Source organism: Poecilia latipinna, unplaced genomic scaffold (genome assembly GCF_001443285.1).
Source record: "Poecilia latipinna isolate Pla-1442-1.1 unplaced genomic scaffold, P_latipinna-1.0 Scaffold1831, whole genome shotgun sequence".
Classification (NCBI taxonomy): Eukaryota; Metazoa; Chordata; class Actinopteri; order Cyprinodontiformes; family Poeciliidae; genus Poecilia; species Poecilia latipinna.
Genome location: NW_015114447.1, coordinates 1 through 58066, shown reverse-complemented (window position 1 = coordinate 58066; position 58066 = coordinate 1). Strand labels below are relative to the sequence as shown.

Here is a 58066-nt window from a genome sequence, read left to right as displayed (position 1 = left end):
GAATAATTTTTTCCCCCCTAAACTAAAAAAAAAAAAATTTTTTTTTTTTTTTTTTTTTTTTTTTTTTTCAAAGAAACAGTAAACAGACATGTTTAAAACGTCACGAGTTTCTGGGAATAACCCAAATGAAATTACTCTACATGGGATTGAAAACGGGAATTTTGATGGTAAAAAAAACGTATTGCACAAAAACCGTTTTACGATATTACGTAATCTGAACACGTGCGACAGGGCTGGACGGCAGTCTGAGAGAGGAGTCGATAAGACGAAGAGGAAAGTTTACAGCTGAGCCAAAGGTACAAAAAGTCCAATATCCTCGTTAGCTAAAGCAGTACTTTTAAAACACTCGGTAAATAATATACATTTAAGCCTCAAAAGCTGATAAACGCATATCACTGTTTTTTTTTTTTAAATCGCTTACAACAAACACCGCATTTTAATTTCACCGTCTCCATCGAAACCAGCCAAACCCGCCTAATGGCCTGACAGCTAGCATGTTAAACAAACGCAGATGAAATATCAAACAATAAGGCAGAGTTTCGACCTACAAGATTTTAATTATAAAATGCTACACTACAACGAGAACAAACATATTAAGCTAAAAAGTTCAGACTTTAACCGTTAAACCCATCCCTGTGTTACGGCCACTAATGGGCCCTACATAAACGGTTAGCCTCCGGTTTGCTCCAGAATAAACAAGTTTAAAGGATACACGTTGAGCCTTTGACCCATGTCCTGGATCAGATTCGCCGCTTGTTGTCGGTAGGAGAGCTCCCGGTCTGATTCTACTCCACATCGGCGGGACGGGGTGTTTTCCAGCTGCTCCCGGGTGAAATACCATTTCGACGAAGAACCCCGGCATGCCGCCATTACTCTGGAACGTTCGCTTCGGCATCGAGAAAACGGATGTGACGTCGTGTCTGCCCGAGAACTAGGCGTGATTTGGTACTTTGCTGCCTCCCACTGGCCAAAAGCTGATCAGTCGATGCGGTAAAGACAGTTACGCTAACAAAACAATCAATTAATGTAGCTCAAATCTGGGTTCCAGGCTCGACTCAATGCCGTTTATTAGGAGCTGTGGAGTATTGAAGTCAAAACTTAAGTTATGTAAAATATGTGGTATATGTATGTAAGTTTATAGCTTTCTGCCTCTCCACACCTAACTAAACACAACTCTGCTTCCCTGATGAAATTTATGTAGTCTTAAAAAATATTTTGAGAAAACAATACAATGCTCACATGAAGCATAGGTTACACAAATCATAAACTCTGTGTCAAAGCATCTTCAATCTGTGTAGAATAATTCTGTCCAGTTTTGACCACACACACGCGCACACACATACACACACATATATATTTTTATATATATGGAGAGAGAGAAAGAGAGAGAGAGAGATAGATAGATAGATAGATCTTTTACTGCTTTGAGTCCAATTAAGCAGTAAAAATATTTATTTTTGTTCCTTTGGTTCACTTTCACAAATACAATAAGAAATTGGTGCTTTTCATACATCATTTTAAAAAAATCTGTGCTCCCAACAGCTATAAATCAAGTTTTTAATAATTTTAAAGTACTCTCTGGTCCATTCTAACATCTGCTTCCAAACAATAAAAAACAGATATGAAATTGCAACCAGCTTCTTCAAACATATGCTTCCTGCTACAAAAGATACAAAATAAACTGCATTGAAAGAAAAACAGTAGAATCTGTGGAATCTTATCCAAAATAAGTTTCATTTTGCAGAACCACACTGTTTATGACAAAAAAGTTTAAGACTTTTTTTTTAAAGTTTAACTTTTACAAAACTTTTGAAAATTGCTAAAAATCCCACGTTATTATTTCTATATTTAAAAACATTAGTTGATTCAGCATTTTTAGTCAATCTTGTCAGTTGGCTCTGGAACCACAGGCTGCAAACTCTTGTACTACACAAACTGTTCTCGTTTTAGTCCCAAAAATTCCAGTGCATTTCCAGCGAGCAACTTGTCCTGCAAGAAAAAAAGAAAGAAATCAATCTACAGACTATATGAAAATGGTATTTTCATTTCTTTACCTAACACTCATTTAGATCTTCCTTCTTATATTTGAAATATTTAGGAACTTCCTTTGAGTATTCTTTGTAAGAAGCATTTTAATACCTTCAGTTTTCCATCAAACTCATCCATTGACTCAATGAGTGACCCGGGTTCCAGCTCGCCAAGTGGGAATGGATAATCTGTTCCCAGCATTACTTTATCCTGGAAAACCAGTACAATCAGGTTAGATAGGAAATAATTAATGGTTTTCATTGAGAATAGTTGGGGATTGACTTCTAAAGGGTCTGTGAGACATAAAAACTGTGATTTTTGGCATTAACCTGCATGTAGAAAATTCTAAAAAAGCTATTGATTGAAATTATGGATCCAGACAATGACTGTAATGTAGTGTAGTCATATGGTTGAACTAAATTATTTTAAATCCCGATCATCACCTGTTTGATCTCCTACCCTCTGGTAGATGTTTCAGATATAACGGATTAAAAACTTCACAGTTTCATCTTCACTGCAATAAGTTTCCTTAACAAACATTAACTTGTTCCTAACATATATGATATGAATGTGTGCCTGGTAGTTATTTTAGATTTAGTTTAGTACATAACAGTGTGTGTAATTTTGTATCTAGTAGTGTATGTGGTGTAGTTTTTACTGATTGCACCTCATGGGAAATATATTCTTAATTTCACTGTTTCTCTGTACTTTGTCAAAAAAAAGTAATTTATTCATGTGGTCTAACAAAAATATAAAGCTGTGTGTCATCAACATGGACATGGAGACGTAACACTGTCACTGAAGTCAGGAGAGCATGGTGATTTTTTCTTTTATTGAAAGGAGTCGGAGTAAGGAGCCCTGAGGGACCCCAGATCTGATGTTTGTCTGCTCACATTCATAAATGCTGAAACATAGTTGGCATGACAAGTATGATTTAAACCAAATTACTACATTTTTGATAGAATCTCACCCACTTTTTCAATCTAGCAATCAAAATGTTATGTTACATTGGAGATGCAATAACACAAAGAAAGAATATTTAGCTCTCCTCCCCTATTACTGGTCTTAAATATCTGGATAGCTCAGTGCCAGGTGGAAAAACCCAAACACATTGAATCAGGTTCAAAATTAAACTGACTTCACTTCAATAACTAATAAAGTGTTATTTTTACACTACACACTCAAAATCGATAATTTTACTTTCATGTTAATGGTAAAAAAAACGACAACACATCTATATGTTAATGAAATGAGAAGTTCAAACTTACTTTTCCAATAACATCAACGAGCAGCTTCAGGGAGATTGGATCATGAACCAATGAGTCAGTGTAGAAAGAGCCCAGGTATTTACGTGGACTGATTGTGTTGTCAACTGCACACAGGTCAGGACGAACTTTGTGGCCGTGTTCGATTCTGCCAACAGTGAACGGAAAAGAGCCCCCTGTGGGCAAATAAACAAACACATCAAGGTCAAACAAAAGCACAGAGAGGCTCCTTTGATGCCACACTAAGCACAGAGGAAACACTTAAAATATGATACTTCACCATCTTATTCAGAGGTGATATTAATCTTATAAATAAAAGAAAAATACAAGCTATCTGGTGTTGTACCTCCATGTGCAAAGCAGACTTTCAGCTTTGGAAACTTCTCAAAGATACCTCCAAATATCATTGAGCAAATAGCCATGGTTGTCTCGGTTGGCATGCCTTTCAGGCAGAGGAGAGCAATTAAAATAATAAAAAAAACATACTGAACATAACTTAAAAAGGGTTTTAAATTCAGTGGAACATTGATCAGGTTGTGTCAAACATACTGCTGAAACCCACTGTTTAGAAATGCAGTGATAATGATTTGCAATGTTTTATCATTTACTAAAGTTGTATTGGGTTGTTTCACATTGTTGACCAAACAAAGTTTCCTGTTTCTGCTCAATCTCCTCACCCACCAGCCAGGGCAGCCAATACTTAGCCATCCTCCCATCTGTCTGCATGTCCCATGGGTGGACAAAAATGGAGCAGCCCAGCTCCTCTGCAGCCTGCATGCAAGACACATACTGGGAAATCAGTAACGATGCTGCAAAAAAGACGCAGTGAACGTGGAAATAATATTATTTTCTGAGTGTGTTTTGGTTTTATGTCTCACAGCATAGAAGGGAATGAGGTTCGAAGAGTTCAGGTCCCAGTTGTTGATGTGGGATCCGATCTGCACTCCAGGGAAGCCGAGCTCCTTCACGCACCGCCTCATTTCCAGCACCGCCAGGTCAGGGGCTTGCATGGGCAGCGTACCCAGCCCCACAAACCTCTTAGGGTGACTGTGCACCGTCTGGGCCAAATCGTTGTTTAAAAGGACACAGAGGTCCAATGTGTCATGAGGTTTGGCCTACAGTTAAAAAAAAATCTCAGTAAAACTGGGAGAAAGTGAAATCAGACAAGTTTGCAGTGACTTGCAAAAATATTCACACCCCTCGAAAACATTGTAAAAGAAGTGTTGACTTTCGGCAAAAGAATTAAAATTATAACCCCCCCAAATTACACCATGTGTTATTTTTCTTCTACTTTATAATAATGCACTATTTTGTGTTGATTAATAACAAATAATTCAAGATTGTGATTGAATGAATACTTTTTCAGAAAGTGCTTAATGTGAAAGTGCTGTACAATCTGCTTCGGTTCTCTTACAAATATGGGAAGGAAATGTTCTACCTTTTAAAATAAATTCACACAAAAACAGTGAGAACTGACCCAATAACTGAACATCACAGGAACCGTCGACAGGGCCTGAACGGTAACACCTGCGGACCATAAACAGGAACATGATGGTCAGAAAAGATTGGGATGGAACAGAAACAAGTGCCGGGTCATTGATCCCCGTGAACACACCGTACTTGTCCATGTCTTTGATGCGAGCATTCGCATCCCAACAGTTTTCCTGAATCACTCGGAACAACTTTCCATCCTTCATCATGTTTGCTTCGCCCTGAAACGCAGCGTTAACATCAACTACAACTTGTGTGCATTTACGGTGGAGTATAACATGTAGTGCAGAGTTTTATGTTTCTGCATAGAGGTTTAGGATTTAACATCATTTTTAAGTATGACCACACGATAGCAGCAGTGAGTTCCTTCTTGAAACGCTCTCTCTCTGGGTGAATCTGCACCCAAAGATCTCTAGAGTCCTCTTACATCTTTAAACACAAAAACAAACGTGCATCACTGTTATTTTTGGTATTTTAAACGGTTAAAAATAAATATAGTGACTTTCTGGTTAATAAAGTTTAACTTCCAGTTCATACCGCAGCTTTCAGTGTTCTCAGTTGTGCTCAAAGTGAATCATTCAGTGATGCAGTGGCATCATGCTGTGTGCTGGCCAGCATGAGGGGTGGTTATGGTGGGGAGCTTCCAGTATGATCCTGCTGCGTTCTCAGCAAAGTAAGCATTTGAGACCTGTCCCTGTGCCCTTGTTTTATCTGTCTGCACATAAAAATGAGTGACTCACCTTGCAGTGATGGTGCAGCTGAACAAACCCATCATAGCCATATCTCTGCAAGACATAAACACATACGATTACTGATAGTCATACAGTTGGAAAACACTTTAATACACTCAGGCTTTTTCGTGACACAATGACTGTAACTGCTTGAAACAAAAATAAAAAAAAACAAATGAATTGGGCCTGAGTAAAATGTATTCTGAATCTTCTCTCATCCAAATTAGTTTAAAAAAATGGCATACGGGATTGTATATTGTATGGTTTCATACAAAGCATGTGATAGAAGTGCAATGTCCAAAAAAGAATTTGATAAAATATTATTTGGATTCTGTGTGCCTGTTTGTATAACCTTATCCCTGTGTGGATTGTGCTTCCAATTGTTGCTTTTAAAGTGGACTGAAACAGAAAATACTTCTCAAATACATTTTTAAAACACCCAAGTCATCGTGGCATTCATGCCCACTCTACTGTATGCTGTGCAATTGACAATCTAAGTTATCTTGACAAAAGATCAGTGTGTGAACAGGTTTAGTATGACTTGCACAGCTCCTCTGAAAGCCCTTATCGTTTGTCCCATCTGTGGAGGTTCAGCAGTAGTCCTGCATCTGCTCCACCTTCTCAAAATAACTGCAAGTGAATGCCATCTGAGGCTGTTGATGCTTCTTACATACAAATGAAAGTGCAAGTGATCCATGTGAGCAGTGCAGCCAAGCTTCATTAACACAAGTGCAGATCAGCTGTGTACTTTTCTGAAGCCTCATCGGGAATGCAGCTCCTCACAATCCAACATGTGAATATTCCCTTCTGTGTATAATGAATCTCTCCCTGTGCAGTTTAAAATAACACTAAGTACAGCCTTATACTTATGTAAAGTAACATTTAAATGCATATTTATCATTTTACAAATTTAGTTTTTTATTTATTTATTTAAAACCTATTACATTTACTACATAGCTGATTTTTATACAAATTTTACAATTATTCTGTGCTTTTCTTAAGGCTCTCTGTATAATTTTAAAGTAATTTATGCTACTGTTGGCATTGGTAGGTGGAGTTCATTTAACACTAAGCATTTAAAAGAATAGTAAGAAAGAAGGCTGAAAGAAAGAACAATAGAGATTACTGTAGACGTTTTAGACAAAGCTGCAGACCACGCTCTGTGGCCTGCACTTGTTGTACCAAATCATTAGCAGAGGCCGGCAGACAGCGTAACAAAGACGTGAGAGCAGGAACAGATAAACCAAGGCCAGCGCTTATTGATTAAAGTTTAACCATCCACAGAGAGCACAGATTTATGGTGTGAGTTGTTAATCTCCTTGTAAGATGTCAGTGGGAAAACAAGATCAATTTTGTGTTCCTGCCACTTAATTTGACCTAACAGAAGTGATACAGATACAGAAGCATATACACTAAATGGGATTTGAAATGCCCAGCATGAGATTTCTATAGCATATTTTGTGGATTTACTCACGTTGAGGCTTCAAGCTGTAAAACACTCCCTTGTGAGGTTATATTTCAGAGCACCTACCTGCTTTAAGTCGGGCCATTCCTTTGGTAAAATGTGATTATGAATATCAACCTTCATCCTTAAGTCTACTTCCAACACAAGCTACCTTTCAAAAACTGTGCTAATGCTCACTTCCTGCTCTCAGCTGGAAATCGATGACTGGCAGGTGAATGACTGCTGGAGCAGGCTGGTCATTTATTACCCAGTCCCAATCTACTTAAAGTCAAAGCATTTGTATGACTGAACTGTAGTTTGGGATGTACGATCATAAATTTATATCTTTACTACTACTAATAAACCTAAAAACATTGTTTGCATTGCAGCAACAAATTAATTTCAGTGTTGTAAAGGGAGCATTTATTTTTCTGTGGGGATTAATTTGTGTATTGGAATACACAGTCTTAATGTTTACATCCTGAAATATTTACTTGCTTTAGATAAAATAAACAAATAGAAAGAAACAAATAGAAGGGAAAAAAGACTAAGCAAATTTCTAAATTTAATTGACAGGTTTGTAAACACAATAAAATATTTAAAATGAAAAAAAAAAACAGAAAATGTGAAATATTTACATGCACACTCTTTTCTATTTTGTTCAATTTTTATTTAGAAAACAACGAGTTACATATATCGGAACATGAAAGAACAACATTTATTGGGACATAAAGTCTTTGAAATGTGTGTGGTTCTTCTGATGCGATGCTGTTTTTATAGTAGTGGTGAGAAAGTCACAGTATTCTGTTACACCATGACCAGGTAGATTACTTTTACATGATGGTCAAATGTTTTATTTACTTCCTTTGCCATTTATGCCACTGACCAACTATTATTAAAAACTATGACTGATACTTTTAGTGAGGTTCTGTTGTGAACATTCAATACAATTATTCTATTAAAAAAAAAACAAGAAAAGTGCTAATAATTTGTTGCTATATATATATATATATATATATATATATATATATATATATATATAGTTAGCTCTCTAACTAACTAATGATTAGTTAGTTAATAACTTAACTAATCATTAAGGTCTAAAGAGCCATTTTCAGATCTATCCTATTTCATTTAAGTCTGTTCTTGTTACACAAGTCTATGTATTTTCATGCTTATTCATGGAAAATTGTCCCCATTTAACAAGATTAATAACCAGTAGTATTGTTAAAAGACGACTAAACAAAGCCTTGTCACTGATAAATGTGTTATTTAACACTTCAGACGGCTGTTTACTGACACAGGAGTAGTTGATTGCAACTCACATGCTGTTCAGCCACTTAGTGGTGTTTTCATGTGCCTGATGCCACCATCTCATTAGTGACGGCTATAAACTTCAAGAAACCAGAGGCAATGGATGCAAAACAATCCTCACTTTATTTTGGGGGGAACGGTTTTCTGTCCTGTCACAGAGGAGCTCATTAGAAGTTTTAAAATAAACTTTCCAAGGATAGAGAACGGAATTAGACAGGGACACGGTGTATCTGCTGTTCTGCGTCATCATTCAACGGCTTCTTGTGGGATCACGGTTCACATTTGGTCCATACTTTGTGAAATGTGGTCTTTCGCTGATTTGTAGATAAACAACATGCAGGAATGGCTACATGGATTCTCTTTGAAAGCCTGTCTACTTATCTAAGGTGTATGGATATTTGAAAAGGAATGGAAGTATATAAAAATATAAAAGAAAGACGCCAAATAAGAACAGCTCATATAAAACAACTTAAAAGTGCTAAAATTATACTCTAATCTATATGAAACCAAATAGAGGCGTGGTCAGGGGTTTAAAGATGTCTCAGAATAATTTTAAATCAGTTAATTGTGCTGTACAATAATTCTTCAAATGTTTTAAGTTGGATATCCTTCTTGAGACAACCCCTGTTGTTGCCCTAAGAAAGGAATGTGATTCATATAAAAAAATGTGGGAGGTCCTAAGAAATGTCTTCTGGTGTAAACGGAGAAATTTCTTTTCTTTCCATTGTTTCCACATGTTTGCAATCAGCTTTGCTTTCTTCCCAGAACTTTATATAATCAACTGGCTTAGATTGCACTGTATTAGGATTAAACTGTACTCTATGTGACTGAATCACAATTATCACTATAAATGGAACTGATTCAAACATGAATTTTGATTGAGATTGAATGTGGTTAGCAAATTCTGTTAAAAGCCAAAGTTTTAATTGACATGAATCAGAATCTCACGTAGCATAAATTTAAAATTTTCTCTCTTGTTTTTAACTGGATTTTGATGGGTTTTCTTTGCCAGTTCTTTTTGTTATTATTGTTGTGAAATCACTAAAATGTTACCTAGTTGAAACTGCTGCTGGTATTAGCTCTTTTAGAGAACTTGATTAATTTGCAAATGAAAATGAAATTGCCAAAAACTAAAACCATCCAATCCTTCATCATGTGCAAATGTTCAAACTTGTTTTGTCCTTTTGTGAATCTCATTTTGTGGTATAAATAGGTTTTCTGCTTAGCAACAAAAACATTTCAGCACTTATTTTATGAAACGTTCAAGAAAATCATGACTATCCTGAATTAAATGAAATTTATTTTCCTAATCTGAAAAATTAAAACCAATTTTAGAGAAACCAAAGTTTGGTAGTCGTAAACACCTTTGGCATGATCAGGCTTAACACTTGGACAGTATTCTTATCAGAAATAATGTATTACACTTGTTTTTTTTTTCCTACGGAAGCACCTGGCTGTGTGTTGGAATACATCCAGTCTCGGAGATTCAACCCTCTTGTTTTGACTTGAGGTGATGTTGTGCCACCATTTTTCTTATCAGCTGGAACAGTATATTCTTAGAAGCATTACAATTTAAACCTGAAAAGATAATGGTTCAATATGTTGTTAGAAACCCCAAAATTAAATACATGTATGCCTCTGATAAAAGAAAACAAATTCCTGACAGAGACTGTTTGTTGGTTTTTGTCAAAGCAAAGTTCCTTCAGAGGCTGAGGCACATTTACATTAACAACACCTTAGGAAATAATATCGCAGTTATACAATATCACTTCCTGAAAACAGTCCATGAATTTGCCACATTAATGTTGTGAAAAATTATAAGTGCCAACTTTACTTCAGTAGATTACAAGTTTGGTAAAGATAATATTTATTTCTAGTTTAATCTCAGTTTGATTTGGACAATTCTATTTTTTGTGTAAAGATTTTGTAATATTATTTAACAATATCAGTTGACAAAATTCTGAGAAGAAGTTACGTTTATTTAAACCATATCATGTTATTACTCAGTAGTCAAACTGGATTCATATCTCTTTGCAAGCTGTAAACTAAAAAGTGAGAGCAACAGAAGATGTTCATATGATTCTGAATGCAAAAACTAACTTTGCTTCAAAAAGATTTTACAGACAATAGAAATCACAGTTTAATTCCATTAAAATAATTGGAACTCAAGATTTTAATGTCAATGATGGTTTCTAATGTAGTTGTTACATAGGTGTATTGGGTAATTGTAAAAAAAAAAAATTAAATAGGCTTTGCTTTACAAACAATAGCTGCAGGTAGCCATGTTGTGCATGCTTGTGAATCTTTGGTACCACAGTTTTTCCTTCCACTAAATTGGTCATAAGGACAGCAGCTTTTTTTCTCTTTAGCAATGATGTGATTGTGTTAGTGTGTTACATTTCAGTATCAAAAAAACATCCAAATTATTATGTAATGAATCTAAATAGTAAGACTTTAGTTCGTGAACTAAAAAAAAAATAAGTTTTTGATTAAATTTTGCACATTTTTTTTGCATTCTACCCAGATAAGGAGTTGTTTATGAGGCACAAACACCTCTTGGTTGGCTGTGCTCCATGCTGACTCTGCGTTTCCTGCTCATAGTTTGGTTAGGGCTCATGTTTGTGCTGGCACATAAAACTCTCCCATCTGACTTACAGTTTGCAGGTGGCTCGTATATTGAAAGCTACAGACTTGCAGCCAGAAATATTAAACCAAACATCGTTTTAATTGTCTGGTCTTCCAATGCGAAATGACCCAAAGTAGATGATTACTTATCAGGGTTGAGTTCTGCCTCAGAACGGGGATCAGATGCTCAGTTATGAGAGGAGGAGAGAAGGAGGAAGAGGAGGAGGGGAACCAACTTACTGGCACCGCCTGCCAGATTCACAGCAGATCTGAGCTTATCGCATCATCGCATCTAACCATAAATTACTGCTTCAGCCAGACAAGGAGGTCTTCACCGAGCCTGCACGGCTGACATCTCAACGAGGGAGTTACTTCTCATGCTTTAGAGATAAACCCTTATTTTACCTCTTAGCTTCTTTGATCACCATCTCTTCTCTCAATCTCTCTTCGGAACCGGTGGCATATTGGGCGCGCTGGATGGCCGCTGCACCTAACGGACCGGTGTGAACAGTTTTCTTTCTTTATCCCCCCCACCCCCCTCCATCCAGCCTCATCTTCGTTTTTCCTCTGACTCCAAGAGGCTGAGCACAAAACAGGAGCAGAAACAATGGAAGACCAGGTGACCCAGGAGTCCTGCCCCGTCCCGGAGCCGACGGTTGTGGATCCCTGGCCGGCCACAGTGCGGAACGGCCAGTGCGCCGCGGATGGCTTCACCAACCACCAGCAGCAGCAAGCCAAGACCCCCACAGAGCCGGAGTCTTTCACAGTCAACCAGGAGATGAAGATTACCGACAATGTGGACGGAGAAGGTAACTTTTTATGTTTGGATGTTTAACTGGTTTTAAAAGTTGTTGGGTTTCTGTTTGGGTGGGATGTCTGTGTATGAATGTACGTGAGTGAGTGAGAGGTAGAGAGAGAGAGAGACAGAGAGAGAGAGAGAGGGAGCGAGAGGCAGAGAGAGAGAGATACAGAGAGAGAGAGAGAGAGAGAGAGAGAGGGAGAAGGGGGAACGGGGGGATATGACGGAGACAGGATGGTTATTTTTATCCATGTCAGATATTTTCGGTGTGCTCTTTGAATAATGTATGATAGTCAGACATCAGCAAGATTCACACTGGAGCAGTTCTACACATGGAGTTTAAGGCTTTTAAAAAAATGTAATCTAGCATTTCATTCATTCATTCATTCATTCATTACAGCTGTTTTTGTCAGATTTAGCCTCGGATGTGTGTGTAGAGCGTCAGGTATCAGTGGGAATCATGCAGGGACCCAGCCCCAGCCCCAGCCATCCCTTAAGGCACACACAGACCAAACCCTCACACCTGCATTTGCATTTTCTTAACCCCTTTAGTGCATCTGCATTCATTCCTTATCGAAGTGCAAACTACAATGTGTTAAGGAGGGATTTAATGTGAGACAACAACACAAAGCGGTGCATAATTATGAAGTGGAAGAAAAATGATGCATTGCTTTTGATTTTGTTTTCCACAAAAGAAAATCTGAGAATTGTGGCATGCATTTATATTTGGTCTCCTTTTACTCCTGTACCCTTAAATAAAATCCAGTACAACTAGTTTTGCGGCTTGGAATTTCAGCTCCCCAAGCTGCAAAGAATATTTACTAATAGGAGAATTTTTCACAAATAATTTCAACTGAAGTGAATTGTTGCTGAACCACCATTAGGTGAGGTTCCACTGAGGCTCATGTAATCTGCTGACATTAGTCATGTTTTTCTGTATTGGGACGATGGATGGAGGTAAATACAGGAAGTCCCTAGAAAAAACCCATCAGGCTGTTAAAGACTTTCAGTTTACAGTGGAGGTTCATCGTCCAGCAGGACAATGACCGTCACCATAGAGCCAGTGCACCAACAAAGTGATTTAAATTAAAATATTCATGTGTTAGAATGGCTGAATCAAATTGTGGACTTAAGTCCAACTGAGAATATTCTGCAATCTTTGAAAACTGATTACTTAAAGTTGACAAAGCTGCTGAAACATTGCTCAACGTCCTCAAACCATTCTCCGTTTTATTTTTGGTATTAGAAAGATGTGAATCTTAGTCTATCTGACACTGAACAGGAGACAGGGTACACCTCTGACAGGCCACCGATCCATCAGAGGACTAAAAAGAAAAGCAAACCCTCAGATTTTCTTTATTTAGACTTTTGGCTTAGAAAAATATACTGCCTACTAAATCTAAGACATCTGACGAGACTGACTTTGCCCCATCATCTGCAGGGTTTTCTCAGGCCTGACTATAAACCTCCAACTAGCCTAGACGTCACGCAGTATTTTATTACTAAATATTAGAGACTTTGATTATAGTTACTTTTAATTTATACACACCACCTGCTTATTCCCAGCTGAGAAACTCTACAAAATATTCTGTTCAAAAAACAATATATGGGATATAAAAATATGAGAATTAAATAACAGATTCTCGTTTAATAACATCCTAACCCATCCATCTGACTGTACTGGGATTTTAAAAACTACACCAAGCTACACAGATTCTGTCGTGACCCATGCACCATTTGAAAGTGACACAAACGTTGGGATTACTTTGCATTATCCTGTGAAGAGATCAAATCCAAATTAATTTATTGCAAAGAGATTTATTAGGAGAAGGTATTGACTCTCTGAGAAAACTCATTTCCTCTGGAGTGTTGCTCTGGCCAAAAATGATGAGTTAACCTAATATATATAAAGTCATATCATAAACACGAGTGAAGCTGTGCAAGACTCCAGATTAAATTGCTATTATCGATCTTATTAGCAGAACAATTTATGTAAAGGAGTGACAAAGAAGTAGCTCCGTCCAAAGAACAATGTGAAGCCATTATCAGCTTGTAGCTAAAGGTTGCCACTAAAAATATTGCAGCTTCCAGACCAGTTTTCCTAATCGAAGGCCAGGAGCCTCTTTTATTGAAGAGGGAGCGACAGAATGTTGATCTTTGTAGGTGAACTAGAGTCCACATCAGAGTTTGATTATCCATTCACACCTCTGCAAACAAACCAGACTTTCTAGATAAATGAACTTTAGTTCACTTAAAATGGTTTAAACAGAGCAGATGAGAATGGACCCAGATCCCTGTGTCAAAGGCAACAGTGACCAAACAATGTCATTTTGGAGCTGTGGCCAGGAAACACCTTAGATCGCAACCTCGATGAGAACCTGTGGTCAGTTCTCCAAAACCAAGTGCAGACGTCAACAAATCACATCAACTCAATACTTAGTAGAGGTTTACACCAAACCTTCTTTTTATTCTTAAATCTTTTACAGTTTCTAATAAGTTTTCTTCCAGGATCGCTCTGTATTTATCTTCATCCACTCTGAACATGTCTGCTGTGTCGTCTATATGACCTGCTGTAACTTAAAAATAGGGCTAATTCCTTCAGTAGCTTTCTTTCAACAGTTGATTGTTTCTTGCTGCTCCTATATTTTGTCAATATTTTTTTATTTTTTTAAAGATGCAAAACAATATCTAATTTTCTTCATTTTCATGATAATGGACTACTTTAGTTGGCCTATCCCATAGAGTCCCAATAAAATGGCAGTTTGTGAAAAATGTGACTATAATCACAATTGTTTTTGCAAGTCATTGCAAATAAAGACAGTTTAGCATAAAAATGTTGAGAAATTCCTCTGACATAAATATGGCAAATTCAGTTCATAAAATCTGATTGATTGTTCCACCTATTCATGGTAAATTAATTTAAATCAAGGTTTTGATTAGTTTTCTTAGTTTTACGGAAGTGTAAATAATGCTACATACTTCTCTTGAGTTGTTTTAATTACTCATGTCTCAGTGAAATTAATTCACCACGTTGACCTGATGTTCTTTTTTTTTGGGTAAAGGTGTGACAAAGACAAAATGCCAACACACACACATGCACACACACACACACACACACACACGCACACACACACACACACACACTTGCGCTCAGAAGAGTGTGCAGAAACCTGTGCATGAGTCACAGAGAGATGTGGGTTGTGAATAGATGTCGAACACATGCCTTCTGTCTGTTCTTCCAGCCAGGAATCATGTGAGCAGAGTGATTTACCACGCTGTCTCACTTCCCCTCTCTAACACATACACACCCACGCACACACACGCTGAGGCTGGACAGTTTAAATTTTACCAAGTTTATATCTTCTCAATGAATTTTCAGCCTCCTTGTGGAGTCCATCACCAAAATAGTCTTTAATATTTCAAGAATAACTTTTATTAAATCCTGTCTATACAAGTTAAAGAAGAGAAGTTTGGTGTTACAAATGGTCTAGATCAAATGGTTGATTATAAAGTCAGTATTTAAGGTATTCAGCATCTTTATTGGAAGTATAACTTAGATGTATTTGATAAAAAAAAGTGCTATTTTCTTTGTCTGGAAAAATATGTTCAAATACTGTAACATGACTCTACAGTTTTATATAAAATGCCTCCATTCTTACATCTAACAAACCAAAACTTAGCTTTAGGCAATGACAGATCATTTGAGTGCCATCATACTGATGAGAGTCTCTTGTAATTTTTCTTTTTTCCCAAAATACATAATCCAAGCAAACAGGTTGGTTTTTCAACACTAAACCTGCAGGCCTTAAATGGCTTTTTCAGATATTAGTGGTGTTTTTGCAATAACTACTTTTTTGTCCTGCAGACTAAGCAGTTATAAAACCTGTATTTTATAAACTGAAATATTTATTTCCTCTAATCTAAGTCTCATCTCTGATATTTCTCTGTGTAAACAATCCTTTACTACTTAATCTGCCAGAGGCCACCAGATCAGAGCAGATCTAAGATCCCATTTGGAGGCATGTGATTCTTTTTTTTTCCTTTGGATTTTTAAAATCTTCATAGGAATTAGATGCAGTAGAGCTTCAGTAAATGGTCGAGGTCAACGAGAGGACAGTAAAAATCAGAGGGCCCATTTTCATAGCTTTGATTTTATATTTTATATAAAAATCCAGTCATTTTGGCTATACATCTTTCTGTCCATCCATTCATCCATCTTCTTTTTCACTTTTTCTTAAAAATACACTAAAAATTCCGACAAGAAAAAAATTCAAGACCCCTGAGAGCCAAACAAAAAGTGGCTGTTTTGATGATTTACTGGTCAAGTTGTTGTCTCAGATCAAATTGTTGGTGAGACAAAGTTGAGACAAAGTTGTTGTCTCACCAACATATTAAAATCCCTGACTTGTCGTTCTACACTCCCTATAATTTGACTAACAATATACAGTTGTAGTCAGACCACATTTCTTATGGTTTTTGTCTATGCATTTCACTCAATTGAAGGCATTTTTTCCACATATACTAAAAAAGGGTTATACAAAAAAACAACACATATAATAAAATGAATCAGAAGTTATAGGTTTCATTATATTTAATTGCTATTTTTTCCTATGTGCTGCAGCAGTTTTTATGATGCAGCTTGTTTTCTTTTGCTCAGAAAGCAACATTTTCTTTCTAAATGATAAACAATGATGCACAGCAGTGATTTAGCTTTATCCAAGTATGCATTGTCTTTATTAAAAAAATAAAAAATTCAAGTTTAATAAAACATACAGGGTAAGAAATTATTTGCTTTTGACACCATGAGCTACTCCACAGGGACGATTCAGTTTTCAGTGAAAATTAGGATAAAATGCAATAATGTGTGGATAGTAACAGACAGTTTTCATTAAAAAAATGCATGAGCAACTATTGAGCAGGCAGCTGGCAGCTCAAGTTAGGTTTTATGTATGTGGTTGTGCTTTGAGATGTTGCATCAGAGCCGTCACACAGAAAAACAGTAATCAAAGTTGTCAGGACATGGGCTGGTTCAATTGCTGGTTGCCATGGAGATTCTGGATGCATGTTATCCTGCTGCTGTGGGTTAAGGTTCTTCCCGTGCTTTTTGATTGACTTCATCTCGAGGAAGATGCTTATTCATCAATATTTTTATAACAAGAGAAACTCTATTTTCTATATTTCAATATTATTTAGATGTTGCATTACTTGCAAGCCGTCCTGTGTTCTGTAACTTTCTAACTCAAGGAAGGCACATATTAAAATGTTTTGTTTTAAATTCGTAGCTCCACACTCGTCTGACTGGTTTTGTCCTGGTTCGTGGTTCCACTAACAATGTGCGATACAAATTTCAGGATACGATTATAGCCAACAGCATTAAAATCTCCTGGATGTAAAAGTTCAAGCTCTTGAATAATTCATGACTCTGCAGAGCCATCCTCACATTTCATGACACGGAGCTGCCGGCTGTTAGAAATCTGGGCTATTTAGTCTGTGACTTCAGGCAAGGACCTTTCTCAAACACAATAGGTGGACAAAGCGATTAGAAAATTCATCCAATTCATTTTTGAAAATTATTCTGCCTTAGTGAAATCTCAGTTTACTCTGGTAGGCTGTTCAGCTAAGGTTTTTCTGATAAAAGATAATGAATTTTGATACTAAGTGCATCTGGGAACAAAATGGGCGTCATGTATGGGATCCCCTTGGGTTGACTAAGTACTACCGATATTGGGAAAACCATTTGAGCACCATATGTGCAGTCGTGAATATTTTATGGGGACACCCCACAATGTATCAAGTTCTTCCAAAGGAAATGTTCAAAAGTTGATGTCCAATTTTTATTTTCACCAATTCATTGCTGGGAAAGAAAACAAATAATATCAACATAAATGTATGTTCAACTGAGACGCTTCTTGTGGCCATCTACCAGTCTGAGGAAATGTTGACCGGTGAATTTTTCATGCTGGATTTACTGGTGTGTTTTTGGTCACTGTTATTTTGCAGGATCAATCTTACTTCAGCTACTTGAGCTGGCCAAACGAAACTCTGATTTTCTGATTTACAGTAGCACACCAATCAAACTGAGTCAATCAAATGAACATTTTTTAAGATAACCCTCCCATAAACAAACATTCTTCTTTGTACAAAGGAGATGGATAGATTGAATCATTTCTTACATTTCCTGAGGGTGCCTGATATGATCACAAAGTAACACAGAAAATCATAATGACTCAAGAAGAAAGACAGAAGCGTCCTTGTGACATTTTTTGTGTACGTTTCCTCTTTGCAGGTCTTCTTGAGAGCAGCTTGCGCCTGAAGCCCCACGAGGCTCAGAACTACAGGAAGAAAGCTCTCTGGGTCTCCTGGGTCTCCATTGTGGTCACACTTATCCTGGCTGTGGCAGCTTTCAGTAAGCATTTAAAACAAACGTTATTTAAACCTCTAGTAAGAGCACATATGGAGGCATAAAGTGACTCTGCTGGATATTTATGTTCAGCAGTAATTACTTTTTAGGAGCAGATGATTTCCCAATTGCCATTTGATAAGAAGATTGTTTTATCCAAATGTGTGTTTTTTGACTGCAAAACAGCTTTGTATATCATTTTAAAGTAGGATATGCTTTGGTATGTTGTAATTAGAGCATTTAGGTTAAATTTGGATGAAAAAGTATTTGACCCTTTAATTCTTTTGCTATATTTTTGGGTCAACCCAGTTTTAATAGCAGAGATAGAGAGCCTGAATAACAGTAGTTTTCAAATGTTTATTTGATGCATAAAGACAAAAAAAGCTATCCAAACCAACCTGATGGCCTAGTCAAAGGACAGAATTAAACTGAAAAGCTGTTATGAATTCAGACAGTCTGTTTATTCTTAAAAATACTTCAGTGCGGCTGAATTATGCAATTCGGCAAAGAATAATAGGCCAAAACCTGTCCACGTCAATATGGATGAGAGGAGGAAACACTTTTTTTCCCCATAATACCAGATTGGTTTGGATAATGTTTTTCTTTTAAAAACAAGAAAATAATCATTTGAAAAACTCTGTTCTGGAAAACATGAGTTAAAGTGTCACACTTTTGTTGCAAAACAGTAGAAAGAAAAACATTAGCTCAGTTCTGTCTCAGGCAGTTCTGCTGGAGGAAACTGAAACTTTAAGCAAAATGTTAAACTACAGCCTGAAAACAAATCAAGATTTTCCTGCCATAAAAAAAGATTACAGAGTTCTTTCTTTTTCCCCTTTCAGTTCTACTTTTAATTGTAATTTGATCTGATCAAAGAAATGTTTGATACTTGAAAAATATCTCACTAACCCTATCTAGCCTTTAATCTAATGTACATATAGATTTTTTGTGTCACTTCCTCATATTCTTCCACATAGTGTTGAGTTTTGCTTTAGGAGATTTTTTGCTCTGCATATATTGCACAGTAACTCAGTGATCATATGGATGCTGTGACAGGATGCAGCAGTAATTTCAACATATTCGGTTGCCTTGTGATGTCCGGAGCACAAGGAAAGAAATGCAACTTTGTAGTCATGGGTAGGAATCATGACAAGACATAAGGGGAATTAGAGGATCTGAATCTAAGAGAAGGGTGAGACTGAGAGGGTACCCGATTTTAAATAGTGTTTTCTATATGAGAATTAATCTGGGTACATTTAACAAAACAGCATTAAAATTCTTCTTAGATTCACTATTGGCTGATTCAGCCTAACACTGCATTTATTTGAATATTTTAAGTGAAAGAGAAAGTCTGATTCTGGGATCGTTTTAAATAAGAGAATGTTCTATGAATAAGGATGCATAAGACATAAATACACACTTGCAAAACTACTCAGAAGTGTTGTTGATAGGCAGATCAATGAGAAATTATACAACCTTTTTTTTTACAGAAATAAGTATAGAGTTTATAAGCTGCTGAAACACATGCAGTTATCTGAGTTCCTGCTTTGAACAGTATTTGTTTTTTAGATCTAGGTTGTTTTCTTGTGCAAATTTATGTGGCTCTCAGTAGACCTATGCTGTGTTTGCACGTGTAAACTAAAGACTGTGGTCTGCAGGTTAACTCACATTACTTTTAAAGAAGTTTAAACTGCATCAGGTTGAATTAATGTTTATGAATCGATCAGTTTCCAAATTTCAACAAACAAACTTAAGATTTCTTTATATTCCTTAGAATTAAGAATTTCTTGTCAGAACAATACAAACTCTAACCTACATATTACTACTTAAAAAAAGGAACTAAATGATTACAAAGGAACAAACACTTAACCAACACTAATTAAACCTGAGGATTACCATGAGTTTCTCAGAAAAAACACTCCAGTCTTTCATATACATCACAAATGACAAGATCATTTTCCAATTTCAATGGGTTTTCTGGTCATCAGGGAAATATGGTGAGGTCTTGTTCTGCGTCGTCTCATATGTATTCCTTATAGTAGGCAATGACTAGATCATCGAACACTCCTTTAATGTTTCAGATGTGAAGGCAGATAGGAAATGGTGATGGCTCAACTTTAAAGAACACCAACATTCTGTTTCCTCCTGCTTCTGCCCCAGTTTCCTTTTGCCTTTGAGTCTCTCCATCTTCCATCTTTCCATCCTTTTTAATTATTTCCCCATTTTCAACTTTCTTGCCCGTTTTCCCATGTGTTTTCTCCTTCTTCCCTCCTGCGTTTCAGTAAGCCTACATTCAAAAAACAAAAAATCGATTTCCATAAGCTGTCCTATGTGATATGTACATCTTATCCTCTTTGCCTCAAGTAGACAGGTTTTAATAAAAGCAGGTTAAGTGTCAAGGTCTCCTTATATTTCCAATTCTGGTTTTGCAAGCCATTTTTTTATGATTCTCTCTCTTCCTCTGTCTTTTCTGTCTGCCTCAGAGGAAACCTGCAGACTCTCAGCTGCTCTGCAACCTTTAGCAGGATTTTAAGAATTCAGAAGGGAGGCGTGTTCAAGCCGGTCCTCCTCTGCTCCACTTTCGGATGTGTTGACTGTCTCAGTCATGAATGGCTGCTCTGTGTTAGCTTGTGACATTTGTGAACGAGCTGTCCTTTGTGGTTCACCTGTAAAAGTGGTACAAGTTTGTTAAAGCTTATCGGACATCTCGGGCTCAGGCTGGGAGTCGAGAACTCACATACATCTTGTTAAGAGCTGTGGTGAGGTTTTTCACAGGAGTAGAGCTGGGAAATGTCTTATGGGGAATATATTTCACTTCAGAAATGTAATAGTTGTGTCAAGTTACAGCATGTAGACTTCACCATTTAAAGTCATTTTGACAAATTTGCAATAATCTGAATATGTCTTTGTTTTAGGTGAAACATTAACTGGCATGTTTATTTAATGCACATTCTGGGATAAACAGTCGTGTCTTGATCCAAGTCACTTAAATCTCTTTTTTTCCTCGTTCTGAGTCTGAGCTTGGAGATCTACAGATTGTCTTCACTAAGTCTAAATGCACTGAGTTGCTTCCATGTGGTTGGCCGATTTCCTTTTTGTGTTAACAAGTGACTTTATTAAGAAGGAGAATAGAGAAAGAGACGAGTGAATGTAAGTTCAGTTAAGCAAATCAGCATTAACACAAAAAACATTGATTTGGAAAAAGCATTGCCTTCTCAGAGCAGCAAGCAACCGTGGGAGGGAAAAGATCCTGCTAAACAAGAAGAGACCTTGAGCAGAACAACTCAGAATCAAACCTTATTGACTTGGCAGGGGACAAGACAGAAAAACTGAGAAATCACACCTACCAAGAGACGGATGTAAAGACAACGTTTTTTGAAATATCAATTCATTAGTACATCAATAATTATAAAAGAGTAGAGTAGGTAAATGCCTGTCATTTAGCTGGGCATGTCAGTATAATTAAACCTGTGGCTTATTGGGATCTGGATTAGCAACATTGTACTTGGAAGATCTGATTTTAGGAACTCAGAGAACGACACTGCAGTCTGAAATCAAAGTGTACTACTGGGAATATATGGAACAGTAAGCTTTAGTATTAAAAGCCATACATCTAAGGAAAAATATTTAAGTTACGTCAAAACTTCCACAATTAATTCTTGTAGAGCACTTGCTGGAGCATTTTGACAAGCTAAAAGCATTTTGTGGGACATCCAGATACGGTAGGTAAGAAGTGACAGGAAATAAGGAAAGAAATAACAATGCATGATAAAGTTATTCTGCATCCGTCTAGAACAGTGTGTTTACCATTTTGACTGTATAACAAGGAGAAAGTTGGGTATAGTCAGTGCTGTTTGTGCTTTTCTCTGAAAATCCTCATATTATTTGAAAGTATTGAAAGTTTATTTACGATGGGAACCGTTATTTTTTTAATATTAATTAAAAATAAACTACAGAAGTTTTAGAGTTTAACATTGTTGGATAAACTATACATTGTGACAATTTTACTTGATTTTTTTCTTATCAGATCAGAGCAAGACGTACGTTTCCTTCCAACCAATCAGAATAGAGAAATTTTGCTTTCTTTGATTCCCAAATTGCACAAAATAAATGTAGGATTTTATATATTTCAGCTACAACAACAAAAAAATAGATATTTGAAACACAGAAAACTATACTACATATTTTCTGATAATTTGTGTTATTGCTCAGGAGCATGGTCACTTTAGTTCTGCAATGACCTACATAAACAAGAAAAATCCTCACATCTTAGATCATCGGCTCAGTTTGGGGTGTTGTTTCAGAGTGATAATGCAAGGTGTGCTTGTATTTATGTTTACTTGCAAGGAAGCATCTGTAATGTGCTTGGTAAGCAGACACTGGGAACGCTGTTCCATATTCAGAGCTGTGGATGAACTGCACTCCACCAGCATAGATTTTCACATTGAGGACTTAAAAGAGGGGGCTATAGGTCTGCAGACTAACAGGCTGTCACTTGATCCATCGCCATCGTTGCCAACAACGATTTGTTGTTTGAGCAGTGAGAAGATCGTGTGTTAAGGGAAAGGAAGGAAGGAGTGGGGGATGTTGGTGAGAAGCAAAAAGCACACAGCAAGAAAAGGGGACAGAAAGGAGGATAAAGGGAAAGAGACAGCAAAACTGGAGGGAGTGGCAAAGAAGTGAACAGGAATATCTGCTGCAGTGAAGAAGTTTCCAGAACGTAAACAAGGATGAAAGTGATAAAAGAGAAGGAATGCAGATTTCAATCCTCTGATTCTTTTTTCTCTTTCTCGTCCTTCATTAAATGCCTCGTTCTCCCCGTCTGTGCAGCAAGGATGCAATTACAAGTTTAACCCAGATGCATAAAATAAAAGCCTCTAGATCGTTATAAATAAACCATGTTTTTTAAAAATATCTGTGTGGCACAACTTTATAGACTGGGTTACGAAAGGGCCTGTGACGAATAAGCTGCGTAATGCAACTGTCACATAATAACTGGCATGTTTGCATGTGCTAAAATGAAAACAGTCAAAGCTTTGTTTGGCTTAAATAGCAGAAAGAATGCTCTTTAAACGATAATCTGTGGTTATCAGTTTTACTTCATGCACTAAGAGTACATGACAAAAAGAATAAAATTATACTTTATTTCAGGCAAATTCCATTTTATATCTAAACTATTTCCACATTTTCAACCTAAAATTAGCCAACAACAGTTCCCATTTCATCTAAACTCTTTAGATTTTTCAGAAAATCTACTTTTTAATTTCCCCAGTGTGCACATTAGAGGTTACACACATTGCAATTTGGTGGATAACTAAAAAATTGTAAGTTCTTTCATAAATAAAAAATAAAACTGCACAAGTCTGATTTAAATCAAGCTGAACTTTGGATGTGAAGCAGAGAAATTAAAAGCCTGTCTGACTCGTTTCTGTAATTCATTTGCAGTTTCTTCATCTTTAATCTCATGTCTTATCAGTAAAACTTAGCTACTTATTTACATAAAAGAAAACTTGCTGCAAAGATCAGAAAGGTCATTGATAGCCGAATGAAATCTTTGCAGGGGGAAATTAATCGAAGCGTAAAAAGTGTTGCCTCTCAGGAACATTTAGTTGGATCATAAGACCAAAACCAGAAGTGAATCTGAAAGAGCTCCACTGTTGTCCAAAAGGAATCACACAAGTGAGATGCCCTTTAGATTTCAGTCTGCATTCACCACGCCGGTGCCACTACGTATTGAAAAACACTCATAATGTTCTGTTACACAGCATGTGTGACTACATGTTGCATAAACTCACAGGAAATACTTGATAACTGCCTCATGTTTTGTGGGTTTATTATGACTTATTAAAACAAAATGTGAGTCCTAGCACTTCTTGCTTTAGGTTGGTGCTTACTAAGAGAATGTGTAGCTCTGACTGCCAGGTTACAAAATTAGTATTCTTCCTGTTGTGGCTTTCACAGCTTAATAAAAATACCCCAGCATTATCTGCATATCAGAATTCAGCCAGAATCATTAAAGTTGTCTTGTTTCTCATTTGCTGCATTCATGAAGCTGCAGAGAAAACTTGTGACGAATCACAGCAGGGCAACGTGTACACAAACAAGATGTTTGCATTTCAGTTGTTGTATAGTATCCGTCTTCTGTCTGCAAGCCATTCATCATATCCGGGTAGTCACTGCAGAAACAGTCTCTCTCCTCCTTTTGCCTCCTGCTCCAGTTCTGCCTCTCTGCAGTTTACTCCCTCAGTCCCTCGTCCACACCTACTTCTCCACTTAGACCTAATCCGTCTTCAGATTCCTTGCACTGTGTTCCATTTCTATCCCCCCTCCAAACCAAAAAAAAGAGAGAGAAAAACACGTCTGCCTTTGTTTTTTCCTTGCAAGAAAACAGAAATAATTTATTTATTCCGTTGTTTTTCCTTCACCCAATATTTGCAGTCTGCTTTTTAAATACCAGGCTGCCAGCAGGGAGAAAAATCTGGTCTTGTATTCAATAGTTCCAGTCGTAGTTTATATATTTAGCCTTGTTTTGTTAGCCTGAAGTACTTTTCTTCCCATTTCAATCACTAAGGAACAAGCAGACATATTCTTAAGTTTATATGATGTGGCTACACATGCAGCGTCTTTTCTTTTTTTTTTTTTTTTTTTTAGCATTTACACAATTCCCTCTTGTTTTGGATGTAATCATCACCATTTCCTGACATCATTTCAGAAAAAAACACACCAAAGGTTTTCAGTGAGGTTAAGATTTCGGCAGACTCTAGACTAAGAATGTTCTCGTCTTTGACCCACAATGCCACCAAACACAGAGATCATCACAAAATTGTTCCTCGATTGTTGAAATGAGTTTCTCCTGGGGGACATTTTGATCTTCCAATTTATTTAACAATTTTCTTGGGAATAACTGATTTTTCTAAAACAACTGTGAGGAAGATTCATCAAAGAAATGAATGTTTGCAGTTTTCTGATGTCCGTCTTTTTTGCTGCCCTTATTGTCGCAAGACAGTTATGCGTGATGATGAATTCACACCAACCTCTTGCCAGAGCTGAACCATGTGTACATTTGATTATGTGAACTAACTTAACTTTTAGGGATGAAGACAGGACTTGCACTTATCTGAAGCCTTCTTTACTGTTACTAAACATTAAGCTGTGAAATTCTTGATAAAAAAAAAACATCTAAGGAATAACTAACGCTTATGCTAATTCTGGAGAAGCTGCAGAAATCTACAGTGCAGGTGGAAGACTGTCATCTAGACAGCAATCAATTTTCTAAGAAAGTCACAAGAAGTCCTGTAGAAAGTGATCTAGTCACACAATATATTTTTTTTAATTGACAGTTTTTTTTTTTTGTTTTTGTTTTTTTTTTTGCTTTGCAATTTTCTTTTGAGTTAAAACAGTCAGATTAGAAGTTATCGATTGAGCCAGGCAATCATTATGTGGCAAACTCCATTTTTGCCACCTAAGCGGCTACAGCATCCTATTTATGAAGCTGTTTTTCATGCAGTCTTCTTCAGCGTGCTTTTGCATACATCAGAAGGATACAAAGTGTGAAATTGCCAGGAAAAATTGAACTGATCAGGATAAACAGTAGCTGGTTCAACAAATGGAGTGTTAAGAAGCGTGCATATTCAACGGGATTGTAAATACACAAGTGAGATGTTTGCATAAATGTCTTTGTCCCTGATGATATATTTTACGGAGATTTATTGGGGAATAATTTTCCATCAGGCTAAAAATCTTTTGAAAATGTGTATGTTGACAAGACTGTAAATAAACCCTCCCTCTCTGTTCATATCTGTTGGTGGTGGAGAGGTGTGAATTAGCTCTATTTGCACTTCTGCACTATTTATATTTGATGTGAGATTTATATTATGCCTGGCTAGGTGGCCACAGCCAAGGCAGTTGCATGTCATTAGAGAAAAGCAGCCAAACCAGCAGTTTTCCTTTGATTATCACTGTTACGCTCATATGTAATTTGAGCTTCCTGTCCATTTCCAGCTGCAACTGCTGGAAGACAAGTCTATTATTACGATAACAGATGTCTCAATTGCTATTATCAAATGACCTTTGACTTTGCGCCATGTAATTTCCCAACTAATGTCTACTTTCTTGACATGAGTTGAACCCATACAAACCTTAAGCTGGTTAAATCATAGAAAGGCTAGCTGTTCTGCACACAGCTTTTCTTATTCTTCCCAGCTCCATTATGTTCCCAAGTAGAAGCCTTGTGATTCCTTGGATGGTCGACATTCTTCAGCCACCTTAACTTAAACAATGCTCAAGTGAGCAGCCTGGCTGTCTCGATAAATTTAATCGTGTTAAATGTAAGCTAGTCCATTCTTTGTGTCGTCTGTGTATTGTGTGGTGAGCCGGAGAATGATCTTTTTAACAAGCTCACGATTTGACAGTGTGTGCTGAGACTGTATTTACTATTTATCAGCAATTAAATGACAAATTGTAGGGAGTCTGTGTGAGTCTCACTGGCTTCCATGACATAGTGCTTCACTGTGTAGCATCTTAAGACTGACAGAATGGGGACAAGGGTACTTTGACTTCTCAGGAAAAGAGTGGGGCAACTGACATGTTAGCTGTGCTGCACATCCTTCAGTCTCAGTGAGGTAAAAAATAAATGATCTTAACTTTGTGTCTTATAAATTGAAATCAAAAACTGTTCTACGAGACAATCTGGTTTGTGAACTTTAAAACCAAATTTGTAGCATTTGAGGTGAGAGGAAAGTTGGATGTACAGAACAAAGCAGCACTACATAGTTTAGAGGTAGAAAAGCACTAAAAAATAAGTTATGATATCTCAACCATTTACCAATGGCCAGCTTAGGAGTTCTGATCAATCAATCAGTCATTTTTAAATAATCAGTATTGAAGAGTTAGAGGAAACTCAACTCCATATGCCTCTTGATGATGTACTTTCTGAGTGTTTAAGTCAGTCGCATTACAGTGAGGCATAGCAATGTTTATAGAAATTTCAAAAAGTGTCATGTGCACCTGTTGCAAATGGTTGCACACATTATTTTGCGAATAAATCTGGTCCCTCTATAACATCATAAGAGTTTTGCACACATTTCAATAATGCTGCTTGTAAGAACGTAGGAAACGGTCATAAAATTTTAAGAAGTTCAAAGCAAAATATTGAGTTTGTATAGCAGAAAAACACCTTTTATAAATTTTTACCGTACACAACTAACTGCATGAAAATACATCATAAACTGAAATATCAATGTTCTTCCCCAACAAAGATGTTAGCTTTGCACTTTAGCAAACTGTTGCAAATAATTTAGGTTCCTACTGGGTCAAAAATATTTCTTACTGTTAAAAAAAAGAAAAAAAAACTAAATAAAAGAGATTCCAGGATTACAAGCTGAATTCACTTTTTTTGTATAGTGCCTTGAAACAAAAAATTAAAATAAATTGAATTGAATGAGGAGACGGCATTATATTCATTATGAACCTTATGTCATGATCGTGTTTCTGTGTGTTTGTTTTGGGGTTTTTTCTGTTGTGATCCGGTCTCATGTGAGTCTCTGTGATGTTTCGTCCTCCCCGTTGATTGATCCCAGCTGTGTCTAGGTTTTCTGATTACCCTCCCTGTGTATTTAAACCCACCTGTTGTCTTTGTCTTTTGTCGGATCCTCGTCTAATGTTGTCGTCTAAAGTCTGTTTCCCTCTGCATCCGCTGTTGGACTTATTCATTAAAATAATCATTTTTATCCTCATCCTGGCCTGCCTGCGTCTTCCCTCACCTCACCTCACCAAAACCACAAACCATGACACCTTAAAGCTTCGCTGTATCTACTAACCAACATCAAGGTTGATTCATATTGAGTAGCCAATTCTTGAATGTCAGTGTTAAAGTCTTAAACACTGGGTGCCTTTAAATCTCAACTTAAAACCCACCTGTTTAGAGTTGCTTATGGCTAAATTAGGGTTAGAGTGCGGGTTTTGATGTCTTCGATGTTTTTAATGTTTTTATCTTTACTTTTTATCTATTTATGTAAAAGTGGCGAGTGACTGAGGGTCATTGGGCGCACAGAAAAGCCCTGTAAATTATAGACTCTAACAGGTAAAAATAGTGCACAAAGATCCATGTAGGACGGCGAAGTCCTAGCGCAAAAATTTGCGTGATAGGTGGACGGAGCCTGGTGCTGCAAGGTTGGAGACCTTGTCCTGTTAGGCGACAGGGCCTGGATAATACCCGTGTTAAACAGACGGCAGATTCTGGTGACAACAGGCGCTTAAATTCCTTAACAAAAGTATGTTTTTATCTTTTTTTAAAAATCTTTTTCCTTTTTTTTCTTTTTCCAAAATCTCTTTCTCTTTCTGTTTATTCAATGTTTTGAATAAACATTTTTATTTTGTTTTTTAATTATGTAAAGCACCTTGAAATGCCTTGCTGCTGAAATGTGCTATACAAATAAAATTTGATTGACTGATTAACATGTAAAATGGGTTTTATCATATTTCTCATGGGTTGTTTATGGTCAGGTCGAGAGCAATTTTCACTTGACATATTAGACTATATTGTGTTGGGAACATAAAATATGTGCAGAACTTTATTCATGATAGCCACTGAACTCTGCACCCAATATACTCTTAATTTTAAAAAAAAAAAATCCCTCCCTCCGCTTATTAAAAACCAAGTTAGCCATTTCTTAATGTCATGGGTATGTCAATATGGCTTAATTAGTTGACTTAACCAGTCAGATCAGTGAGCTGAGGGTCTTGAAGAAAACAGTTTAATTAAGTGGGTTTTCAACACATATATAAAGTTTTTCTTCCACTCAGATTTCAAGTTGTACTTTCTAGCTTCATGATTTCTATCCTAATACAATAATGCAGTTTCAGTAAGGCCAACATAAATGCTTCAAAATGCCAAAGAAAGTGTTACTGCATTTGCAGAACAGATGTTTTGCCAGGCTCCTGAACTCTCTTTAGAGAGTTGTAGAGAAATTAAATGGATTATTAAACTGGAGGGTCGTTTTTTCCTAAAGTTCAATTATTCAGCCAAGATCAATTGCTCAATCTGGAGTGCTAGAAAACATCCTGGTGCAAATAAGGTAATGTCATTATGATAGGTTATCAAGACAGCTGCAGGGAAAAGCCTTTAGTTAACTGCTTCTCAGGTCTTACTTTCCTGTATGTTTCAGGTGCTTCCCTGCTGCCATAACTCTGAGTGTAATGAATGGGTGACTAACAGGCTTCTGTAACACTTGATTGCATCCTGAATGGGTAATGCTAGTGTATCATTTAAATATTCTGTGATGGATAAAGGCCATAAGACCAGGATTGAGAATCACTGATTCTGCTGAGTTTTACAAGTTTAATAGGGTCAGAATCGCTTTCATACGGTAATCATGTTTTCCAAATTTGCCAAAATTCTCTCACATTTGCACAATTAAGGTTGTGGAGATCATAGGTCCTAATCTTGTGGAAAAGGGACATTAGAAATCAAAATTAACCAAAGTTACAACATTATTCAGTTTTTTTATTTGGATATTATACAGTTATTTATTGAAATAAGAGTCGGTATCTAACTTATTCTCAGTTATATGGTTGAGATAGTCTGTTAATTTAAACATATGTAATTTAGTAGACACATATCTATAATATTTTTAAAATAAATGTGATGCTATCTGTTGGAATATTTTGTCTAAGTGAAAAAAAAAACAACATTTTTTCTAATTTTACAAATTTCTAGTATGAAAATTAGAAGTACAGAAATTGCAGAGATCAAATCCAAGCATCATTGTAACTCTTTATTGACAGATCAGGAGTCTTGTTTAAATGTCTTGCACTTGTTAGATCCACTTTATGTTATCAGTGTCTGTCTTGCAGCACTGTAATATGCAGCATTTCTCTAGCTGAGCGCAGTGTCGCAATGAATGGCTTTGCGGTTATTCATGCTCTCTCTGATGCTCTGATGCAGTGAGGCTGTCCTCAGCATTCTTAGATTCTCACACCAGATGCTTCAGTCACATCTTTCCTCCCTTCTCCCCAACACCAAGAGGCGACGAACCAATTACGCACACAGAGGCAACGATGACTGATGAAAGATGAGGATATAAATACATACATCTGAAAGCAATACAGTAAACAGGAAATTAAAGACTAATACCAATTAGGGGTTTAGTGTCTTATAGAGGCTCTCATCATTAAATGCACTCTGTCTCGGTCCTTGCTGCTGAGATATTATTATTCCAGAGCTGTTCTGGTGTAAATGAGAGGTCTGTGGGGGATGTGCTTTGTTTCTGTGCAAAGATTCGTGTTTGAATCCATTCCTCTGTTGTGGAAGCCATTTATAAAATTATTCTGAGGTTAAAGTAAATGTCAGAGTTATTAATCATGGGTGTAATGATTCCCTCAAACTCAAACATGTATTTGCCTCATTATCATTACTATGTTTAGAGATTTAAATGGATCGCGGCTTTGCATCTTTGTTTTTGTTTATCTTTGTTAGACCTGCCCCTGTTTCATGTTTCATAAGGCACATTTTATTCCTGAGATGTAAAGATTAGGCGTGAGAAAACCTTTAATATCTGTGTTGTCTCTGTAATGTCTGCCTCAGGTAAGTTGATTTCAGGTGACTGAGAAAGAAGTAAACAATGTAGTTATTTGAAACAAAGAATCAAAGCTGAATATCACAATAACATCTAATATGTAATACGTTTCATCTTGACTTTTATAGATAGACCAATCCAAAACCATGCAAGATCAAATTTATTTTGCTGCAGCTTTTTAGTGCTTATTAGGAACTAATAAGGGGTAGCATGTATACAGTTAAATCTGAATCCATCTTTGCATCATATTTGTATATCATATCTCTATATTCTTGGAATTAAAAAGTGGTTCCATGCTTGCATAGATGTTTTGTCTTGAATCTATTTAAGGCCACTTTTTGAAAATGCGATGACTAATTTTGAATTGTATTTCATCTTTACTTTTAAAGGTGTATGTGTTCTCTTCCATTTTTATCCATATTGTATTTTAATTGAGCTTTGATATCTGTGGTTTTATGATTTGCAATTTTTAACCATCATTATGTTTTACCACAACTTTTCGGATGCATCTGTTTTACATGTGAAGCCTTTGAAGGAGTATTCATGTGAGTGAATGCACACCTGTGTCATCCTGTATATGCCACTGATGTTCAGGGGATCCCATGTGTTCACACATGGTGTATTACACACACTCTGTCAGTGGGACATCAGGGTGAAACAAAAGTAATGGAGCTGAAACAGGTTGACATAAAAACATGTGTCAGTTGTGTAATATTCTGGTTGTTTTCAGTCCTTTTAGATTAAAGTTGGCCCACTTAAAGTAGAGATTTGTCACATTATTTCAGAGTTCTGGTGTAAAATTTAATGACTCCATGTTTTCTCAAGTGAAAAAGGAACATATCTCTGGACAATGTCTGCATTTACGTGGGCGCTAGCCAACAATAATTTACCAAATAGACGTCATTCATCCCATGAATTCAGCATCTAAAACATATTTTGTTTATGGTTGGATTCAGTTTTAATCTCTGTTAAGGTATTTTGCCTGTCTCAGCATCACTGCTCAGCTCTGTGCTCAGGCCGGATGGATTTCTGTTGATGCTTCACGTCTCAGTAACCTTCTGATGTGACTTGTTTGTGGCAAGCTGTCAGGTTTACAACCCGGCTGTCTCATAGTTTAGACGTCGTTAATGAACCAGGCTCACTATGGAAGCCATTTCAGTAATTCAAGTCTTGTTTTATGGTCCACCTTTGATTTTCTGCAGTACTTAATGTCACTCCAGACTTAAGCCCAGTGATTTTATTGGCTTAAATTAAGTTGAAATAGACTTTACCATTCTACTCATCCTCAAAATCTGCTCAAATGTGCATACAGTAGGAACAGTAATTGTTCATACACTTATAATACGTTTGGTCATTTCATTTATCGGAGGAGTTATTTCCAGGAGGAGACAGTATAACAAAAATACTGCAGTTATTTTGACAGAAATTGAATGGATAAATTTGAATTTAAATTTGTAGATGGACAACAACACACATATATAATAGTTAATTGATTACTGAATTAGTTGATGATTATTTCAATAATCAATTTATTACCGTTAATTACCGTTATTCCCATTACCCATCACTGGACATAACCATCTCACTTGAAATGTGTTTCTTATCTTCAATTAGTGCTTAAATTGATAACTAGAGTTCCTAACTTAAAGTGAGGTCTAATTTTGCCTGTTGGTGGAGCAGTTTATGTTCTGCGAATTGCTTTGGGTGGCTTAGAATTGACCAAGCTATTTTTGTCAGAGTGATAAGTTGCCTGCTGCATCCTAATAGAAGAAACCTCTGAAAGTGTCATAAGTCATTGCAAAAACATTAAACTATCGATTGTCTCCGCAGGGGAAAATATCTTTAAAACCTCTGCGGGCTGATATAGGATTTTATGATGTTGCATTTTATTTTTAAGCAATATCCATCATAGGATCTATGTTCTGTGCATTTAAATTGTGCGATGCAAATCCCAAGCTTTAGTAGCTCATCAGTTCAGACTTTTAATACATGCAAAGAAGGAGTAATAAAGTCTTTTGGATGGAAGCATTACTCAGCAAGCTTCACTATTTGTGATTACATGGTGTATTTTGGAAGAACATTACCGACATCTCTCCTTGCTTGTTTTTTTTGTTTTGTTTTTGTTGGAAACCCTGCGCAGGCATTTTTTATCAGAAGTAATAGTGTGTTTTATCTGTGTATTTGCTTGGCTGTCAGGAACTCTCCATCTGCAGGGTAATTATAGTCTGGCCTCTCGAGGCAGCTTCGCACCATCTTTCGTCAGTCAGCAGCATCTCACTGTTTTTACTCCTCGCTGATGCGCCAAGGACGTGAGGTGCTGCAAATGTCTACTGCTAAATTACTCTGAAATTGTGTTGGGGTCTTTAATGCCAGTCACACTATGTGGTTTTATGTGTACACAGTTGGAATTATTCATTAAATTCAGGTGCTGATTAATTTATGACTGAAACCGAAGTTCTCTTTTTAAAGAAAACCCACAGGGAAAATCGTATCATTGTGTCTATTTAGTTTAAACTGTTGTAATGTGCTAAACTAAATACATAAGATAAATGTAGTTGATGTAATTGTGTAGGAGCCTTCTGTATTATCGTACATAAGCATAAATAATAAATTTTAAAACCAACTAAATCAAATACACACTGAATCAGACACATAAGCCATCCATTGTTTTGTTTTTTTTTTGGTCAATTTGTACGCAACAATATGGAAGAGGATTAAGGCCACTGGAAAAAAGTAAAAAACATCTGACTTTAATCTCAGAATTCTGAGGAAAAAGTCAGAATTCTGACCTTAATTGAATTCTGAGATTAAAATCAGAATTAAAAAATAACTTGTTTTCCAGTGGCCCTAATCCTCTTCCGTACAACAGTCTGTAATAACTTTAAAAACTTTATAAGGTAGACAATAGTTTGGCCCACTATTACCTAACTTCCCCAATATGTTTTAATAATTTCTAAATTTAACATTGATATTACTTTTTCAGATGGTTAAGTGATCAAAATATTGGGGAAAAATCTAAATGACGAGATGTTGACATTACAGCAAAGGTAACTCATGCAATCAGCAGCAGAACACTGCAAATCCCACACTATTAACACCAATACACTATACATTTTATGGAACACATCAAAGTTGAAACACATACTTAAATTTTGGCAAAATATTAGTCATTTTTTCCACTTTTAGACCCACAGAGCACATTTTAGGGTCCATTTTTGTCTGAATTAATTAGTGTCTGCTTCCTATATCAGAGCTTGGTGGCATGACAAACAAAAACAATCAACTGAAAAGTGAGAAATTCAGGTGCTGGATTTCACAGGATGAACAAAAAAAAAAAAAACATCACAGATAGTGGTAACTGGAAAGCCAGGGTTTGGTCATCAACCAATGGAAAAGCTGATGAAAAGCTGGTAACAACAGCAATCATTCCTCCTTCTAAAGTTTATGCCCACTTGTTGGCTATGGATGGATGGGGGTATCACTGTGGCTTTTCCATCCGAGAAAATTTCACATTTAAAGTCCAAGCCCTGGCTTATTGCTCTGCAGCCACATTTTTATGAAGTAGCATCACTTAAATTTATGAATGACTCAGAGATAAGGCCATTATATTACCCCTCTGGTGAACTACAGCAACCTTCCTGCCTTATGTATGATCACAAAACAGAGTAAAGCTCCTTATGCACCCCACAGCTATGTAGATCCATGGTGATCAATTGCAAGGCTATGCATCCAGTGGATCCATTAACAAGCTTGGGCTTCCTCGTGTTGCCATTTGTTACCTGCTAGAAGATTGCTGCATGTGCTGAACGGGATGGCCTCAGGGAAAAGGGACTCGGAGAGCCTAATTCTCCTCTTAATGCATGAATATTTTATTGAGCTCTATGATATTGAGCTGATGGAACCCCTAAATAGCGAGGGGTGGAACGAGAATGCAACAATGAATGGAAAAGTCGTCCATCTTCATTCTACAAGGTAATTTCTCTCACCCCCTCTGTCATTGTTTTGCAGTGCAGTAATGTACAATTGGAGAAACTGATGTCAGCATCTCACTCTTGAGCAGAATTATATGTTTTAAAAGTGAACAGAAGTAGTGGGGGAGGGAACGTTGTCTAGATGGTGAAAGCTGAAAGAAGTGTTGAGTTTGGTATGGAGCTTGCACCGAACTGGTTCCAATGCCGGCTCAAAAAAAGCCAAACTTAGAGCCATCATTCTTCTTTTTTATTTCAAAGCAACGGCTCTGAGCCTGGAAAGCTGCCTTTATAACAGCACCAACTCTTTACTGGCACAGAGCAAAGAAACACTTATTTCAGGGTATCGAGAGACACTCAAAACCCAAACTGCTGCCACAGGCAGGAGAGTATAATAAAAAATCTGCTTACAAGTTTAAGAAGTAAACTTGACCCGTCAAAGAACATGTTTCCTTTTTCCTACTAAAACAAATCATCTTAATACCTTGACTACATAGAGCAGCAGGGTAAAATATGCATGATTAAATAAAAACACCACCTATACAAGTAACACCTATAGGGTTAAAATGAAAAAGGATAGAGTTGTGTATTATGTATGCACTTTATTTTGGAACGCAATATAAAATTGTCCATTTGCTCAAAAATGAGCACATTATGAAAACTGCTAATTATAAAATATCCATCTGAAGTGCAGTTTAATTTACAAGTGATTTCATTCACATAAACACATAAGTTAGACTTGATATTTAGTATATTGGTTTGTAGAATCTCCTCAAGGATCTCTCAGAACTAAATGCAGGCATTGTAGATTAGTTAGATCAGTGGTCCCCAAACTTTTTCCTGTGAGGGCCACATAGCTTTTCCCTTCTCTGGTGGGGGGCCGGAGATTGTTGAGGGGGGGAGGCGAATTGTAAGGGGGTGCGGGGGGGCGTTTCTCGATTGAGTTTTACCCAGAAAGCACATGGGAAAAACCCATGAGTGAAACGGTTACTGGGACTGACTAGTATATATTCCATTGAGGGAATGTAACTTTAACATATTAATTTCTCATATGTTAACATAAAGGCTCGTTTTCAAGTATAAGCTGCTACTTACAGGCATTGCTTCGAGGAATGCGGCGTTCATAACAGACAAGTGTGTTCATCTGCTCTACCGCTAGCAAACAACCGTACTGATTAAATAACATAAAAGTCAAGCAGTTCCCTAAAAGTCCAACAGATGGCAGCAATGCGCCCCACAGTTTACAGGACACACTTCCTGCTAAAGGGCCCCCTGGTGGTTGAAGAAAAATCCACATATAAACTGGAAAATACAATAAATGAAAAAAAATCTGAATGCTCTCTGGAGTTGTTCAGGGGGCCGGACCAAATGTGGAGGCGGGCTGGATCTGGCCCGCGGGCCGTAGTTTGGGGACCCCTGAGTTAGATGTTCGCTCTGTTTATGACCCACATCTATTTCAATTTCAAAGCATTCATCAAAATCCTACAAGGTACTCACCACCCACCCATTCCAGCCTTCTCTTCTTTAACAACCAAGAGTAAGCCAGTTCTGTCAGGAAGACAGATTAAACCAGAGTCAGACAGAGTGAGATATGGGAATAACAGCGTGGGTGTTTGTCAGACAAGTAAGCAACATTTATCTGCAAAAGGCGCGTTTTGAAAAATGAGCCAGAATGGATGCACACGAGAAGAATTGTGCTTTCCTTGCCTTAAATGTACAACCCTGTTTTACATTTTGTCTTGACTTCTCTGTCCCCAACCAAGCAGGTGCACAAGCGCATGACATCAACCACTGGAGACACAAGCACTTGAAACAGTAGAAACAGAAATGCAATTTGCATTCTGATCTCCAGCTACCTTTTGGCAAGGCAACAAACGCATGTTTGTGTGTAGGTGTGCGGATTCCCTAGTGTACCTCTAACGCATGATCCAGGCTGAAAAACCAAAAACAGATTTTTCTTTTTCCATCTCAGAACTCTTTGATAGGAGTGATTCAGGAGGTTTTACTGAATAGACAGCCAGGGGCTCAGTGTTAAACTGCATATTGACAATGAGTAGACCATATCAGACCAAGTTTGTTATAGGGTTATAAGAAACTTACAGTGAGGGGAACCAACTATCTCCAGATTTACGTGGTTGTTTTAACATTTTCCTGTCCTTCTTAGCAAGAAACAAGAGTTTGAGTTTGTGCTTTACAACATATTCCATTTGATAATTTTTCTCTGCACTTACATTTCTTCAGATCGGTACTTAATATGCTGCTTTTTCAGGTCTTCCTTTCTTTAAGTAGAGCCAGAAATTTCAGAAAGATTATTAGATTAGATGATTGAAAACAGATGTAAATAAAATTCAGGACTGCAAATTTGGGCCTTTTTTTGTGAATTAAAACTGACATGTAACTAAAGTATGTTAAAGCCAGAAGATAAGATCTCTTCTCCTGATACCTTCTAGAAAAAATAATTTGTTTGGCCATAGATTATATAATGGATTCCCTTGAAGCACAATAAGGTGTCTGATCTATTTCTGTTTCAGCTGCAGTTCTTCAGGATCTTTTCTGAGCTGCCAAAGTCTTCAGAGTCCAATACATCACACAATGTTTTAATCTGACAAACCTATCAGCTCCGTCTGAGCTGGTATAACCACGGCGATTGAGATAAAATGTGATGAAAATAGGGGTCTGTTGCCATGGCACGACTTGCTTGTCACATGGTGCATACTATTTGCTGGAAGTATGACCAAAAAATACAGAGCGGCATCACATTACACTGTCATCCATCACGAATGCTGCTAGGTGTGCTATGAGTAAAAGAGCTTCATGTTTGATTATTATTTTGGCTTAGTGAATGGTTGGAAGAAACAGCGTTATTCAGAATACTTTCACAGTTTCATATCTAATGGGATGTTTTCTTTTTCTTTTTTTGCTATAAGCATTTACATAACAGATCAGGGTTTTGTTTTCAGCTTTGAAACATTGGGTTGTAAACACGTTAGGTGTTTTGATATATGAAAAACTCTGACTGTTGCAGCCAATTAGTGGCTGCCGTGGTTTGTTTTGTCACAGTTTGTAATAAGGGGGGGACTCAGATGCAAGACTCCCAGGCAGACAGTAATGCTGATTAGAAAAAAAAGGATTTATTAAAGAAGCTGGAGTTCAGTGCTGCAGGGCTCGAGAGCGAAAACAACCTATGTGTGAATGATATAGAGTACTGGGACCAAATGAATTCAAAAGAAGAGAGCTGCTGACTAAACTGGAAGTAAAATGCAAAGAGATCAAATATGAGCAGATTTTAGGAGAGGAATGAAATCTTTATTGAATTAAAACAGTATAATACTCAGATGTAATTAGTTCTAATTTTCAATTCGAAATTAAATTCTGATTATTAATATTTTTGGAAGGGATTTTTTTTTCAGGGACCTCATAATCCATTTTATTTATGGATTTGGTTGTGTATGGTTTTTACTTCCGTTTCATTAATAGCTTTTGGTTGTTGTGTTTTACTTTGGATATTTAAAATATCTTCGACTTCTCGTGTTAAGCGCTCTTTACAAAATTAAAGTTTGTTGGTCTTTGAGAAGGCAAACTTGCGTCATTATGGCATAATCAGTATATTACTTGAAAATTGTCTCAAAACAACAATATTATTGTTTATCACAATCATTTCTGGGACAATTTGTCATCCAGCAAAATTTGTTATTGTGATAGACCTAAACGGCGGGAGGTGGGGGGAGGGAGGGATGGATGAATGGATGGATGGATGGATGGATGAACCCAGGTGTAAAAAGTTTAAACTATGTATTTTTACAGGAGCATAATCTCAAATGGAAAAGGTGTTCAGTGTTTATTGCTACAAAATGTTTAGCAATTTTCTATTTGTTTAGAATAAAATAGACAATTATATTTGCTTTAATTAGTAACAATATGTGAATTTTTAAAAACAATTACTTCTTCTGCCACTAAATACTTTGCCCATTATGACATTGTAGTGTAAAAAGCTGAATTTGCTTTAAGGCTCTTTACAGAGTGACATTTTTGGATGCTTGTGTGAGCAACTGTCAGAGTGTTTGATTATGCAGAGCAGTCTCCAAAGATCTCATTATAAAACTCCTGGGCAAAATATACAGCGGCCAAAAGCTGTACCAGAGCTGTGGATTTGGTTTGGATAGAGCCTCTCATGAACTAATTCACTTTCTGCAAAACTCCCTGCCCCAATCTATCTAGCTAACCAGCTAACCAGCTAGCTATCTGGTTATCCAGCTAGCTAGGAGCTGCTGCTCTCTAGCTAGCTGTTTATCTAACAAGCTAGCTAGCTAACTGCTTATCTGGCTAGCAAGCTGTCTGAATCATTACAGTGATGGGTTAAAGCCTTGATTTCTGTTAATTATAATGATTTTCTGCTTATAGCTAATGACAGCAGAGCAGAACTTCCCCTTTGTGTGTGTGTGTGTGTCCTTACTTTAGACATCTTGTGGTTTCATTCTGTGTCACGGTTACCGGTCCAGCCTGCCCTGATAAGGTCAAGTTGAGCATTTACATCCAGCTTATGCTCCTGCACCCTCCAATGTGAAACTTTTCTTGTCAGATTTAACCACAGCAGCTGTGTGATTTCTACTAATTGCTGCTCAGCGTACATCCCTGCCTGGGAACGACTGAAACATTTCAAAGCAAGTAAATTGGTGAGGTAAACAGTAAACAGAGGAGAAGCTGTTTCATTCTTCTGCCTCCCTCAGAGCCAATGGAATTACTCCCTATGCTGTAGTTGAAGCTGCTTGTTTGTTTTTAATTAGATGGGGAAATGTAAGGCCTGATGACTGCAGAGGTTTAAGTCAGAAAAGGGAAAGTTCTGGATCATTAAAATTCACCTGACAGAGTTGTGCAATTTCAAAAATAAAGGTTTGTTGTTTTCACCCAGGAATTTTGAAAATATAATAAATGTGAACAAACATCTATCCAATTCTGTTTTAGTCTGTTTGTCTTTTATTTAAAATAGGCTATTTTTTTCTTACAGAGGTCTGGGCTGTCAAAATTCATATATCATTCTGACTGTGTATGCTTACCATTAAAGACATGACAAAAACAAAGTCCACACATTGATTCTACAGACTACAGCAATATTCTCCATCAGGCTTTTATGCATGGCTATCAGTCTTTCGCATATTTGTGCAGGATTTTGGCCCTATATTTGTAACTGTATTGGTTTAATTCATAGAGGTCTCCAAACAATAGTCTGCACAACTAACATAGGGTTTCATAAAAAAATATTTCAATCTGCACTGCAAAAACACAACATTTTTGGTCTAGTATCTACTACGAATGTCACAGTACACCTGAAGTAAGACAAAACTAACTTACAAGTAGCTTTTCAGCATGAAATAGAAGGTTGTTTTAGGTAAATAATTGCTTACTATTGATAAAGGAGTATTACTTTTACTTTGAGGTAATGTGGGAAAATGTTTTGTTATAAGTGAAATAATGCCAGTTGAACAAGTATAAATTGTTAAACTGAAAATAAAGGAATGAAACAGAATTTAAATGCTTTAAAACTGCAAAGCCTGGCACATATTTACTTTTAATTTGAAGTTAAACAGTCTGAACCTACCACTTTTTTTGGTTTGAGAGTACAACCAAACTTGGATATTCAGACAGCGATAGGTAACTTGGGCTTCTGAAATCAGCTTACAACTAATCTTAACAGCAAATCTGCCTCCTTGAACATTTATTTAAAAAAAGAAAACATTTGATAAAAAGACAGGACAATAATCTCTTTCAAACTAAATAACAGTGCTAAGTTTCATTTTACATAGATTGCAACAAAATATCCTTTTAAGTGCATTACACAAATATATGGCTGCCTAAATTTGTTTGACTTGGACTTTTATGAATGTCCTGGGCTTACTTGAGCTCCTAATTATTCATGTTCATTATATTGGCATAAACTCTTGGTGACTTTTTCTCTCACTAGCGGTGTAACTTTGTACAGCTCCTTTTGTGGGCAGTAATTCATGTTAACTCCACTGGAAGCCCTTTATAAGCTGTTTAAACATTTCCAGGGTGAAACTGTGGAAAACCTACATGTGCGTAGGAAGCATTAGCCCAGTCAGCTCCAGCTTGAGCCCTACACAAACCCTGTGGCGTCCCCAGTGCTAAGCTGCATGCAGATGGTACGTTTCGCTCTGTGCCAATCGACTTCAGCTCTGTCCGGCTACATATCAATTCTGCTGTGCTTATGGTGGGAGAGAACAGCGTGGTGTAATCCCTGAGGAATAACTCAAAGGAAGGTTAGAATGAGGAAGTATTAAAAGGGGAAGGAGAAAAAGGATGGAGAGATGAAGGGAGGAGAAAGGAAACAAATTCAAAGGCAGAATAAAAAAAGAGGAAAAGGAAAACACAGGAAGCAAAATCAGACTCAGAAAGGACAACTTGAGCAAGAGAAACAGGAAGTTAAAAAAGGATTTGTCTTTAAGAACAGAGGCATGTAGGACAAGGAGCAAATGGGCCACCTGTAGAGGCAAAAGAGCAGAACCGGGGTAGATAAATCAGGAGGAGGTTAAAAAGAAGAAGAAATGAGGAGCAGAGGCTGAAGGACAGGAAGATTCACGCTAAGGTTTTCCGCTGGGTGAACTCTTCCAGGAGAGGAGGGCTCAGTGCAGAGCTGAGCTGAGCTGGAGGTCCTGAATTATTAAACACAATATTTTGCGGCTGAGAAGACGACTGCAACCTTGTCGGAAACATCTGCTGAGAAAGCAGGGATTGCGTTAGTGTGCTCTTACTTTGCAGTGTAGCTCGAAAAAAAAAAAAAAAAACCTTTAGAAGTCACAACTTCTGGTGTTTTTGGTGGGGCACTTCTATTGTTTTCACAAATCAATTAATGTAGTCAATTCATTTTAAACTTTATATAAAATCTGATGCCATATAGGATCTATTACAGATTAGAAAATGATTAAAGTAGATTAAAACATGCAGTTAGAGAGATGAAACTAATGAGTAAGTAGAACGTTACATTGTTGCGATGACGGAAAGAGCAGCAGCTTCTTAAAGAGACGGTGGCCATTTTCAAGGCTTCAAATTGTAAAATCAGAAACACATTTTTAATTTTAGATAAGGATTCCTAACTTATCCCTCATGTTTTAAGAAACATTTATGCTTCCAAAGATGACCTGATTCTAACCATCATGTCTTTGCTCGTATTTACAGATTTGTCTTGCCTGCATGCTGTTCCTTATGCTCAAACTGTCTCTGCTTGTCTACAGTCTCACCTACTTTCTGTCTTGTATCTTTATTCTTTCTGCATGCAAATTATTTTTGCTCCCTTCTGGAGAGACATGGAAACAGTCCCACCTTCTTATGATTCCAGCCAATGGAATGACAGTGAGAGGTCAGATCTTCCTCTCTTCCTCCCGCCCAGACAGGCACATTAGCATAAAAACCTTGTTTAGTCAAATCTTAATGAGGCATAATTTACCCTTGGTGTCAGCTCTTCTTGTGATCCTCCTGTTGAATATTTTAACTCCTCTCTGCCCTTTTACCTGCCGCTGCTCACCAGATTGTTCATTTTATTATTTATTAGTCTGTAAAAATACCAGATTTACAAGCAGATTGTTTAACAAACAGCATATGACCTAAAATACCAACAAATAAAAACAACATCTGTTAGTCATGCCAAAAATTAAGACACTCTGAAAGCTTTTGTGTTTTTCTAAAATGCTCATGTGAATATTTAATCTTAATGCATAAAAACTCAAGCGGTGTAACCAAACAATAACTAAAGAAAAGGCCTTTCAAAACTTTTTTTAAAATAAAGTGACACTTAAAGGAAGTTAAGTCTTGTGACAAATAAATTATGATACCCACATGCAAGTATAAACCTTAGAGTTTTCTGCGCTCCTGGCTGTTTTGAGTAAAAGTGAACCCCAAGGTAAGACTTAAAGAGCTGTCTGAGGCCTTTACAAAAACAATTGAAGCATCATATTAGTCTGGTAATTGTGTTCAGTTAATCTGAAATAAGCCATCCCACTGTACAGAATGTAATCTATAAACTGGGGACATGCCCAGACTTGGTTATTTAACCCAGTTCGCCTTGAAAGCAAACAGCAAGATGTTAAGCAAAGTTTCCAAAAACCCAAAATTAAATGCAAAAAGTTAAACAAAGTTCATGCCTGTAGAATTAGAATAAGGATGAGACTGCAAACATTTAATGTCCATTGAAAACCTCTGGTCTTTAAGAAAAAAAAAACACAAAAGTTTGGTTGAAGTGGACCACAGAGAGTTTAGAGAAAGACCAAGACTTCTGGAATAATGTTCATTTGCCAGAGGAATCTAAAAGTGAATTATCTGGAAACCAAAACAGAGGAGAAGTTTGGCATGAAACAAATAAAGCATTCCAGGAAAAAGAAGCTCAGGTGGCTTGAGGAACACTTTGAGAACAATTTGTTACATCAAGAAAAGCTGAAGGTGTCCCCTCTGACATGACAGTGACCCAAAACAGACCACAGATTAGCTGAGAAGCAAGAAATGGAAAACCCTGGGCTCAGTCAAAGCCCAGATGTTGAATTTATGGAGATGCAATGGAGATGCTTTTTATGGAGTGTCTCACATGTACGACTAAAATGGGTCGTACATGTGAGACACCCTCAATCATCTCACCGCTGAAGAATATGGTTTGGGACAAACCACTTGCTATTGAGGGATAGTTTGTGAATTAATTGTTTAATTGCAAATGAATTACTTTTTTTCAGAAACAAACAAACAAAAAAAAACAAGGTAATGGATCAATGTGTGAACATTTCTTTACGTTTTTGTCTTTATTATACTATAAAGTAGTTTCATTTCACTCAGTTCACTTCAATAAATGCGCTTGTTGGAAGATTTGTTTTAATTTGTGAGTGCAGTGGCTTACCTTGGTTAGATCAGAAGCTCAGTCACAGATTGGCAGTGGCTCATCTAATCTCCTTCAGTTCCCTTTACTCTGTGTGACATCTTTGCTCTTTAATCTTTCACCTCCCTTTTCCTTCTGCCAGCCCACCTACGCCATCTCTCCGTTTAGATCCGATTCTCTTTTTTCATCTGTCCATCTGACTGCCTTTCTTATCCCTCCTCGTCCTCTCTACAGTCTCCCTGATTATTCCTCTGCTCTTTGGATGTAATTGAAGTCTGCATCCTTGAATTGAGCCACTGCCCTTGAGGAGCAGAAAGGAGGACGTAATTACATTTCTATTTGGTTGCAAATTATTCTGCTAATTCGATATGGACTTTTTTCATAAAGTCAATAGCATGGGAGGTTTAAGGGGTAATGGAATGGCAACCAGCCGGAGAAGAAATAACCTCCCTCACTCTACTGTACCTGTCAGCAGACAGCTGGACAAAGATTTTCACAGATTAATAGCTCAAACATAACAGTAACTCCAGTTTTTTTTTTTTTTTTTTTTTGTCTTTTCATTGACTATTGAGTTGATTTAGCATAAACTGACTGTGTATGTATGCTTGGATGGATGTTGTAGTACAATAACATAAGCAACAAACAAAAACAGTTCATTAAAGATCTTTATATCATTATTTAGTAGCATTTTTGAAATAATTTCTTATTAAATTAAAATATCTGCATCGTAATAAAAAGCTAACAATTACGTTAAGAAATGTTGGATTTAATTACAATGAACTGATAATTTTACCTTTTCTTTCTCTTAAAGGTAAAATGTGACTTTCTATAATCTATTCACAGAAAATGTGCCTATTTGCTGATTTTTTTCTGCAGAGCATATCTAAAGTATTTGATCTTGGATCTTGCTATTGGCTGGCACATGCAAATCCAGAAATGCTGTTAATGTTCTTTTGCTGCAGATTAGTTTCAGTGTCTGTGCCAGGATGCTGTCCACTGCATTTATTAATGCAGTGGACCTTATTAATAAGGTATATTTGGTGTTTGAACTATTAAAACAGGCAGATAAAAAGCGTTTTCAGGAGGTTTCCCTAATGTTTGTTTATTTAATCTGTTTGTGGGTTATTTTTTCCCCTTACTCCTGCAAATACCGGTTGTCTGCTGTTTACTTCTAAACATGGATAATTGTTTTTGGGGACAGATTCTTTGTACTGTTGAAGTTAAAGAAGAACATTTTGGTGTAATGTGTAGGGAAAAGTCAAAAGGGAGTCTTGCCAAGTTGTCGTTTTAAACATAGTTTTGGCTTTTTCTCCTTTCTTAAATGTGGAAAATATTGTGTATCAAACTGTGAGAAGATAATTCCTTATTTTGATAGAAAGCAAAAATAATTATGGATTTTCCCCACATTTTAATACTTGTGAAACAAATGTAGTTTATTTTGCTGTTTTCCTATTTAGCTCCTGTTTCTTCTCTCCTTCTCCCCCTCGTTTGTCTTTTTCTTTAGGGTCTTTAAATTTCCTTCGTCTCCCTTTCAAACAGCTCTTGCTTTTGCTCTTTATTTCTCCAATCTTGTTAGTATCTGTCCATGCATGCTTGCCCTCCTGATTAACTACCAACCCGAAGGACAGAACACGGAAGCATGTCCGCTCGCCTCCAGAGAGGCATCGATTTGCTGGCAGCTGGTAACCACACAGACGGCTGGCACATCGAAATGAGCTGGGGAGCAGAAACTGGAAGATGAATAACTGCAGGGAGGGTGATACTGACTATTTTTATATTCGGAGCCTTGCTGAGTGAATCCAGTCTTTTTGGATTGACAGCCTCATAAACAAAAGCAATCCACCACTATCTTTGAACAACTGCAGGCTTTTAAGATGCAGAAACAGAGTTGCTTTACAAATGATATTCAAGACAGGTGGTGTATATTTTCTTCTTATTTACACTATCTTTTCAAGTATTTACATGAAAAGATAAAAAAGGCCCAGATTCAAGTTTTAAAGTGTATACATGCAGTGACGTACATGACGTTATTTTAAAAAGATTTTAGATTCATAATTTTACCTATATTATGTGTAACTGAAAAACAATCAAATCTGCTGCAAAAAAAGAAAAAAGGTGAAATGTTCATCTTTAGACAACATTTTACTTTATTGAAGCACTTTTTATTTTAACTTCAGTTGTTATTCTTCTATTGATTTGGATGCAAATTTGAATTCACTGTGATGCTAAAAAAATAAAACATCATAAATAAGGATCAACTTATGATTGTCTATTAGTGATTCATTAGATTGAAATCCGTTCCAGTTGATTAACTAACAAAGTCCTATTAGACCTTCTTTTAGTGTTGTAGTTTGGCCGCCATCCAGCAGAGGGCACCGCTGGTCATCCTTAAGCAAAGCCAGATACAGAACAGGGAAGATAAACGATCCAAGCAAAGTCCGGTTTGAGATACAAAATGTACTTTATGCGGTACTGTTTTGAAATATAAATGACATTGTTTTTGGATTTGCTCATAGCTGCGTTGACGAAAACATCTCTTCCATTTGGACAAAAGTAAGCCCGCATCATTCTTTTTGTGATGCCAGTGTTGTTTTGGTGCCTAAATTAAAATTAATGTTTCATGATCATACCATAATACAGTTCCCCAAAGTGTTTAAGTCTAGGTGTAAATTTTGGATGAATTATGAATTATGTCTTGTACCCTGCTGTTTAGTACGTAAATGTGTGAATTCAGACTGAAAAGCTGTTTTAGCAAACTATTCATGTAAGGATTAACACATGCAAACAATGAGCAAAACAAATCTCATGATGTAGCTTGGGTTTCACAGTATATTTTCCCCAGTGAATAGCATTAAATATTTTTGTTAGTTATTACTGCTTTCAGTATGTGATTTGCTTACATACATCTTTTGCCAGTCATATTTTTTTACAAGGATTTGTTTCCTTTTTTCCCCTCCTGAATAGCCTTTGTATCATAAAGCATTTAACTGCATGGCACAAATCTCTATGACTAATGACAACCCATAATGTCCTTAGTAATACTAAGACTGCATTACTATGTGATTCAATGGATTATCAACGTATCGTGAGAAAATCCCTGTCAGAGCCAAGAAAATGCCATGAAGTGATATGAATTTCCTTAATACTTCACAACTCACCAAACAAAAATCGAATGAAGACTGAAAGGACAGCTCCTAAGCTCTTTTACATGATTAATATAGGTGTCTGTATTTAACTGGAACCATAAAACGAGGTTAAATACGTTCAGAATGTCTCTGAGGCTGCAGCTATAAATTGAACACTGACTTGGAATGCGAACTCTTGTAGATTCATAATCCAATTATCCTGCTGGTCACTCCATTACACATCAGTAATATATAGTTAAATCCAAGTAATGACAACTGAATTAGCCTTTCAGGAGGTTTAAGTAAGATCAAAAAGAGGGAAGTTGCTGTTGATTCAGAAATCCCAAGTGGGGATAACCATGAGAAAGGATTTTCCCTGTTTAAGGGAACAATAAGGGGGAATACTTTCATGCTTACTTGCATCATCAATGGCTGCCCTCTCTGATGTAAGAACCCCAGACCAGGCTGGGAGGAACAAGGAAGATGGTGTTTGATTTGAAGGTTCTGATGTGGCAAGGTAAAGGTCAGAGGGTACTGCACTCGTGGAAATTGTCGTCTCATTTTGCGTCCACATTCAAATTGAGTTCTTGGTGTGAAAACTGAGTTTCAAAGAACTCTTTCTGTACATTTATGTACTTTATACATACATATGCATGTATAAAGTGCATACATATGTGTATGTCCAAATTATTAGAAACTATCAGGCCCACTTTGGATAAGCCCACTCTTGTTCTCTGTGCCATAAACTACATTTTTTATGAAGTATTTCACATCTGCCTCATGTTCACCTCACTCTGTTTTCATTAAACATCAAACATAAGCTGGAGACGATTATAAATTAAAGGTTGTTGTTTTGAAGAAAATTAGTATTGCTTTTCCCATGCTCAAAATAATTGTCTTTTGATTTTTAATGTAATTTGTCAACCGTCTCATAGTAAAGAGATTAAAAAAAAAAAGAAGAAAATCTTCAAAAACAATCTGTTGTCATGTTTTGGACTTTAGAGAGAGCCTTTATTAATTATCACTCATCACTGAAGAGAGATTCTTTTAAAAAAATAGCAAAGTATTAAAAAGTCATTAAAACTTCTACATGCAAAAGAACAGAAAGCTTAGATGCCAAATATTAAAACTAAGTACAAAGATAAATGATAAAACCACATTAAGCAAACATCTGAACCTGGACTGCTTTATTCTAGCAGTTCTGGGATTTTAGCAAAAAACTGCTCCTGGTTTCCCAGTATATTGTATGCAAAACGTTAGGTAGCAAGAAATAAAAACTCTTTTTTCAACTGTATTTCAACTGTTGATATGTTTCTCAACAGCAGGGCTGTGATTGCTATGTCGACAATACACTTACCTAAAAAAGTCGCAATAAATAGTTCTTATTGTCACTTTTATTAAATATCATGATAAAGCTTTTTTTATGCCCTAGATCAGATGTAGCTTATCTTTTCTTCTGGCTCTTTAAATTTGTCTTTACCTTTAGATATTGGGTTATTTTTCCGTCATTTCCAGTCTAAGTTTTACACCTGACCATTTTGAGACAAATGTTCTTTTTTGGTGCCGTTTTCCTAAGCCAACAACACAGACACAGACAAACTAGACTTCTAACAGAAGGCAAAACGCCAGTACTTTGTCTAAACATAACAGAGAAGTTGGCGCAGAAGCATCCAGAGTGACTTGGCCTTGTTTCTGCGCTCTTCGGGTAGGCGGGAGCCTGATAGAGGCCCAAAGAAAAGGCAGTAAGAGAGAACACATTTAGAAGTGAATGTGTGACTAAGACAACGATGGAGATCCAAGGTGACTATCTCAGGAGAAAAGAGCGACATAGAGACAGCATATTGCAGGAAATCCTGTGTCACCCCCTAGTACAACTGATACATCCATGACAGCAAAGCAGAAAGTATGGAAGCGACATCTGTGAGGTTGCAAAGACAGAGGTCAGGGGAATGACTGAGAGGTAATATGAAAGAGAAAAGGAAGATTAAAGCTTTTTGCTTGCTGCTCGAGCTCAAACTAAGTCCCATCTTGGCCTCAAATCTCCTGTTGCCATGGCAATTTAACGGCGGGTTGGTGTCCCAAGAGACTCTGACCTGCGAGCGCAGGCAAGGAGGGAGCTAAACACACAAGGAAAAGGAGCGCAGAAAAACAATATAGGTGCTTTAAACAACAACTGCACTGCAATGAATGCACTACTGGCAAAAACTAACAATACACGGTCTAGTTCTGCTAATTAACTTGCACAGGTAATTAATTTGGATTTAGTAAATATCTCCTTATAGATAAACATCTTATATATGATAGTTTGACCCATATGGTGTTCGTTGCTCGGCATTATTAAATGGATCCAGTCATTTCACACTGCTGATGTCATGCTGACCTTTCTGTGTCACTGACACAGCCAGACAAAGCTTTCTGTAACCGTCTGGAAATGTCAGAGAATCTTTGAGCAGACTATCTTAGCAAAAGACAAAAATTTGGAAAGCATAATATAATACAATTCAGAGTAATACATTATCTTGTCCAATGTATCTCAAGATATAGTGAAAATTGATAGAATACTAAGAATTTTTTTTTATTACATACTTCATCCTACATTGCAAATTTGTTTGGAAATCTGAGCACATTTTATGTTTTACTATTTTCTCCTCTAAATTGTAAAGCAATCAATTTGTACCAATAAACCCAGGGAAAAAGCTCAATTTTGAGCCAAGTATGCAGACACAGCTGTTGCTCTGGGTGAACACAGAGAGAATAACCATTAAAAGCAACCAAAGCACTCTGTACTCCCACAGCAGTCCCCACAAACTGCCCAATTTGTTCTCTGCGCTGCCTTAAAAACCTAAATTAGGTGCAAGAAAAATAAGCCAAGATCGTAATTCCCTCCTTCACCATTCTTTATGATCAACACTCATATTTAATAAAATTATTTTATAATTTTGGATGAGGTGAAAAGCACCTTTTGAATATAATAACCTATAAGCAGGTTTTAAGTATACTTTTCATTTCTTTATTAATCTTTTTTAAGTCTAATGTAATATTTGTATTTTATATATGTTTTCATTAACTTTAAGCAGAAAATGATCATAATTAACAGAAATAAAGGCTTTCAAACATCATTCTGTGTCTGTATGTAATGAGTTTAACTAAATGATAAAGCTTCTGAAATAAATGGGCTTTTCAGTAATATTCTCATTTATTGATTGTGTATGTTTTTCATTAAATATGGTATAGTGCTTTATTTAAAGGACAAAAAATGGTTAAAAAAAAAAAAGAACCTTACTACAATTTGAATTTATTTTTACAGCATGCTTTTTGTTTCACTTATTTTGTAACAATAACACCATTAACTCTCTAGGCTATTTCCCAGCATTGCACTTAGGTCCAAGTACATGATGAATTGTGTACCCATGAGTGCATTCTTTACAGAAAACAGGGAAAGGATCAGAATGAACTCAGTTGTTTTCTTTTGGAGGAGAAAAGTGACTCATGTTGTTTTCTGTCTTTACAGCTGTTTCCTTCATGAGACACAGCGCCTCAGCCTTTGGATTTGCTGTGAGTCCCAGCTTCCTGCTTTCCTCCCTAAACGCTGATCAATTAGTCATTGCTGGGGACCTCGGTAATTTATTAATGAATCCCAGAACCAAAGTGTTATTGGTCCCCTTGTTGCCACGGTAACAAAGGAGAGCGGATGGACTCTCCAAGGAGCTGGGATGGATTGTCAAAATGCATTTTGAGTTTGTGAAAGAGGTCATCAGGTTTTCACCAGAGGATAATGTTATGCAAGAGTTCATAATTACAAGAGGAAATGATTAAGATTGTTTCTAGTAGGAGAATGTACAACTTAATAACAAGGAAATGAAAATTAATACATTCACACCTTGGGCTTTTGGTGGGAAATGTGATTAGCATAACATGATTAGGTCATTTGAACTGCAGTTCTGGCTATTTTATCTCAGAAGGTTTTAATTATCTATGGTAAATCATCTGAATATATGTTGCTTTTGCCAACTATAATACTTAAAGTCAGCATTGTTTTGATCGGATCAACGAACATTTTATTATTTTGCTTTAAGATTTTCTGTAGTTCCTGTTTTGATACTTATCAGTTTATATTGAATTCTTCACAGAACAACTGATTTATGTTATCATTAGTCCAGATTAGATCATTTAAAATACACCATTTAATAAAAACCAATAAAACGTGCTGTCATTAGTGGTTTCGCCCTTTTAATATGGGTGGTACGGCTATCTAATCAGGGAAGCATACCCTCAGGGGGTGGCATCAGGACTCAGCAAGGAAAAAAATAAAATCTGTCAGTTGTACAATAAGTTATTTTTGTTATTTATTACACTGTAAGAAAATAGGGCCACAATATACAATATTTAACACCATCCTCTCTTAAAACTTTGTAAAATCCCTTAAAGATTTATTGTTATATATATATCTATATATAGATATAGATATATATATATATTTTTTAAAATCAAGCCGATAATTTAAGTATTTTTGTACAATTAAAAAATACCTCTTTTTTTAAACATCACAAAAGCTACATTTACTAGGAAAATATTTACAATATAAATAAATTCAATAAGAGCACTTTTAAATACTTACTTTTTAAATTGACCAGTTATTATTGAATATCTGTGGTCACAATTAGTAAAATTCTTACCATTTCTTTTTTCTACTTGCGTTTCTCTAACCGGCCGTAGTTTGATGCCATACTGGATGTCATGTCATCAGCCATCGTCCTTTGGCGCTACAGCAACGCAGCAGCTGTTCACTCTGCACACAGAGAGTACATGTGAGTATAAACAAGTCTTAAAAAAGACACATATAGATATATATGTCAAAAACAGAAAGTGTTCATTTCTCGTGAATAAATAAGACAGAACAGGTTAGGATGTTGGGTGCATTCAAATCTAACTCAAAGCACATTTCTGTTCCTGTTTTGGGGTCTGCAGAGCGTGTGTGATCCTGGGGATTGTGTTTATTCTCTCCTCACTATGTATCCTGGGAAAAGCCATCCATGATCTGGCCACCAGGATGCCTCCAGAAGTGGTAAGGCTACTTAACACACATTAAACAGTAAATCTAAGTTTATAATCTTGTCAAAACCTTTAAAACATTATATACAAGTGGCATAATGAGCGCTTTAATATCTGAGTCATGCTCAATGAATAGCAGATGCAAAATACTTGGGGTTAATAACCTTCTATGAATCTACCATTTCTTAGCTGCATGAATATAACTGTGTATTATAAAATAATAAAACTGATGTTTGGGGATTCTGCATGAATAAATGGCACACTGCTCTCCAATTATAGTCAAAATTCAATTCTAACAAATTTATTCCAATGCAGTCCAGTCATATTGCCAGAATATTTCAATCTAAATGATAATAAATGCAGTGAAATTCAGCTTATCATTTATTGCCAAGTGGTAAAAAGTCCTCTATAGGAGAAAGTGAGCTTAAAAGCATTCACAGATAATTGGTCCTAATTTGATGAGATGTTTTTGTAAACAAACCGAGCTCAAACACAAAGAAAAGATTACATTTACAGCGTCGGATTGTAACCACGGTAACACAACCAAAGAATGAAGATTAATATTTTCATTTTTACAAACTAAACTTACCAATTCTCTTAAACAATAAATTTAAAATTTAAACAATTTAACATATTTTATTTATGCTGAGTTAAAATTTAATAGTATTCTCATTCTCAAAAAAAATAATATAAAGGTTTTAGATCTGGTCTGTGTTAAAATTAAAGCACTTTTGGGAATCCGCTGAGAAGCATACTTTCTACAGAAAAAACAGAGGAAAAACATTCATATTTGCAAATAAAAATGCGCAATAGATGGAAAACATAACTATAGATGTACATCAAATTAACTTAAGATGCTTTAAACTTACAGACAATCAAGGAAACTTTGTTGAGACGATACATGTCCAACAACCAATAAAAAAGAATTTGGGTTGGATTCTTGGTCTGCATGCTGGGTTCCCTGGAAAGATGCTGCTGAGGTTTGGCAGGTGCAGTAACGTAAAGGTGCAAAAAAAGAGGTTGTGATAATCCTAAAATAGATCACAGAGTCAAGGTGAGTAATGAATACTCTACCAGTCTGTGACTTTCCTGGTTTCTTTGAAACTACAGAAATAAAAGCTTCAGGAAAATGAAAGTGGGTTCTTCAGGAAATAGCTTGTCTACTACGATCAAAGATGTTCACATCAGGGTTTCCTTCGCTGGAATAGAAAGGTAAAGACAGAGTGTCTTGTCTTGGTTATTTTTAAACACATAGATCCTGCATTAGGCTTATTCTCCAAATGTTTCTTTAAATTAAAGACTACGTCTTTATTATTGTTCATTTCTGCTTTTAACAAGGACTCCTCCTCACTTTCTTATAACATCACTTTTCATCTCTCTGTGAAACTGTTGAGACTATGAATAATCCTGACAGTGTTGCATCTTTTCTTAGCTGCACTGTGACGAATTAGTGTCAGTTTAAAGCTGATTTTTCACAGTGTTTTAATCTCAAGAACAGACAGAGAGAGACAGAAAACAAGAGAATGAGAAAGAGAAGCCAAAACCGCAAAACTGCCATGAGAGATGATTTTTTAAAGAGTAAAAATCATTGTCACTTGACATGTTTGAGAAAACCTGGATTTATTAAATCAACAAAACAAAGTTCACATTTTGTAACATTCATGTTGTTGTTCTACTGACAGTTTAGTTTAGTTTGGGACTACATCCTGATTGGGACCCCAAATCAATGCTTTGGATCAGATTAGGACATTTCTAACATAAAAAAAAAAAATAAAATTGCAGATAACATTTAAACCAGGTGTGCAGCATGCAGACAGTGTGTGTTTATCATTATTTCTTAATACATAAAGCACAATAATACTAATTTACTTGACTGAACTTCTTCTGAAACAATTTCCCATTTCGGAGACGTCTTTGTCTAACTTTAATCGACCCCGAGTCAAACTGATTTTTCTGTCGACCGTAAATTGCCTCAAACTCTTTGACTAGTTGACATTTGGGTGGGTGTGACATTTAAAGGAAGGAAAAATGTTGTTAGAAACAATTAAAGATCTCCGATGGTAAAGAGACGTATTCAAGGCAGGAGAAGAAGGGGAGCTGGTTAAGGTCAGCAGCTTCTCTCCAGACTGTGTTTATTGCTTTCATGCCATTATGTTAATAGAGACCATGTGTTAGAGCCCAGTGGGATCTTGCTAACACCATCAAAAGCCTATTACCACTATCTTTCTCTTTGACACCCCGCCTCTTACATCCGCCACCTCACTTATTTCGTCACCTTCTGTCAGCCCTTGAAATCCTTCCTTAGTTATAAACATTCTGCTTTCTAGCATGCATAAACTAAAGCAGTTGTTAGTGTATTCAGAGTTTCTCTGTCACAGGATTTGCGCTTTGGTTGAATATGTAGATGCAGTAGTTTGGAGGATGAAATGATGCAGAGTTTCTTTTTTGTTCTCATTTAAAGCATCATATCTTTTCCCTGTGAACTGACCTCATCTGCGTTCTAGAACTTTATTATCATTAGTAGTCTGTTTTCTTTGAGGTACAGAAAATCACTGAAGTCTTCAAAAAAAGGAAGTCACAGGTGATTTACCACACCAGATTTCCTTTCATTTTAGTGTGAAAGAGAAAAACAAATAATGAAAGAGAACATTAGACTTTGCACATTATGGTGTCTAAAATAAAACTCCTCTCACATGGAAGCTGTACAGCCTGAGGAGGAAAACCACACGGTGGGATTACTGTAAAATGTTGCTGCTTTGTACAGAGGGATGAAGAAAAGGTAGAAATCCCCATTCGGATCACGTCCTCTTGTGCAGCTCTGACTGTCTGTCCATCTCTTGTACCTGATTAAACACACAACCAGAAGAGCCCCTCTGTGTCAAGAAAAGAGAGACAGAGCAGCTTTGAAACCATTGTAATGTGCAAGTATCTCATAGTCATACACACGTAGGATTTTTGCAGTAATAGAGCTTTTAATATTTGAGATTTCCAAATTGAATTCTAAAAGACTGTCAAGATGAACTCAGCCATCGTTCCCGTTGGTAGCACCATCCAGCCCATTTTGGGGGATCCCACAGCTTCCCTGGGCCACAAGGGATTTAAATTGGTTTTGGTATCTTCTCCTCATGAAGCACGCCCAGGAAACGACATCACCCGCTTGAGAGTCAGAGTCAAACTACTCCTCAGCCCAACTCCTCTAATAACGGTTGTTAACGACACGATGAGGAGCGTTGTTGTGATGGAATGTTGGAAACAATGAGAGCTTCTTAAAGAGACAGAGGCCCAATTTCAAAATGAAGGTATCTTATTGCAGTGATGCTTATTTACTGTAGATATAGAGTAAAATAGAAATACACTGCAGACCGTTCAAAGTCTTATTTCTAAAATATTTTCATTTTTTGTTACAACTATGGAGAAATTTGTAAATGTCTGTGACATAAGATACCAATAGAAAGCCTGTGGTTGTAACATTAATAAAACAATAATGAGTAAATATTAACTGTTTAAATACTTTTCCAAAGTAATTGAGGTTTAAGTAAAAAGTCCAATGTTAGTAATAAATGTCTAAGTTACAAATTAATAAATCAAAAGCTTTTAATTTGGTCTATGTAAGTGAAAATCAGAGCCTAGTGAAGACAGTCTTTGTGTTTCACTGCCAGATATTCTTTGCCTTTTCTCGCCTCCTTCTGATTTCTGTCTTTCCTGAAGCAGGGGTCAAGTTTGGGTTTCTGCTGAATTCGTTTGAGACTGATAGTGAGAATAAAAAAAAAGAGCTCGAATCATTTCAAAGCCTCATCGGTACGACCTTGAACTGATGCACCAATTAAAGAGGAGCACTGAGTTTAAAATGCTTGAGCTAACGAAAAGCTAACAATTCAGCCTTCCATTTAAATGAGTTTGCTTCCCTCTTGACTCTGTGCCAAGTACTACAGGTATTGTATACAACCATAGAAACAGCCAGTTTCATGAGCTTTTTCTCTGTTCCCGTGTGTGACCCCAGGATGACTTCCTCTACAGCGTCTCCATAGTGAGCGGCCTCTGTTGTGCTGTGCTGGCCGTGGCCAAGTTCATGCTGGGAAAAAAGCTGACCAGTCGGGCACTTATTACTGACGGTGGGAAGTCTGCACACTCACTTAATTTAATAAATAACTTGTCTGATAAATGGCGTAGGTGGGACTTAATGCTAGAGAACACATGGAAAACCAAAACATAAATGATAAAAGAATAAAAAGTGCATCTTGTGAAAGAGAGAGACATGCAGAGCTGAAGAAAAGTGCAACACAAACGAATGTTACTCTCCATTGTCCCCAGGTCTCACTCTCTAACTTGCAGGGCATCAATCCAATAAGCCTGAGGTTGCTGTTCTTTGAGCATGGATTTATTTCCCACAAGACTATACACTTACTGCAGGCAAGACAATAACCCACTGAGCTAGCTTCCACACTAGGGCACGTGTAATTATATTTAGAAAAGAAAAAAAGGTACAAATAATGTTGCTGTATCATAGATATGATTTTTGTGTTTAAAAAAAATGATGGGTTTTCTTGAAATACAGATAAAATTCACCATTTATATTCTTAAATGTTGGAATGTTAGTTATTTCACACATACTTATGAAGATGAAGGGCTATTTATTACATACAATTATTAATAATTATCCCATTTGGTTATTCTAAACAAAATCACTCAGGTAAGACTTTAGTAAGAAGAATGATGCAAATAATAGGTTTAAAATTCGTATGACATTAAATTCTTAGATGGTTCTCTTTCAGGAATATTCAAAGACATTTTAGAGAAACAAGTTTATAAACCGAGCCAACCTTTACATGCTAATCTCGTATTTTTTAGGGTTTAACTCGATGGTTGGAGCAATCATGGGATTCTCAATTCTCATCAGTGCTGAAGTCTTCAAGCAGCATCCCAATGTCTGGTTTCTGGATGGCACCATTGGGGTTTTAATCGGACTAATCATCCTGGCCTACGGAGTCAAGTAAGAGTTTTGTGTTTGACAGACGTTTATTTCTCAGTTTTACGGTTTTGAAATCTCTTTCATTTCCTCCAACATCTGCTCATTTTCTGTTTGCACAGGCTCCTGAAAGACATGGTGCCACGGGTCAGGCAGACGAGGAACTACGAACGCTTCGAATGAAAGAGCCCGAGGCTAATCAGATTAGCAGTTTTAGACACACACACACACCCACCCACACACACCTGGGTGCCTCCTGCCCTCTCCTCTCTCATCTTTCATACACTCATCCACATACTGCTTGTACATTCACTATTACGGCATACATCATGCTCTGTTACATGCATATATGTGAATATACACTTTTGCTGTACATACTGTACATAGTGCACTCCGACATTCAATTACTCAAGTCTCAGAGACCTTGAGAGATAATGACATTATTGAAGATCTTTTCAGCTCAGAGGTTGTTTTTTTTTCCTCTCCTAAATGCTCCTAAATGCATCAAGTTAAAAATGACATCCTGGATGAGGAAGAGGTGAGATCACAAACTCAAAAGCTAAAGAAGTGCTTTGGGTTTGTTCAGGAAGGCAGAGACGGATGTCAATGCAGATTTTTATGTTGATAGTGTCTTTAAATAAGGTCTTGTGGAAAAAAGAGGGTTTATCCATGTAATTTACTAAATAAGACATTCAATGGGCTTTTTAGAATGAAGCCTTTCCTTCATTGTCAAACTCTTGCTCTAAGCAGCCCACTAATTTACAAACTTTATCATTTCAAGTGACTATTAAGCAGAAGTGTGTCTTTAAATGTTAAACAGAGGAAATCTTCTGAGATTAGCCTCTTAAATTATCTCTAAGACATGAAAACAAGAGGAGAAAACGGTTAATACTATATCTTCCTGATACATTAACAACTTTCAGTTAGGTGACTGAGTTAAGATGAAAGGACTCATTAAGCACAAACATTTGCCATAAAATGGCGATGGAGACAAAGTTCAGTGCACAAATCTGGAACTGTTTTGATGTTTTTGTTTTCTTTCTGTAATAAGTTCAAGCACAAATTAATGAACCAGCTATGATAACGTACATTTGTTGACTGCTGCTGACAGCTGATCATTGAGCCAACTTGGGCCAAACAAAGCCTTGAACATTTTTTTTTCATATATTGTCATGTTGAAATTAAACGTACTTTAAAGAGATTTTAAGTTAAACAAAACATAGTGTGTAATTGTGAAGTGTTCAGAGAATATCACTTTTTTTTTATCAGTACAAATGTGAAAAGTGTCATGCATTTGTTATCAGCACCCCCAAGTCAACAGAAGCACCATTCGCTGCATTTAAAGCAGACTAGTACCAGTATTGTGTCTTTGACTTTACAGAAATCCCTCATGCTGAGTATGCATGTGGCGACA

General features: G+C 36.7%; 3 protein-coding genes across 7 annotated transcripts in view; 1 reads left to right on the top strand and 2 right to left on the bottom strand.

The window, feature by feature from the left end:
• ccnt2a (cyclin T2a) overlaps positions 1-939 on the bottom strand; it is an 11964-nt gene extending 11025 nt beyond the window's left edge. For 2 of the 3 annotated variants that reach the window (XM_015014593.1, XM_015014592.1), the window contains exon 1: positions 713-921. In XM_015014593.1, coding sequence (XP_014870079.1) covers positions 713-870 — 158 coding nt within the window. In that variant the 5' untranslated portion in view covers positions 871-921. Of the gene's footprint in view, positions 1-712 lie in introns of all 3 variants that reach the window. The other variant, XR_001421730.1, reaches the window with a different exon arrangement.
• Positions 940-1446: 507 nt separating this feature from the next.
• acmsd (aminocarboxymuconate semialdehyde decarboxylase) lies at positions 1447-7291 on the bottom strand. 3 transcript variants are annotated; one of them, XM_015014594.1, is made up of 10 exons: positions 7047-7291; positions 5525-5569; positions 4909-5005; positions 4771-4820; positions 4172-4408; positions 3971-4064; positions 3640-3735; positions 3297-3469; positions 2140-2238; positions 1447-1989 (listed from the first exon to the last, which is right to left on the bottom strand). In XM_015014594.1, the coding sequence occupies exons 1-10, from the start codon at positions 7101-7103 to the stop codon at positions 1927-1929; spliced, it is 1011 nt and encodes a 336-aa protein (XP_014870080.1). In that variant the 5' UTR covers positions 7104-7291; the 3' UTR covers positions 1447-1926. The 3 variants fall into 3 exon arrangements, with proteins under 3 accessions (XP_014870080.1, XP_014870081.1, XP_014870082.1); XM_015014595.1 differs by lacking the exon at positions 7047-7291 and having other exon boundaries at positions 1448-1989; positions 4914-5005; XM_015014596.1 differs by lacking the exons at positions 5525-5569; positions 7047-7291 and having other exon boundaries at positions 1448-1989; positions 4914-5513.
• A 3640-nt stretch (positions 7292-10931) lies between these two features.
• Positions 10932-58060, top strand: LOC106934602 (transmembrane protein 163-like). Its single transcript, XM_015014598.1, has 8 exons — positions 10932-11707; positions 17984-18103; positions 50146-50189; positions 51351-51442; positions 51603-51699; positions 55687-55798; positions 56535-56676; positions 56775-58060. Exons 1-8 carry the CDS (start codon positions 11506-11508, stop codon positions 56833-56835), a joined length of 870 nt encoding a protein of 289 aa, XP_014870084.1. The 5' UTR covers positions 10932-11505; the 3' UTR covers positions 56836-58060.
• Positions 58061-58066: the final 6 nt, after the last annotated feature.

Excerpts from the sequence above, each read along its gene's own strand:
- acmsd (XM_015014594.1), bottom strand. The coding sequence starts at position 7,103 with ATGAAGGTTGATATTCATAATCACATTTTACCAAAGGAATGGCCCGAC. Across the intron at positions 4,065-4,171 it reads ACCTCATTCCCTTCTATGCT|GCTGCAGAGGAGCTGGGCTG; the intron begins GTGAGACATAAA and ends TCTTGCATGCAG. Across the intron at positions 3,470-3,639 it reads AGTCTGCTTTGCACATGGAG|GGGGCTCTTTTCCGTTCACT; the intron begins GTACAACACCAG and ends ATTTGCCCACAG.
- LOC106934602 (XM_015014598.1), top strand. The coding sequence starts at position 11,506 with ATGGAAGACCAGGTGACCCAGGAGTCCTGCCCCGTCCCGGAGCCGACG. Across the intron at positions 11,708-17,983 it reads CGACAATGTGGACGGAGAAG|GTCTTCTTGAGAGCAGCTTG; the intron begins GTAACTTTTTAT and ends TCCTCTTTGCAG. Across the intron at positions 51,443-51,602 it reads TCTGCACACAGAGAGTACAT|AGCGTGTGTGATCCTGGGGA; the intron begins GTGAGTATAAAC and ends TGGGGTCTGCAG.